The 72,089-nt window shown below is 46.4% G+C and overlaps 1 long non-coding RNA gene across 1 annotated transcript; it reads right to left on the bottom strand.

The window, feature by feature from the left end:
* Window positions 1-32,012: 32,012 nt before the first annotated feature.
* On the bottom strand, window positions 32,013-54,894 carry LOC143809783 (uncharacterized). Its single transcript, XR_013222454.1, has 2 exons — window positions 54,796-54,894; window positions 32,013-32,285 (listed from the first exon to the last, which is right to left on the bottom strand). It is a non-coding gene; the product is annotated as an uncharacterized LOC143809783 (long non-coding RNA).
* Window positions 54,895-72,089: the final 17,195 nt, after the last annotated feature.

The following is a 72,089-nucleotide window of genomic DNA, read 5'->3' as shown; positions in this document are numbered from 1 at the left end:
GCTACCTTCTTAACTATTCTTCCCCCTCTCCTTTCACCTTTAGGAAGTATATCATCAATTTGAGACATCCCAATAAACGGTGCCAATAACCTTTCGGTGACCTTAAAGGGTATGCTCCATATCTTTTTACTCTGTACTTAATCATTTACCAATCCTTGTACTACTGATACCCAGCGTCGTTTTTGATATTGCCAGCCTAGTGACATCTGCATATCTGCACCCTCATCAACCTGGATAGACTAGCTCTCCTATATCTTGTAAATATTTTGTATATTTGTATATGAAACATTCTGATTGTATATATTGTTTTATATTTTTTCCAGCGACTATGTGATAAAGGCCGGAGTTCGGCCGAAACGTCAAAAAAATACTGTCGCTTCATCCACCACCGTAAATAAAGTTTATTCACTTGAAAGCATACTTTCTCTATTGAGTGCAGTGATTCTATATCTATTTTTGGACTTTACGGAATCTTTGGTTCCTTTTCACTTGCACCTTGTTCTACGTGGTCGAGTGCTAACCATCTATACTAAAATTGGACTGTTTTCTTGGTTATCAGCACCGACCTAACTATCCATGTCGTCGGAAACCTACATGTATGATGATGCACTAGGCTCTACAATCTTATCCAGAATTAGATCTGGCACAGACTTCCTCCACATCCCGAGCAGGGATATCAAGACGAAAGACTGGGAAAAAGAGAGAAAGAGACTGATAGCATACGATTTGCATTGTGCGACATTAGGGGAGTACCATAGACAGGGCAAGATACCTCGTGGACTAAGGTGTAATCTACGACCAACTCTGTTTTCTGATAATAACAAATATTGTGCTACTTTTCAGAAAATTCTGAACAAGTGCTCGTTTGATATTATTCTACTCACAATCGAATATCTTCAAGAAGCTATCAAAGAGACTGAGGAGAAAATCTCTACAATCGAAACACAACTCACTTCAACCTTGAGCACTACGGACTTTAATACCCTGAAAAGTAAGATCGACTCAGCGCTTATAACACATCAGAAGACCTTAGAAGACAGAAAGAGGTCTAAATTTCAACGCGACACGGAAGATTACCTTAACAATAGAGTGTACAGATGGGAGGACACAGCCCAGAAACGTTATCGCCAGAGACCCCGTTACCAACAGGGAGGATATACAGCTTCAGGGGGCTCCTCTCCTGCCGGGGGTTCATCTCCAGGATCCGGGAGCGACACTGGCAGAGCTCCCCCCTCCAGAACGGCTTTTTTAGGCCAAAACACGCACCAACGAGGCGGTCGAGGAGGAGGAGACGAGAATCGACAGATGGTCCTTCGCTCGCAGGTAGGAGTCCAAACATAGTTGTGAACATTTCTGACTATTCACTTTCTCCCCTAGAGCTGAAAGTTCTTAATCTCGGTCTCTCCTTTTGTCCAACACCTAAATGGAATGCCTTTCAACTGGAGAAAGATCTCCAGCAATTCTATCGTAATATTAGATTAAAGGTACACTTTGAAAACACCTTACCACACGTACCCAACTCCCTAGGTTCCATCTCTGATAGTGAACCAAGTCCGCCCATCACAATTAGCTCCTTGGGTCTAAGGAGTCCAAGTAACTTTATGCCCCCCAGATCCAATCATGCCGTTGAGACATTTGTTGACCTGGTAGATAGGGACATCAAACAAATCATCCATACCCAACGGTTGGGCCTACTTCCCATCCGCCATAACTTATCGACACTAGAGACACAAACATTGAAGTCCTTACAGGACAATACCAACATCATTATTAAGGCAGCGGACAAGGGTGGAGCTCTAGTAGTCATGAACAAAAGCCAGTACGTGGGTGAAATAAGGAGACAACTAGCTGACACCAAAACCTATAGAAAAGTCCAATCCGACCCTACATTTGCCATACGTAGGAAAATTGACAATATCCTTAACAAACATCTAGAAAACAAGACGATTGATAATAAAACAAAAACTTTTCTAATTAACCAACACCCAGTCACCCCGGTGCTGTACACCCTACCCAAGATCCACAAAGACTTACATAACCCACCTGGTCGTCCCATTGTTGCCTCAACAGATTCCATTCTGAATCCACTATCAATATTTCTCGAAAAAATATTAACACCATACACTTACAATACCAAATCCTTCATTCTGGACACAGGCGATTTTTTGAACAAAATCCGCACTCTTGACACAGTCCCACCAACCAGTATCCTCTGCACTCTCGATGTGAACAGTCTGTACACATCTATCGCTCATGAAAAGGGTATACAAGCAGTTCTACAAACTCTTGAGGAAGCAAACACTGACATAAGGTCACGAGAGTTGTGTCTCGACCTTCTCAACGTAGTACTGAGAGACAATTTCTTTCGTTTTGAGGACAATTTTTTTTGTCCAGACGTGCGGGACCGCCATGGGCTCAAATGTTGCGCCCGCCTACGCTAATCTATATATGGACAGATTCGAGCGTGACCACATCTACACTAATCCACTATTCCAGCAGCATGCCATCATATGGCTCCGCTATATCGATGACATTTTTTGTATCTGGCTTGGAGACCCCAGTAGCCTATCCACCTTCTTCAACACCCTCAATAGTGTCAGGGAAGAACTCAAATTTACACTTGCTCATGATTCGGAGACGATTACCTTTTTAGATACAAGGGTACAGAAGAACCCCCAGGGCAAATTGACCACCGACATTTACACCAAGGCCACTGACTGTAATAATCTCCTTCGCTATGACAGCTGCCACCCCAAGTCCACAAGAGATAGTCTTCCACGGTCACAATTTAAAAGGGTTACGAGAATTGTATCCGACAGTGACACTAGAAAAACCAGATTACAGGAAATGTCAGACAAATTCAAATCTAGGAATTATCCATCTACACTACTAGCCACAGAAATGTCCAGGGCCCTCGATGACACGGGAATCAACTCTTCCACCACGAAACCACCTAGGTTACCCTTCGTTCATGACCATCATCCATCCATGAACAAAGTCCACAATTTGATTCATAAACATTGGCCTCTCCTCACGAAATCATATCCCAATATCACCATATTCAGAAATCCACCATTAATGTGTCTCAGAAGACCCCAAAACATTAAAGACAGAGTGGTCAGAGCTGACTTAGGACATACCAACAAAACATCCACACGTACCCTCACAGGACTTCGCAGAACTGGCACCTTTCCGTGTCTAAGCTGTATGAGTTGTTCAAACATCATTAAGGGCAATGAAGTCGTACACCCCCGAACTGGCAAATCATACCCTATTAAAGATTTCTTCACATGCGAAACAAACTTTGTGGTATACATAATAAAATGCCCATGTGGACTGCTTTACGTGGGGGAGACCACCCAGGCCATACGTGACCGTATTTCTGCACACAAGTCCACGATTCGATGTGGTAAGACATGGCTACCCCTACCAGCACATTTCAAAGAGGCAAAACACAACATATCTGAACTAAGATACCAGATTATTGAAAAAGTGCCAAGACCAAAGAGAGGTGGTAACCACATCCGCTTATTAAAACAAAGGGAGACGTACTGGATATACACCTTGGATACCCTACACCCCAGAGGGTTAAATCGAGAAATAGATTGGCTAATCTGATACTTTTCTTTCCTTAGACCCATTGAAAAATCATTTGAAAAATCGTATGTCTCAATCTCTTCATCCTTCTTCTGGGGCGGTAAGACCAACCTACATCCCTCTTTTCCTTCCCCCCCCCCCCTTTTTTTCTCCTCATTTTTTCCTATATTCCTTTTCTCTTTGTTTCTCCTTTTTCCTTTAAACTCCCCTTTTTGTTCATTTTCTTTTACTTCCCAATTTTCTTTTGTTTGGACTCCTACAAATGCTAATTACCATTATTTTATATTTTATTGACCAATTTATTTACTTATCTACTCATTTTTTTGTTTATTGGTTTCATTGTCTACTGTCTATCGCATTATTATATGGACCGCTTATTGTACTATATATACCGTCGATTGCACTATATATTATCACCATATATACATTACTAACATCCTCTTCAGAAGGCTATTCCTCTCTTGTCTTCATCTACTATTGCCTCCCTCCTTCTCACATATCACTACAGCAGCTCGGTCGCAGACGCAGACATGCCCTGCTGGTACAGTCCAGCGCATGCGCTATCCCCTCCGCAACCTGCCATGACATTTCACATCATGACAGAGAGCGGTGTTACACCACACACGCAGGCACAGGTGTCATGATCTCTGCAGGCAGAGATCATAGCAAGCCTATAGAGGGACAAGCTCTCGGAAGATGGAACTATACTGACCATGAACTAAGCCTGCCGCGCAACTAGAAATAGCCAGGTAGCATTTCCTATTTATAGCTAGATGCCCAGCTCTGGCCTAAGACCTAAATAGCTAGCAGAGGGAAATATAAGACCTGGCTCACCTCTAGAGAAATATTCCAAAGAAGACAGTAGCCCCCCACATATAATGACGGTGAGTTCAGATGAAACAACAAACGCAGCAGGAAAATAGTCTTAGCAAATTTGAGGTCCGCTTACTAGATAGCAGAAGACAGATAGTATACTTTCATGGTCAGCAGAAAAATACTAACAAAACACCATCCAGAGATTACCTTAAACTCTGGCATTAACTCATAACGCCAGAGTAGCAATCCCTGATCGACGAGAGCTTTCCAGACACAGTAACAAAACTTCAGCTGCGAACTGGAACAAATAGGCAAAACAAAACATGGACAAAAGTCCAACTTATCAGTAGTTGTCTAGAAGCAGGAACAAGCACTGAGAGGCATCAGATAACATTGTTGACCGGCAAGAAACCACCAGAGAAATGAGCTTAAATAGCGACACCCACTACTGATGGAATCAGGTGAAACAGGAAAGAGGATGACAAGTCCAATTCCACAAGCGGCCACCGGGGGAGCCCAGAATCCAAATTCACAACAGTACCCCCCCCTCAAGGAGGGGGCACCGAACCCTCACCAGATCCACCAGGGCGACCAGGATGAGCCCTATGGAAGGCACGAACAAGATCAGAAGCATGAACATCAGATGCATTGACCCAAGAATTATCCTCCTGGCCGTAACCCTTCCAGTTGACCAGATACTGGAGTTTCCGTCTGGAAACACGAGAGTCCAAAATTTTCTCCACAACGTACTCCAACTCACCCTCAACCAACACCGGAGCAGGAGGCTCAAGAGAAGGTACAACAGGTACCTCATACCTGCGCAATAACGACCGATGAAAAACGTTATGAATGGAAAAGGACGCAGGGAGGTCCAAACGGAAAGAAACAGGATTAAGAATCTCCAATATTCTATAAGGGCCGATGAACCGAGGTTTAAACTTAGGAGAAGAGACCCTCATAGGGACAAAACGAGAAGACAACCACACTAAATCTCCAACACAAAGCCGAGAACCAACACGACGATGACGGTTGGCAAAACGCTGAGTCTTCTCCTGTGACAACTTCAAATTGTCCATAACCTGCCCCCAGATATGATGCAATCTCTCCACCACCGCATCCACTCCAGGACAATCCGAGGATTCCACCTGACCGGAGGAAAATCGAGGGTGAAACCCCGAATTACAGAAAAACGGGGACACCAAGGTGGAAGAACTGGCCCGATTATTGAGGGCGAACTCTGCCAATGGCAAAAAAGCAACCCAATCATCCTGGTCAGCAGAGACAAAACACCTCAGATATGTCTCAAGGGTCTGATTAGTCCGCTCGGTCTGGCCATTAGTCTGAGGGTGAAAAGCAGATGAAAAAGACAAATCTATGCCCATCCTAGCACAGAATGCCCGCCAAAATCTAGACACAAATTGGGTACCTCTGTCAGAAACAATATTCTCAGGAATACCGTGCAATCGGACAACATTCTGAAAAAACAGAGGAACCAACTCAGAAGAAGAAGGCAACTTGGGCAGAGGAACCAAATGGACCATTTTAGAGAAACGGTCACAGACCACCCAGATGACAGACATCTTCTGGGAAACAGGCAGATCTGAAATAAAATCCATCGAGATGTGTGTCCAAGGCCTCTTAGGAATAGGCAAGGGCAACAGCAGTCCGCTAGCCCGAGAACTACAAGACTTGGCCCGAGCACAAACGTCACATGACTGCACAAAGACTCGCACATCTCGTGACAGAGAAGGCCACCAGAAGGATCTTGCCACCAAATCCCTGGTACCAAAAATTCCGGGATGACCTGCCAATGCAGAAGAATGTACCTCAGAGATGACTCTGCTGGTCCAATCATCCGGAACAAACAGTCTATCAGGCGGACAACGATCCGGTCTATCCGCCTGAAACTCTTGCAAGGACCGCCGCAGATCAGGAGAAACGGCCGACAAAATTACTCCCTCCCTAAGGATACCTGTGGGTTCAGAATTACCAGGAGAGTCCGGGTCAAAACTCCTAGAAAGGGCATCTGCCTTAACATTCTTAGAACCCGGTAGGTATGACACCACAAAATTAAAGCGAGAAAAAAATAAAGACCAGCGCGCCTGTCTAGGATTCAGGCGTCTGGCAGTCTCAAGATAAATCAAATTTTTGTGGTCAGTCAATACCACCACCTGATGCCTAGCCCCCTCGAGCCAATGGCGCCACTCCTCAAACGCCCACTTCATGGCCAAAAGCTCCCGATTCCCAACATCATAATTCCGCTCTGCGGGCGAAAATTTGCGAGAAAAGAAGGCACAAGGCCTAATGACGGAGCAGTCGGAACCTTTCTGCGACAACACTGCCCCAGCTCCGATCTCCGAAGCGTCAACCTCAACCTGAAAAGGCAGATTCACATCAGGCTGACGCAACACAGGGGCAGAGACAAAACGGCGCTTAAGCTCCTGAAAGGCCTCTACAGCATGAGGGGACCAATTAGCAACATCAGCGCCTTGTCTGGTCAAATCAGTCAGTGGTTTAACGACATCCGAAAAACCAGCAATAAATCGGCGGTAAAAGTTGGCAAAGCCCAAAAATCTCTGAAGACCCTTAAGAGAGGAGGGCTGAGTCCAGTCACAAATAGCTTGCACCTTGACGGGATCCATCTCAATGGAAGAGGGAGAAAAAATATACCCCAAAAAGGAAATTTTCTGGACCCCAAAAACGCACTTAGACCCCTTCACACATAAAGAATTAGACCGCAGAACCTGAAAAACTCTCCTGACCTGCTGGACATGAGAGTCCCAGTCATCAGAAAAAATCAGAATATCATCCAGATATATTATCATAAATTTATCCAGAAAATCGCGGAAAATATCATGCATAAAAGACTGGAAAACTGAAGGGGCATTAGAAAGACCAAAAGGCATGACCAAATACTCAAAGTGGCCCTCGGGCGTATTAAATGCGGTCTTCCACTCATCCCCCTGCCTGATCCGCACCAAATTATACGCCCCACGAAGATCAATTTTAGAGAACCACTTAGCACCCTCTATACGAGCAAACAAATCAGTAAGCAATGGCAATGGGTATTGATACTTAACAGTGATCTTATTCAGAAGCCGATAATCAATACATGGTCTCAAAGAGCCGTCTTTTTTTGAGACAAAGAAAAACCCAGCTCCCAAGGGAGAAGAAGATGGACGAATATGTCCCTTTTCCAAAGACTCCTTTATATATTCCCGCATAGCAGCATGTTCCGGCACAGACAAATTAAACAAACGACCCTTTGGATATTTACAACCCGGTATCAAATCTATGGCACAATCGCACTCACGGTGCGGAGGTAACGACCCAAGCTTGGGTTCGTCAAAGACGTCTTGATAATCAGAGAGGAACTCAGGGACTTCAGAGGGAATGGACGACGAAATAGAAACCAAAGGTACGTCCCCATGAATACCCTTACATCCCCAGCTCAACACAGACATAGCTCTCCAGTCCAAGACTGGGTTGTGAGACTGCAACCATGGCAATCCCAGTACCAAATCGTCATGTAAATTATACAGCACCAGGAAACGAATAATCTCCTGGTGATCCGGATTGATACGCATGGTTACTTGTGTCCAGTATTGTGGTTTATTATTAGCCAATGGGGTGGAGTCAATCCCCTTCAGAGGAATAAGAGTCTCCAAAGGCTCTAAATCAAAACCACAACGATTGGCAAAGGACCAATCCATAAGACTCAGAGCGGCGCCAGAGTCAATATAGGCGTCCGTGGCAATGGATGACAAAGAGCAAATCAGGGTTACAGACAAAATAAACTTAGACTGAATGGTGCCAATGGAAACAGACTTATCAAGCTTCTTTGTACGCCTAGAGCATGCCGATATAACATGAGTAGAATCCCCACAATAGAAACACAATCCATTCTTCCGTCTAAAATTCTGTCGCTCACTCCTGGACAGAATTCTATCACACTGCATACTTTCTGGCGTCTTTTCCATAGACACCGCCAGATGGTGCATCGGTTTGCGCTCCCGCAGACGCCTATCAATCTGAATAGCCATTGTCATGGACTCATTCAGACCTGCAGGCAAAGGGAACCCCACCATAACATCCTTAACGGCATCAGAGAGACCTTCTCTGAAAGTTGCCGCCAAGGCGCACTCATTCCACTGAGTAAGCACAGACCATTTACGGAATTTTTGGCAGAAAACTTCAGCTTCGTCTTGCCCCTGAGATAGTGCCATCAAAGTTTTTTCTGCCTGAAGTTCCAAATGAGGTTCCTCATAAAGCAAGCCCAAGGCCAGAAAAAACGCATCCACATCGCGTAACGCAGGATCCCCTGCTGGCAATGAGAAGGCCCAATCTTGAGGGTCACCCCTGAGCAAGGAAATCACAATCCTAACCTGCTGAGCAGGGTCTCCAGCTGAACGAGACTTCAGGGACAAATAAAGCTTACAATTATTTCGGAAATTCTGGAAGCTAGCTCTATTCCCTGTGAAGAACTCCGGCAAAGGAATTCTCGGCTCAGATACCGGAGCATGTACTACAAAATCTTGTAAATTTTGTACTTTCGTGATGAGATTATTCAAACCCGCAGTTACACTCTGGAGATCCACCATTGTCAGGTGCACACAGAGCACACAGAGATTAGGAGGAGAGAGAGAAAAAAAGACTGCAGCAAGGCAGACTGGAGGAAAAAAAAAAAAAAAAAATTCCAGCAGACTTCTTATAACTCTCCTTTCTCAACCTGGGTCTTTAACACTTTACTGGCCGGTCAAACTGTCATGATCTCTGCAGGCAGAGATCATAGCAAGCCTATAGAGGGACAAGCTCTCGGAAGATGGAACTATACTGACCATGAACTAAGCCTGCCGCGCAACTAGAAATAGCCAGGTAGCATTTCCTATTTATAGCTAGATGCCCAGCTCTGGCCTAAGACCTAAATAGCTAGCAGAGGGAAATATAAGACCTGGCTCACCTCTAGAGAAATATTCCAAAGAAGACAGTAGCCCCCCACATATAATGACGGTGAGTTCAGATGAAACAACAAACGCAGCAGGAAAATAGTCTTAGCAAATTTGAGGTCCGCTTACTAGATAGCAGAAGACAGATAGTATACTTTCATGGTCAGCAGAAAAATACTAACAAAACACCATCCAGAGATTACCTTAAACTCTGGCATTAACTCATAACGCCAGAGTAGCAATCCCTGATCGACGAGAGCTTTCCAGACACAGTAACAAAACTTCAGCTGCGAACTGGAACAAATAGGCAAAACAAAACATGGACAAAAGTCCAACTTATCAGTAGTTGTCTAGAAGCAGGAACAAGCACTGAGAGGCATCAGATAACATTGTTGACCGGCAAGAAACCACCAGAGAAATGAGCTTAAATAGCGACACCCACTACTGATGGAATCAGGTGAAACAGGAAAGAGGATGACAAGTCCAATTCCACAAGCGGCCACCGGGGGAGCCCAGAATCCAAATTCACAACACACAGGTCTCCATAGATACCAGGCTAGGGTCCGGCGCAGGCGCAGTGGCGCCGCTTTCACTTCCGGTCACATGACCGGACGGCACCACATGAAAAGGATCCCCTCTCTGTTGCAGAGAACTCACACGCTGCACCAGCACGCCGTTGTGCCCGCAGGACCACTGCGCCACCAATCCTAGTAAGTACGTCTTTACTACTCTTTTAAACTCTAGTGGCATTATATGCCACATTCTCACCCTTACCATTCTACTTACTACAGCCCTGTGTTCATGGTCAGGACAGCGCTCCCCGGGCTTGCTGCTCACATTCCGCATCCAGTGCAGCACACTATTACTGCACGAGCACGTTGTTGCTCCCGCAAGACTACTGCGCCTCCTGTCCTTGTGAGTACTGTTGCATACATCCAGCACCCACCTGGCAAAATGACTCCAGCGCTATCATGTGTCATATTCTCACCCTGACTATTTTGCCCATTGTAGCTCAATTATCAAAATCAGGACAGCACTCCTTGGGCTTGCCGCAAACCCCTCCTGGATCATCCACTAAACGGGTACACACATATATATGTATATATAGGCATAATTCTTTCCCCTTTAATTTTTTCTCCCCTCTTGTTCCCACCCCCGGTCACGTCACATTATACCATTTAAGAGACGCACTACTACAAACTACATCAAGGTCATTGTTTTTAATGTTACACTTTGCCAGTAATTTCTAGGCTACCTTCTTAACTATTCTTCCCCCTCTCCTTTCACCTTTAGGAAGTATATCATCAATTTGAGACATCCCAATAAACGGTGCCAATAACCTTTCGGTGACCTTAAAGGGTATGCTCCATATCTTTTTACTCTGTACTTAATCATTTACCAATCCTTGTACTACTGATACCCAGCGTCGTTTTTGATATTGCCAGCCTAGTGACATCTGCATATCTGCACCCTCATCAACCTGGATAGACTAGCTCTCCTATATCTTGTAAATATTTTGTATATTTGTATATGAAACATTCTGATTGTATATATTGTTTTATATTTTTTCCAGCGACTATGTGATAAAGGCCGGAGTTCGGCCGAAACGTCAAAAAAATACTGTCGCTTCATCCACCACCGTAAATAAAGTTTATTCACTTGAAAGCATACTTTCTCTATTGAGTGCAGTGATTCTATATCTATTTTTGGATTTTTCAATCAAAAAAAGGACGCATGCGGCGCAAAACGCAGCGTTGTGCATGCGTTTTGCTGCGTTTTTGTTTGCGTTGTGTGTTGCGGCGCCGACGCTGCGGCGCACAACGCAAATGTGAACATAGCCTAAGTGCCACGTATTTAAGTGCCACGTATCACGTATTTCAGTGCCACGTATTTCAGTGCCACGTATCACGTATTTCAGTGCCACGTATTTCAGTGCCACGTATTTCAGTGCCACGTATTTCAGTGCCACGTGCCACATATTTAAGTGCCACGTATTTAAGTGCCACGTGCCACGTATTTAAGTGCCATGTATTTAAGTGCCACGTATTTCAGTGCCACGTATCACGTATTTCAGTGCCACGTATTTCAGTGCCACGTATCACGTATTTCAGTGTCACGTATTTCAGTGCCACGTATTTCAGTGCCACGTATTTCAGTGCCACGTATTTCAGTGCCACGTATTTCAGTGCCACGTATTTCAGTGCCACGTGCCACGTATTTAAGTGCCACGTGCCACGTATTTAAGTGCCACGTGCCACGTATTTAAGTGCCATGTATTTAAGTGCCACGTATTTCAGTGCCACGTATCACGTATTTCAGTGCCACGTATTTCAGTGCCACGTATTTCAGTGCCACGTATTTCAGTGCCACGTATTTCAGTGCCACGTGCCACGTATTTAAGTGCCACGTATTTAAGTGCCATGTATTTAAGTGCCACGTATTTCAGTGCCACGTATCACGTATTTCAGTGCCACGTGCCACGTATTTAAGTGCCACGTGCCACGTATTTAAGTGCCATGTATTTAAGTGCCACGTATTTCAGTGCCACGTATCACGTATTTCAGTGCCACGTGCCACGTATTTCAGTGCCACGTATTTAAGTGCCATGTATTTAAGTGCCACGTATTTCAGTGCCACGTATCACGTATTTAAGTGCCACGTGCCACGTATTTAAGTGCCACGTATTTAAGTGCCACGTATTTCAGTGCCACGTATCACGTATTTCAGTGCCACGTGCCACATATTTAAGTGACACGTATCACGTATTTAAGTGACACGTATCACGTATAAGTGCCACGTGTCACGTATTTAATTGCCACGTATTTAAGTGCCACGTATCCCACGAAGATTTTCCATGGAGAACAGACACATCCAGAGACATGTCTGCTCTCCACGGCTGCAGCAACACACTGACAGGAGCCATAGTTCCTGTCGGTGTGTCACTGCGCATGCGCGAGCGAGTTTACCGGCGGTCATTAAGTTCAACGCAGCTGTACTGCTGTTAACCGAGACGCCGGAGTCATTGAACTCCGGAACAGTACGCGATACACTGCTAGGAGCTTCGCTCCTGGCAGTGTATCGCCGGAGAGCAGGGGATCGGCGTGGGACACTCGTTTTATGGATTCTGCGGACAGGGAGTATGGATTTGATTTTTTATTTTGTGATTTTTTCCTGGAGGATCGAGGGCTTCGCCTACAAGTGTGCTGTTGGTGAGTATATACTCTGTGTTATGTGTTGTATGTACTGTACTGTGTGTCATGTATGTGTATTGTGTGTAGGTGTTTGGTGTAACTTTACAACTGTGCTAAGTCGCCGGACACAGGGACAACTCTCCCATCCTAATACCGGATGGGAGTCGTAGTCCCATACGGCGACTTAGCACAATGGTGGCACTAGCGTCGCATGGGGACACACACACACACACACACACAGACATACACACACACACACACATACCAATTCAATCAAACGGCCGACACGATCCCCATGCGACGGTACGCCTCCATGTCTCTCCGCCCAAGCACTTCCGCCCACGCACTTCCGGCCGCTTCCCCGCACTTCCGGCTGCAGCGGTTCTGCACCACAAACCGCAATAAAACCCGCAGATATATTTTTGATCTGCGGGTTTTACTGCGGGTTTGACCTCACAATGGAGGTCTATGGGTGCAGAACCGCTGCAGTTTCGGGGAAAGAAGTGACATGCTCCTTCTTTTTTCCCGCACCGATTCATCGCGGCTTTTTAAGGGAAATTCAGGACCGTGTGCACAGTGGTTCCTGTTTTCCATAGGGGTACATTGTGATGTACCCTGCATGGAAAACAGCTGCGGAACCGCAGCGGCAAAACCGCTGCGGTTCTGCAGTAAAAAACGCACTGTGTGAACATGGCCTTAACCCTTCACATTCCCCCCTAGATAAATTTTGTTAACTAATATGCAGCATCAGAGGTACTATCCTGAGCTATAAGCTCGAGGGGTATGGTCTTCACATGACTGGTGCCATGTTACCAGCCATGGCTGTTGCGGCGCACCCGTCCCCCCTGTATGCTACAATTTACGGATAACAATTTTGATGACGGTGGAGGAGGTCTTTTGAAGGTAGCCATGTGCTTGGCTTTAACATCTTCGTCAGGTAACTTTGTGAAATCTGTAGAGAAGAGCAGGGGTGGCAACGCTTTTGGTATCATCATTAGTTGTACTAGTGCAGAATTTCCTAATACATACAGAAATACACCAAAGAACAAGTTTCAGTATTACATACATGACAAGGTTAAAGGCAGCGATATGTAACAAACTTTGCAAGATTCCAGCTATCCAGTCCCCAAGTCCCTTAAACCAATTGGCTGGATTAAGAAAGGAGAAGGTGTCTGCCCACCAACTGTCCTTATTACAATCATTGTCTTTATCATATTGATCTCCGAGTCTTTGAATGTCCTTTAACTTCATAGTGCTATTGGGATCTATATAATGACAGCAAGCGGGTCCAATAACCTGACACATACCTCCCTGTGTTGCAGTTAAGTAATCCGGTACATCCCAAATTAGATCATCTAGATAATCTGTGGCAATAACCAATTAATCCCACATTTGTCTAATCATAGGGTAAATGAAAATAGAACTGACAATTTTATTGGCTATACCCATCTGTTCTACTAATCTTTCATGATGTTGTACAAACTTATTATTCAAGGATATTGGGGAATTTAGGCTGTCCCATGCGGTTACCAATGTTATTATATGGAAATATGAAAAACCAAAACATGTCCCCTTATTTGCTACTAGTCTGTTTGACCAGCTTGCAGTGCGATGCGTGGATCCACGTCGGCCTTCCTTCCAGCTTTACTGACATAGGAGTGATAAGGAGAACTTGATAGGGACCGTCATACAAGGGTTCTAGTCCGTGTTTTCTGACATGCCTTTTCACGACTACAAAATCACCAGGCTTCAAGTTGTGACAAGTGTCGGTTTCTGCTGAATCTGGATGGGAAGAAGAAACTAGAGCATGGGTGTTAGCAAGATTTTTTCTAAGCTGAATAACATATTGAACAGCACGGTCAGTTTCCTCTGACAACTGCTGAGGCTGGAAATTTGCAACTGGGGGCCTAGCACCAAACAACTCATATGGGGACAGGCCATGTTTTGCAATAGGGGTAGTACGAATGTGGTACAGTACAATGGGTAAGGGCTCTGGCAATGGAGCCGTAGTCTCTTGCATCATTTTGGTCAATTTTCCCTTCAGTGTGCCGTTCAGCCTCTCAACTTTCCCACTGGATTGTGGATGGTACGGAGTATGGAGGGCTACAGTGGATCCAAGCATTGTCAGAACCTCCTGATACACATAAGAAAAGGCCGGGCCTTGGTCACTTTCGACAACTTCTGGGACACCATATCTGCATATAACTTCCATCACCAGTTTCTTTGCTGTAGTTTTTGCAGTCATGTTGGTAACGGGGAATGCTTCCGGCCAACTGGAGAACACGTTGACAACCACCAGACAATATTCATACCTTCCAGACTTAGGCAACGTGATGTGGTTCACCTGTAGCCTTTGGAAAGGATAGTCGGGCTTAGCAAGCTGCTTCGGGGGTACACGTTGAAGTTGACCGGGATTGCAGGTCTGACAGATATTACATGCACTGTTGAGTGCTGTCAGAAATGTAGAAATACCTGGAACCCAGTAGAATTTTTGTACCAGGGCTAGGGCCAGTTTTTTTCCTCGATGTGTGGGCCCATGTGCCCACGTGGCAATAGCAGGGTACATCCGCTTAGGGAGACACACAAGTTGGTCCTTTTTCCAGAGACCATGTCCATACGTGCTACATCAGCCTTCCACTGCTTCACTTCTTCCTTTGGAGACATTCTCTGCATTGTCATTAAGCGGTTTTGCGGGGTCCGGCAGAAAACCTCAGTCTGGCGCAGATCATCAGGTTCCTGTAGAGTCAGTGTTTCTTGTAACTGTTTACAGTTCACAGAAAAACTCCAAAGAAAAAATCCTTAAATTTCTTTATTATTTCATTAATTTAAAAAACTAGTATATACCAAACATCACCAGATAATAGACACTTGAAATTAGAAAAAGAACCTAGGGAGGTGCCTGTCCCTAGTAGCCTATCACTTATAAGTACACTACCTGACAGCGGAGGTTGGCACCCTAGACCTGCTGCAATGGCGCCCCTGCTCACCGTCGACTGTCCCTTCTAACCTGATACTCCCTATATGGGGAGGGAGGAAAAGGTGTGCACAGGTTCGGACTGGCCCACCGGAGAACCGGAGGATCCTCCGGTGGGCCCAGGCCCTGACACCTGCTGGTAGGGCCCCCACTGCTCCAGGGCCCCCCACTGCTCCAGGGGCCCCCCCGGCCGTCTCCCACCCACCCTCCTTGAAGACGATACTCACCTTGCTCCAGCGATGGTCTCGGCGTCTGCTCTGCACTGCATCTTCTTCCTGCTTGTGCGGTCACGTGGTACCGCTCATTAAGGTCATGAATATGCGCATATTCATGACTTTAATCAGCAGTATCACATGACCGCACAAGCAGGAAGAAGATGCTGCGCCGCCGCCGGGAGTCGGGACAGAGCGCGAGCGCGAGGGAAGTCGGCACGGCCATGCAGTGTGTGGGACAGGTGAGTATGAGGGACGGGGGTACTGGGGGATGGAGGACATAAGCCGGCACGCTGTGGGGGGGGTAATAGTCTTGGGCAGATTGCTGGACACACTGGGGCAGTGCTGGACACACTGGGGCAGTGCTGGACATACTGGGGCAGATTGCTGGACACGGGCAGATTGCTGGACACTGGGGCAGATTGCTGGACACTGGGGGCAGATTGCTGGGGGCAGTGCTGGACATACTGGGGCAGATTGCTGGACACTGGGGCAGATTGCTGGACACACTGGGGGCAGATTGCTGGACACGGGGCAGATTGCTGGAGACACTGGGGGCAGTGCTGGACACTGGGGCAGATTGCTGGACACACTGGGGGCAGTGCTGGACACTGGGGCAGATTGCTGGACACACTGGGGGCAGTGCTGGACATACTGGGGCAGATTGTTGGACAACCTGGGGGTAATATGCTTGACACACTGGGGCAGATTGCTGGACACACTGGGGGTAATATGCTTGACACACTGGGGCAGATTGCTGGACACACTGTCCGGGGGCAATACTGGACATACTGGGGCAATATGCTTGACATACTGGGGCAGATTGCTTGACACACTGGGGCAGATTGCTGGACACACTGCGGCAGATTGCTGGACACACTGGGGCAGATTGCCGGACATACTGGGGCAGATTCCTGGACACACTGTCTGGGGGCAATGCTGGACATACTGGGACAGATTGCTGGACACACTGGGGGTAATATGCTGGACACACTGGGGCAGATTGCCGGACATACTTGGGCAGATTGCTGGACACACTGTCTGGGGGCAATGCTGGACACACTGGGGCAGATTGCTCGACACTGGGGCAATATGCTGGACACACTGGGGGTAATATACTGGACACACTGGGGTAATATGCTGGACACACTGGGGCAGATTGCTGGACACACTGGGGGCAGGACTGGAGGCATGGGCAGAATGTAGATACGGGGCATGATTGGAGACATGGGGCAGAATGAAAGACATGGGGCAGGATTGGATCATGGGGCAGGATGGATACGATGGAGACAGATGGGGCAGGATGGGGAGATCATATGGTGTAGAATGGATACTCATGAGGGCAGGATGGGAGAACATATGGCTGGAGCCAGGAATGAGACACACGGGGCCAGGGTGGGGAATATTATTACCATAGGGGCTAATTAAGGGATATTATTACTGCAGTGATGTATTTATTTTATTTTTTGAGGACACTGTTTTAAATGGGGGGGGGGGGCGGTCCTGTTACTGTGTAGAGTGACACTATATCGCCTTTTTTTCTTCATGTGGTGTAATGTAGAAGTTGTGAAAAATTAAGTAATGTGTTCTGCAAGCGGAGCTCGAGATAACTGTGTTATTTCCTGCAGAGACGAGTCCTGGCTGGATGAAGTGATGGCGATCTGTGCTGGATGAAAGATGAAGGACTTCACCTAGAGACGTCACTGGTGAGTCAGTGTTACCTATACACTGACACTATACACTGTATACTATATACAGAGGTCCTGTGTACAATGTCACCAGTGATCACTATTACCTATACATTATATACAGAGCTCCTGTGTATAATGTCACCAGTGATCTCTGTATTACCTCTAGACAGACACTGCATACTAAGTACAGATCTCCTGTGTATAATGTCACTTAGGCTGCCGTCACACATTCAGTATTTGGTCTGTAATTTACATCAGTATTTGTAAGCCAAAACCAGGAGTGGGTGATAAATGCAGAATTGGTGCATGTGTTTCTATTATACTTTTCCTCTAATTGTTCCACTCCTGGTTTTGGCTTACAAATACTGATGTAAAATACTGACCAAATACTGCTAGTGTGACGGCAGCCTTATGGTGATAGTATTGTGTTTTGGGTTTTTTTTTTATTTCTGATCAGTATTGTATTATTCAGTCACTATGTGGTGGTAATATGTGGTCTGGAAATGGTGTTGTGGTATTTGTCCCTTGTATGTGCTATTTGGTCCCCAAGTGGTGGTAATATGTGGTCTTGATATGGTGCGGTGGTATGTCCCTTGTATGTAGTATAATTCGGTCACTATGTGGTCTGGTCATGGTGTGGTGGTATTTCTTCCTGTATGTGGTATTATTGGTCTTGGTATAGTGGATTGTGTTGTGTATGGCGGTCATTTGTTCTCTCTGATATTAATTAGGAGAAGATTCTTTATTTCCATTAGAGTTTTACTGCTTTGCACACAGCGGCGGAGATGCACTTACAGGGGGTTTCCTGTGGAAAAAAAGTAATCACCTCTCCACAGGATAAGTGATAACGTATTGATTGGTGGGGGTCTGACTGCTTGGACCCATTCAGCAAAATGTGGAACTTTTTATCCCCATTAAGGTACCTTCACACTGAACGATATCGCTAGTGATCTGTGACGTTGCAGCATCCTGGCTAGCGATATCGTTGAGTTTGACACGCAGCAGCGATCAGGATCAACGATGGTTGGTCGGAGCAGAAAGTCCAGAACTTTATTTCGTCGCTGGATCTCCCACAGACATCGCTGAATCGGTATATGTGACACCGATTCAGCGATGTCTTCCCTGGTAACCAGGGTAAACATTGGGTTACCAAGCGCAGGGCCGCGCTTAGTAACCCGATGTTTACCCTGGTTACCAGTGTAAATGTAAAAAAAACATACTTACATTCCGGTGTCTGTCCCCCGGCGCTGTGCTTTCCTGCACTGTCAGCGCCGGCCAGCCGTAAAGCAGATTACAGCGGTGACGTCACTGCTGTGCTTTCCGGCTGGCGCTCACAGTCAGTGCAGGAAAGCACAGCGCCGGGGGACAGACACCGGAATGTAAGTATGTAGTGTTTGTTTTTTTTTTACATTAGCACTGGTAACCAGGGTAAACATCGGGTTACTAAGCGCGGCCCTGCGCTTAGTAACCTGATGTTTACCCTGGTTACCCGGGGACCGGCATCGTTGGTCGCTGGAGAGCTGTCTGTGTGACAGCTCTCCAGCGACCACACAACGATAAAACAGCGACGCTGCAGCGATCAGCATCGTTGTCTAGATCGCTGCAGTGTCGCTGTCACGATTCACACCGTGACTGTCACCAATTGTCACGATCCCTTAGCCGTGGCCCGCAGTTTGTCACGAAAATCCACAGGGATTCCTGACCACTGCCACCATTAGGTCACGGATTGGGGTGACTTTAGACCAGCAGACGGCTATCACATGTGCAGGGGGGCTTATCCTCGTTATCCCTCTACTGCCACAATGTGATAAAACAAACACACACAATGCTATTGACCTCTTAGTTTACAGCAGGGGCTTATTTTAGGTATCCCACTGCTCTTCAATATACCATGAACTGCAGGGATTTGTGTATCCCGCTTACAGTTCCACTTAACACTTGCAGCTCTCTGGCGCCCCCCTTACTCTCAGGTCAGATTAGGTACTGCACCTAGGGTAATTAGTCGCCAGAAAGGCTGCCTGCTATGTACTGGCTATTGGGTGCGCTGCAGCGACGCGATAACTACTCCCACGCAGGCAGGAACAATAATTATCAAGCTGCAGTCGCTGAAACAACACCCCAAAAGTCTGCACACGGTAAGCTGCCACCAGCTCCGATCAAACGGGTCCGGAGCTAACCCAAAACAGTAGCGTAATTTCCCTTCAAGAGACAGGGTACGTTTTTAGAGCAGGGAGGAAGAACTAGCATTAAATATTATACTCCAGAAAGGTTAGGCAGTGCTTTATCAAAATTATACAAAGATGTTACAAATGAGACAATTGCAAATATGTACAAGGTAATTATGAAAATAAAAGGATTAAAGGAAGAAAAGATAACTCACATGTTCTTAGTTCATATCAGTTCAGGCAAACACTATGCTAATGGGAGGGGCTCCCAAAAATCCCAATGCATGAGGTACAGCTCTTCAGGTCAGACCCACATGTTCTTCCAGCAACCGACTCCCTGCTGGAGTCCGGCCAAAACAGTTATAGCTTAGCCTGGTGACATCACCAAAAAGGCTGGCTATCCCAGTCCCTCCTCTCTCTGCATTCTGACTAAGTATAAGCTAAATCTTTCTAAGACTTGTAATTCCGCTGCTGAACATTTCATAGTCCTGACAAAACCAGCATTCATCTCGGAGTAACGTGGGCTTTCTAATAAGATCAAATATGCCCTGTCTGGGATACATATTTACAGAGAAATCCTTACTTCTTCACCAGATGGAGTTAGACGCTGATGCTTAGAGTGATGGGTAGATCCTCCGAGTGTGATTATGACGATATATTTTTGTGTTCGTATTTTAAATCGTTTGCCTAATATCTTACAAAAACAGAACAAAGGACTTTCATGATTCTAGAAGGTTCTAGTCCAGTGATAGCTGGACAAGAGCTTACGCGGCAGGAAATGCCGGTCGTAAATACCTTTCTTCAATAAAACTCCCCTCTCACATACATTGGCAAGGCAAGCTCAACTCTGAAGTAAAAGAGAAGGGGGGTTTCTTAGCCCACATCCTGGGCTGACAAGAGAAACTCAACTTATATGATATTTCCTACCATATCGTGACACCTCCCCCTTTTGGCGTGCGCTACGGTGGCAGAACCTCTCGGTATGCCTCCATGCGCACCTCCGTGGGTTCACCCTGGCGGGAGAGTCCATCTGCATTCCCATGCTCTTTGCCCGCTTTGTGTTTAATGGTGAAGTCAAATTGCTGAAGGGCAAGGCTCCAGCGTAGCAACCTGCCATTGGTTCCACACATGGTGCTTAGCCAGCGCAGAGGGTCGTGGTCGGTCACCACAGTCAAGGTGCGACCATACAAGTAGGGCTGCAAGCGCTGCAGGGCCCAGACTATGGCCAGGCACTCCTTCTCAATGGTGGAGTAGGCCACTTCCCTCGGCAAAAGTTTCCGGCTCAGGTACAACACGGGGTGCTCTTGGTCCTCCGAGTCAACCTGGCTGAGCACAGCACCAAGGCCAAACTCGCTGGCGTCGGTCTGTACCAAGAACGGTCGACTGCTGTCGACTGCTTTCAACACAGGGGCGTTGCACAGTGCTGTTTTCAACGCCTGGAAGGCCCCCTCACAGCCATCTGTCCAGTTGACGATGTGGGGTAGCTTCTTCCTGGTGAGGTCCGTCAAAGGTTTTGCCAGGCTACTGTAGTGCTGCACAAAGCACCTATAGTACCCTGCAGTGCCCAGGAAGGACATCACCTGTTTCTTGGTCCCAGGAGTGGGCCAGTTCACGATCACGCCCACTTTGTCAGGCTCCGGTTTCAGGGTGCCTCCGCCTACCCGGTGCCCCAGGTAGTGGACCTCCCTCATGCCCATCTGGCACTTTCCCGGCTTGATAGTCAGGCCTGCTTGGTGAATTCGCCTGAGCACCTCCTCGAGATGCTGCAGGTGTTCATCCCAGGAGGGACTGAAGATGGCAATGTCATCTAAGTACGCCACGGCGTACTTCTCCAGTCCCTGAAGCAGGAGATTGACCATCCGCTGGAAAGTGGCAGGGGCATTCTTCATGCCGAAGGGCATGACCGTGGACTCGTACAGTCCAAAGGGAGTGATAAAGGCGGACTTCTCCTGCGCCTCAGGGCTCAGGGGAATCTGCCAGTATCCGCGACTCAGATCCATTATTGTCAGGTATTTTGCGCCAGCTAACTTCTCAAGCAGCTCCTCGATGCGCGGCATTGGGTGTGCGTCAGAGGCTGTAATGGCGTTGAACCCCTTGTAGTCCACGCAGAACCGGGTGGTCCGGTCCTTCTTTGGCACGAGAACTACAGGTGAGGCCCACGCGCTCTTTGACCATCGAATCACCCCCAGCTGTAACATCTCATCGATCTCCTGGCGCATAATCTGCTGCACCTGGTCAGAGATTCGATAGGGTGTTCGCCGTAGTGGGGCGTGATTCCCGGTGTCCACCTCGTGTACCGCTAACTCAGTCCTTCCAGGCCGTTTGGAGAACACAACCCGGAAGGGTTCCAGTGTGGTTTGCAACTGCAACCGCTGTGGTTCATCTAGCGAGGCGCTTACCTCCACGTCCTCAATGGACCCACAGGCCTTGGCTTGGGCCAGCATGTCCAGGAGGGCGTCTTCCTCCCCGTCTTCGGGTGCGCTGCAGACCGGTAGGACGAAAGGTTCACGTTCGTGATGAGCCTTCATCATGTTGACGTGAAAGGCCTTTCGCCTACCCCGAGTGTGGTCAAGCGTGACCACGTAGGTGACCGGGTTGAGCTGTTGGTGGACGACGTACGGGCCCTCCCAGGCTGCCTGAAGCTTATCCGTTGGTACAGGAACCAGCACCCACACCTTTTGACCCACGTGGTAGGTCCGCTCCCAGGCGTTCTGGTCGTACCAGTGCTTCTGATCAGCCTGAGCCTGCGTCATGTTGTCATGCACCAACTGCGTCAAGGTCTGCATCTTGTCACGGAAGCGCATGACATACTCCACTATGGACACTTCAGAAGGGTTCGGCTCCTCTTCCCAGGATTCTCTTACCAACCCAAGGGGTCCCCGGACTCGCCTGCCGTACAGGAGCTCGAAGGGGGAGAACCCCGTCGAGGCCTGCGGAACCTCTCTGTAAGCGGATAGCAGGTGTGGGAGGTACCGCTCCCAGTCACGCCCTTGTGTCTCAACCAGCATGCGTAGCATCTGTTTGAGGGTACCATTGAAGCATTCACACAAGCCATTGGTCTGTGGGTGATACGCACTCGATACCAGGTGCTTCACCTGCATTTTCCTACAGAGAGCCTCCATTAGGTGAGACATAAATTGGGTCCCTTGACCAGTAAGCATTTCCTTGGGAAATCCTACACGTGAAAAGATGGCCAACAGGGCATCCGCCACCTTATCTGCCCTAGTTGACGACAGAGCTACTGCCTCTGGGTACCGGGTAGCGTAGTCTACCACAGTAAGAATATATCGCTTTCCAGAGCTGCTGGGGACGGCCAGCGGGCCCACAATGTCCACCGCAATCCTCTGGAAAGGCTACTCTATCACTGCCGAAGGGATCAGGGGAGCCTTAAGAGCAGGCCCCGCCTTCCCCACTCTTTGACAGGTGACACAGGAGCGGCAGTAGTTTGACACATCTGTCCCCATCTTAGGCCAATAGAAGTGTTGAGACAGCCGGGCCTTAGTTTTGCTGATCCCCAAGTGTCCAGCTAGCGGGATCTCATGGGCAATCCGCAACAACTCACCCCGGAATTGCTGTGGGACGACCAGCTGTCTTTCCCTCAACCACTCCTTTTGTGATTCTCCAGGTACTGTCTCCCGGTACAACCTTCCTCCTTCCCAGAACACCTTCTCCTTATCAGTCTCGGAGAATGACGTCCCGGCGAGTTGTCTCAAACTCTCTAGGCTCGCATCTGTGTGCAGAGCGGCCTGAAACTCCTGGCTAGGGGAAGCCAGAAGCGACGTCAGGGTCCCTTCCCCACGGGAGCCCTCTGGGACCTGCTCTGGGTCCACCTCTGGTTCAGTCATACTGATGACTGAGGAGGGTCCGGGAGGCAGACAGTTATCTGCGTTCCGGGCACTCTGACTGCGGGTGACAGCAGCTACGTAGGCTGTCTCCCCGGGGGTTTCTACATACCCATCAGCCGACGCTGCTATGGGCTCTACCTCCCCATCCACCCCCATTACCTCAGGAGCATTGCTACTTAATGGGCCAGTTACCTTCCTCGGTGGCACTGGTCAATTGCATGGCATCACCTTGCTCACGGTTCCCATGTATCTTCCCATTTCTTGTAGCACCGACACTTGCCCCTGCTAGGGGTTCCTCAGCCGTCTCACTCCGCAGAGCAACGTGGCTGAGCACTCCTGTACCTATGGACACATCAACTTGCACAGAAACATCATTATCAGATTCAGTTGGCACAGGTACAACATTTTCACCATCAATCCTAGGGAAAAACTGGTTAACAGATGCATCATTACAAGATAAAGCATGGTCAGGTAACACATGCGATTTCCCATCATCATCATTGTCAGGGTTAGCGTTACCCTCATTAGTAGATTGGGGAGGGGGGTCATCGACGAAGTATGCAACCAACCTCCCCAAATCAGTCCCCAACAAAACATCAGTGGGCAAATTATCAGACAGCCCCACTTCCTTCACCCCGCTCCCGGCACCCCAATCAATATAAACCCGGGCCATCGGTAAGGGACAGCTGATGCCCCCAATCCCAGTGACAGTTAGGGTTTTCCCCGGAATGATTTCTTCAGGGGCCGCCAGTTCGGGTCGGATGAGGGTTCGTTCAGCCCCGGTGTCCTTGAGGCCTGTAGCAACATGACCTCCCACAATGACATGCTGTACGTTATCACACCCCCTCCCAGCCACACCACCCACCAAAAGAACTGCTGCATTAGGCCCTGGGGCCTGTGATGAGGGGTTCTTCTGCTTGGCTGGACATCGGGGACTGATGTGACCAGTCTGCCTGCAGTGGTAACACTGGCGAAGTTCGGTGGTAGGTCTGGTGCTGTTGGCCACGGGGACAGGACCTCTGGTAGGTTGGCTGGCAGGGGTACTGGCGTTGGATGCAGGCTTACCCCCTCTCCAGCTGGTGGTGACAGGCTTCCGCACTTCCGATCTATGGTTGGCCTCATAGGCATCGGCAATCTGCGCTGCTTTCGTCACGTCTTTGGGTTCTCTGTCCATCACGAACTGTCGCACCTCAGTTGGGCAAAGATGGAAGAACTGGTCTTTGATCATCAGGTCTCGCAGCTTTGCAAAGGTGGTCACTGACAGTCCTTGGGTCCACTGGTCAAAGTGGGTCCCCAGTCCATGCACCACATCACTGTAACTGTCGTGTGGGCCACGTTGGAGGGTCCGAAACTTTTTACGGTACACCTCAGGTGTAAGCTGGTACTTGGCTATCAGAGCCTGCTTTATGGCCTCATAGTCACCATCTTGTTCTTGAGGGAGGGCAGCAAACGCCTCCAGAGCTTTTCCTCTCAGCCCTGGTGTCAGGTATCGTGCCCATTCTTGTGTAGGCAGCTGGTACTGTCTGCAGGCTTTCTCAAAGGCCCGCAGAAAAGTGTCCAAGTCCCCATCCTTTTCCATAACCGGAAAGAAAGTGGTCGGGCCGGGGCTTTGGTGTCTGAGCGCTGCTGGGCTCACGGCTCTGGGACGACCCCTGCATTTGCAGTTGGGCCATCTGCAGCTGGTACTCCCGCTGCGCTTGGGCCTCTCGCTCGGCTCGCTGGGCCTCTCGCTCGGCTCGCTGGGCCTGGGCCTCTCGCTCGGCTCTCTTGGTATTGCTGGATCAGCTGCAGACGTCGGTCCAGGTCATCTGCGGAGCATTGTTGCAGAGCCAGCTGCAGGAGGAGGTCTGCGCCCCCTTGGTTGCCAGTAGGGCCCGTATTCAGTGGTTGGACCTCTGCTGCAGCACCATGTTCGCTTGTGCCGGCTTCTGCGGCCTCTGGGCTCTGTAGCCTGGCTTGGTCTGCTTCGAGTTGCAGCAGTTCAGCGACCATTTGAGTCTTGGTCATGCTGTGGGGGTTCAGGCCATGATACGTGCATATCCCCGCAAGAGCGTCCCTCTTCTGCTGGGTGTACCAGGCTTCTCCTTTCGTAGCCATGGTTGCCAAATAAAAGATAGGATAGAAAAACGAAGAGAAAGGGAAGGGATAATTACCAGTACACAATTGTCTCACAACTAATAAGCACTGAGTTCGTTCTCCCAAACTTATTTGCGCAGGGTTCTCGCAAGAACTTTCTGCAAGTTTTTAGTGAGAGGAATGATTGCTCAAACCAAATCACTAATGCTCTAATATCCCACCGCCTTGCCACCAATTGTCACGATTCACACCGTGACTGTCACCAATTGTCACGATCCCTTAGCCGTGGCCCGCAGTTTGTCACGAAAATCCACAGGGATTCCTGACCACTGCCACCATTAGGTCACGGATTGGGGTGACTTTAGACCAGCAGACGGCTATCACATGTGCAGGGGGGCTTATCCTCGTTATCCCTCTACTGCCACAATGTGATAAAAAAAACACACAATGCTATTGACCTCTTAGTTTACAGCAGGGGCTTATTTTAGGTATCCCACTGCTCTTCAATATACCATGAACTGCAGGAATTTGTGTATCCCGCTTACAGTTCCACTTAACACTTGCAGCTCTCTGGCGCCCCCCTTACTCTCAGGTCAGATTAGGTACTGCACCTAGGGTAATTAGTCGCCAGAAAGGCTGCCTGCTATGTACTGGCTATTGGGCGCGCTGCAGCGACGCGATAACTACTCCCACGCAGGCAGGAACAATAATTATCAAGCTGCAGTCGCTGAAACACCCCAAAAGTCTGCACACGGTAAGCTGCCACCAGCTCTGATCAAACGGGTCCGGAGCTAACCCAAAACAGTAGCGTAATTTCCCTTCAAGAGACAGGGTACGTTTTTAGAGCAGGGAGGAAGAACTAGCATTAAATATTATACTCCAGAAAGGTTAGGCAGTGCTTTATCAAAATTATACAAAGATGTTACAAATGAGACAATTGCAAATATGTACAAGGTAATTATGAAAATAAAAGGATTAAAGGAAGAAAAGATAACTCACATGTTCTTAGTTCATATCAGTTCAGGCAAACACCATGCTAGTGGGAGGGGCTCCCAAAAATCCCAATGCAGGAGGTACAGCTCTTCAGGTCAGACCCACATGTTCTTCCAGCAACCGACTCCCTGCTGGAGTCCGGCCAAAACAGTTATAGCTTAGCCTGGTGACATCACCAAAAAGGCTGGCTATCCCAGTCCCTCCTCTCTCTGCATTCTGACTAAGTATAAGCTAAATCTTTCTAAGACTTGTAATTCCGCTGCTGAACATATCATAGTCCTGACAAAACCAGCATTCATCTCGGAGTAACGTGGGCTTTCTAATAAGATCAAATATGCCCTGTCTGGGATACATATTTACAGAGAAATCCTTACTTCTTCACCAGATGGAGTTAGACGCTGATGCTTAGAGTGATGGGTAGATCCTCCGAGTGTGATTATGACGATATATTTTTGTGTTCGTATTTTAAATCGTTTGCCTAATATCTTACAAAAACAGAACAAAGGACTTTCATGATTCTAGAAGGTTCTAGTCCAGTGATAGCTGGACAAGAGCTTACGCGGCAGGAAATGCCGGTCGTAAATACCTTTCTTCAATAAAACTCCCCTCTCACATACATTGGCAAGGCAAGCTCAACTCTGAAGTAAAAGAGAAGGGGGGTTTCTTAGCCCACATCCTGGGCTGACAAGAGAAACTCAACTTATATGATATTTCCTACCATATCGTGACAGTCGCTAAATGTGACGGTACCTTTAGACTGGAGTGGCATGTCCGACTAGATCACTGATCCATTCATTCACTCTGTGGCTGCACTTGTTTTTTTCTGGAAGCCCCAAAGAGAATGAATGGAGCTGCGGTCAGAAATCCCACCTGCCGCTGCATTTTAAAATAGTGATAAAAGTGTCCTGTCAGGGATAAAACTTCCCCATTCTTCCGATCGGTGCAGTTTCTAATGGTCGGATCTAAGCGATCACCAATCCTGTGGAGCCCATGGATCAATGATAACTTGTTTTAACCAAGAACCCCATTAATGTAAACTACCGTAATTATACATCCCAGTTATTGGGGCACACGGTAGATGTGCAGCAGCTGCCGGTGTTTTACAGCCGATTCTCCACTATAATGACAGATATTTGCATATAGCTGTAGGGTGGGCCCCTAGAGTCCATTCCTCTGGTGGGCCCCAGACACCCCAGTCCAACGCTGGGTGTGCATGTATGGTCCTAAAAGGTAGGTGCAAAAAATTTAGGGTAGGAACTGTCCCTTGATCTCACCCTACCTACCAGTGGAGGTTGGCACCCTAGACCTGCGCAGTGGCTCCCCCGCTCCTCAACTGCTATCCCCAAAAAAAGGATTGCCCTATAAAAATATATATATATATATATATATATATATATATATATATATTTATATATATGTCAGGGCCTTCTGTATTAGCAGTGTAAGGTGCTGAAATGTGAGACCGTGCTAAACCAAAAAAAAAAAGGGGGTGATTCTCACACTTGGGATTTTGCAGAGAATGTTGTGATCAACAGAATCACTGTTATATCATATTGATCCAGATTTTAACAGCCCTAGATTTCAATATAAGAAAAACACACAAGATACTAATTTATATAAAGGCAGTCAACCTCAATGGTAAAAAAGTATATTGCACAATGCCCACAGTGATAATAGACCAAACTCCAAGTTATATACAGATATTAATATATCAGCAAAGCTATATCCCAAAAACACCTGGTTCACATATTTTTTCTCAGTGGGGCCATGGAAAAATCCACACAGATCCGTCTATCAGACTTTTAAGTTCATAAATCCTTAATTAACCGTAGATAGGCCGATCTCACAGATAAACAAACTCCAGAACTCGGTTCCATAAATAGGCATAATGCAAAAAATATAATCAGTCTCATTACTCGACGAGTTTCTCCCAAAAGAGGTTCATCAGAAGTGTATTCAGATGATATCAGAGACCGCTACTTAGCTTTCCGTTGTCCATCACGATGCAGGACACCAGCACCAGGTATGTACCTTCCAGATAAAGTGCCTATAGTCAAGTGTCCGGACCGCACCTAATAAAGACTCACTTAATTAACAAATGGAACGCACCTGAATGTATCAGCATGCATACCACATGCAAATGCAAAGGGATCCGCCATGTTATGATAATACTCCGCCTATTGCAAATCCTCATTGGCTGGCGTGCATATCCCGTGTCGGAAACACGCCGGCGCTCAGAGGCACATCCGTGCCCCATCCAGCGCAGGCGCACTGGAGCCATACCGCATCTCATCCCACGCAGGCGCATGACGGCGCCAGTACACAGAGGTATGTGTGTTTCATCTAGCGCACACGCATCGGAGTGGATTTGCGTCTCATCCCGCGCAGGCGCACGATGGCGCACCACAGTTGATCTAGCTCAGGTGCACTGAAGTTAATTTACGTCTAATCCCACGCAGGCGCATTAAGGTTCGTCTGCATCCACTCCCATGCAGGCGCACAGAGATGCCCCTGTACATACTGCCTCTCGCAGCGCCAGAAACCTCACGATCACAAGCGTCTCGAGCAGCGCAGAAGCATAGGGATATAGAGATCCTCCAGCGTTCCACCCAGCGCAGGAGTATAGAGATCCATCAGTATCACGTTCAGTGCACATATATTGGAATCCCTTTGCACCTCATATCTCCCGCAACCTCCATAATTTGGTATGCGTGTCAAACATCATCATGTATATCTTACATGGGGCTAGCATACAGAAAGCCAACTAGATGTGGGACAGTAAATTTAATCAATATTGTTATATTGTTGCATATAGTAACAGCGTTATACATGCAGGAAGAGCAGTCCGTTCTCCCGCATATCCACATCCTACCACACCATATATACTTAGATGTTTTGATAAATATAATGTGTATCAAAAATTGTCCCCTCATTTGGATGCATAGTTAGATACACGTATAATTTCCATAGTATATATATATATATATATATATATATATATATATATATATAATCTTCCGTCGCTAGCCGATACTCACACATATGTACTATGTACATCTATTCTCCAGGCTAAAAAAAAATGGGATATAGTGGCCAACACAAAGAATGGCTAGATATCCAAATCCTCCCATACCATATGTAATATAATTTGTTCACCAGATAAGACTAGTCATAAAAAAAGTTTGAGTCAAAATTTGAGTTGCAAGTCAAAAATATTCACCATCACCAGGTAAGGTTGCCTAGTGGACATACAATATAATTGTTCCCCACAATAGAGGACGATCGGTGTTAATTAGCCTTTTTCGGCCGATAACAAAAAGCCTAAAATCTCACAGGGAATAATATGGAATTCATAAAAAGCATCCGAAATTCATCTGTTCATTAAGGCCCATAGGTGAGACAGTGTTCATCCTATGTATCCACCTCAGCTCCTTTTGCAAAATCCTTTTATCCAAATTTCCTCCCCTTACTGATGGGTTAATGACCTCAACGGCACAAAAAGAGAAGGATTTGAGGTCACCACCATGTATCTCGCGTATATGTCTCGAGATAGGGGTATCTCTTGCATGCTTAATGTCTCCAATGTGGCCTCCAATCCTTCTCCTAAACTCCCTTATAGTCTTACCAATGTAATTCAAAGGACATGTACATGTGAATAAATAGATCAACCCAGCGGTCTTACAATTGGCAAAATGTCTACTTTTGAATTTTTGTACAGTGCTCACACTTATAAATTCACCACCAGTACTCAAAGTCACAGAAAGAGCAGCCACCACACCTAAATGTTCCCATCTGTCTCCACTCTAGCCATTTTCCACCCTTCTTTGGTGGATTGAAGGTACTATGGACCAACTGGTCCTTTATAGACCTTCCTCTTCTGTATGTAATGGCAGGTCTTGGAGATAGATAATCCTCAAGTCGCGGCCCTTTTTCGTTTTTGTTTTCGTTTTTCGCTCCCCTCCTTCCCAGAGCCATAACTTTTTTATTTTTCCGTCAATATGGCCATGTGAGGGCTTATTTTTTGCGGGACAAGTTGTACTTTTGAACGACATCATTGGTTTTACCATGTCATGTACTAGAAAACGGGAAAAAAATTCCAAGTGCGGTGAAATTGCAAAAAAAGTGCAATCCCACACTTGTTTTTTGTTTAGCTTTTTTGCTAGGTTCACTAAATGCTAAAACTAACCTGCCATTATGATTCTCTAGGTCATTACGAGTTCATAGACACCTAATATGTCTAGGTTATTTTTTATCCAAGTGGTGAAAAAAAATTCCAAACATTGCTTAAAAAAAAAAAAAAAAAAAAGTGCCATTTTCCGATACCCGTAGCGTCTCCAATTTTCGCGATCTGGGGTCGGGTGAGGGCTTATTTTTTGCGTGCCGAGCTGGCGTTTTTAATGATACCATTTCGGCGCAGATACGTTCTTTTGATCGCCCGTTATTGCATTTTAACGCAATGTCGCGGCGACCAAAAAAATGTAATTCTGGCGTTTCGGATTTTTTTCTCGCTACGCTGTTTAGCAATCAGGTTAATGCTTTTTTTTATTTGATAGATCGGGCGATTCTGAACGCGGCGATACCAAATATGTGTAGGTTTGGTTTTTTTTTATTGTTTTATTTAGGATGGGGCGAAAGGGGGGTGATTTAAACTTTTATATTTTTAATATTTTTTTCACATTTTTAAAAACTTTTTTTTTTCACTTTTGCCATGCTTCAATAGCCTCCATGGGAGGCTAGAAGCAGGCACAGCCCGATTGGCTCTGCTACATAACAGCGATCATCAGATCGCTGTTATGTAGCTGAAATGCAGGTGTGCTGTGAGCGCCGACCACAGGGGGGCGCTCACAGCAGGCCGGCATCAGTAACCATAGAGGTCTCAAGGACCTCTATGGTTACCTTCCTGATGCTTCGCCGACCCCCGATCATGTGACGGGGGTCGGCGATGACGTCATTTCCGGCCGCCCGGCCGGATGCGGTAGTTAAATGCCGCTGTCTGCATTTGACAGCGACATTTAACAGGTTAATAGCGGCGGGTGAATAGCGATTTCACCCGCCGCTATTGCGCGCACATGTCAGCTGTACAAAACAGCTGACATGTCGCGACTTTGATGTGCGCTCACCGCCGGAGCGCACATCAAAGCAGGGGACCCGACATGCGCAGTACATGTACGGCGCATGTCGCGAAAGGGTTAATGTCTGTATCTGCCAACAATATACCCCAATATCTAGTGATAATTTCTCTAACTTCTGATGAATGATCATCATAGTTCCTTATGAGTCTCAATAGGAGATCAGAATCATCCCTAGGTTTGGGTTGAAGAAGTTTAGTCCTTGATAGGGGCTCAACTTGTTTAACCCTCCGTCAGGGGCAATATGTTTCATAACGAGTTTAGGGGCATTGCGCCTATCCGGCACAGGCTAGAAAATTGGCTATATTTTCCTTTTTTTCAAATTTTAATGCTCTAAAAGTGATCAGTTACCTTAATGGGAATGTAATAAATGAGAATACACATAATCAGGTAGAAAAAAAAATGTTTAATAACCAGAAAAGTAATATGTTTCTATGTCTTGAGCATCCTCCTCGCTCTCTCCATCTTGATCTGTATCAGACACATCTGGACATTCTTCCACATCATCTTCTGAATCAATGTCACTTTCTTCCCCTAAATCTTCTTGCTGTAAGGGATCTGTCTCATCAGCAAGCAGTATATTTTGCACTTGCTCAACATGAAGGGCATTTGACAAGTCAAATATTCTCCTCGCCATTTCTGAAGAAAAGCTGAAGCAAGAGAGAGAATATGTGTTAGGGCGCAATGTGCCTGAGAAGCACACTCTTATTTCTAACAAAACCTTCTATGACAAAATCCACAAATTTAGCACTAGCTATTCATAAAACAAGCTAAAAAAACAATTGGGATGAATAAAAACAGCAAATTCTAACCGTCAAAATTGTGACACATTCAGGGGCAATGAGCCTGAGAAGCCGAAACACTGATATCTGATCTCCTGCAGCTCTGCAGCACAAGAGGCTTCTCAGGTTTCACACAGCCTTTAAAGTTAGGAAGGTACTGGGAGGAGGATGTTTCCCAGAAAAACCACTGAAAATAGAGAAATGAAACTAAGTGAGCTGCGCCTGTCAGATCATTTGCCCCTGACGGGGGGTTAAAGGCATCATGTAAGATGTTTCTTGGATAGCCTCTCTCCATAAATCTACCCTTGAGATTACGTGCCTCATGGTAAAACGTTATATCAGATGAACAGTTCCTCTTTACCCTCAAATATTGCCACTTAGGGATCTGTCATGATTCCCAATGGCAGGGACATAGTCAAAATCAGGACTAGCTCTAGGAAGATGGAATCTAAGCTGACCGCGATGCTGAACCTAACGCACAACTAACAATAGCCGGGGAACATACCTGCGTTTTATCCCTAGATGTCTCGCACCAGCTGGAGATCTAGCTACCCCTAGTAGAGGAAAACACAGATCTGGCTTGCCTCCAGGGAAACCCCAAAAGGATGATAGTAGCCCCCAACATATAATGACGGTTAGTGGAGAGGAAAACACATACGTAGTATGAATACAGGTTCAGCAAAGAGAGGCCCACTAACTAAATAGCAGAAAATACAAAAGAGGACTTCGCGGTCAACTCAAAACCCTACAAAACACAATCCTGAAATGACTTTAAACTCCGATGTCAACTCATGACACTGGAGTGGTCATTTCAGTTCACTAGAGCTTCCAGCAACAAGATTCACATAAATGAATGCTGGACAAAAACATACAAAAATACAAATGATCCAACTTAGCTGAATCCGCAGACTTAGGAGCAGGTAGCAAACAACAGAGAGACTCTGGTAACTGATAGCCGGCACTAGAATGACTGAGAAGCCAGACTATATAGGAAACTCCCATTTCCTGATGGGAACAGGTGCACTGGAAATAGGAGACAGAAGTCAACCCGTACCACCAGTAGCCACCAGAGGGAGCCCACAAACAGAATTCACAACAGTACCCCCCCCTTGAGGAGGGGGCACCGAACCCTCATGAGAACCACCAGGGCGATCTGGATGAGCCCTATGAAAGGCGCGGACCAAATCAGAGGCATGAACGTCAGAGGCAGTCACCCAAGAATTATCTTCCTGACCGTATCCCTTCCATTTAACCAAATATTGAAGTCTCCGTCTGGAAACGCGAGAGTCCAAAATCTTCTCCACAACATACTCCAATTCACCCTCCACCAGCACAGGAGCAGAAGGCTCAACAGAAGGAACAACCGGTACCTCGTACCTCCGCAACAACGACCGATGGAAGACATTATGAATAGTGAAAGATGCTGGTAGGTCCAAACGAAAAGATACAGGATTAAGAATCTCCAAAATCTTATAAGGACCTATGAACCGAGGTTTAAACTTAGGAGAAGAGATCTTCATAGGGACAAAACGAGAAGATAGCCACACCAAGTCCCCAACCCGAAGACGATAACCCACACGACGACGACGATTAGCAAACTGCTGAGTCTTCTCCTGGGACAACTTCAAATTGTCCACCACATGACTCCAGATCCGGTGCAATCTATCCACCATCGTGTCCACTCCAGGACAATCCGAAGATTCCACCTGGCCAGATGAAAAACGAGGGTGAAACCCCGAATTGCAAAAGAAAGGAGAAACCAGAGTGGCAGAACTAGCCCGATTATTAAGGGCAAACTCTGCCAACGGCAAAAAGGCGACCCAATCATCCTGATCAGCAGACACAAAACACCTCAAATAAGTCTCCAAGGTCTGATTAGTTCGCTCCGTCTGGCCATTCGTCTGAGGATGGAACGCAGACGAAAAAGACAAATCAATGCCCATCCTGGCACAGAACGCCCGCCAGAATCTAGACACAAATTGGGATCCCCTGTCAGAAACGATGTTTTCCGGGATACCATGTAAACGAACCACATTCTGAAAAAATAAAGGAACCAACTCCGATGAAGAAGGCAATTTGGGCAAGGGCACCAAATGAACCATTTTAGAAAAACGGTCACACACCACCCAAATGACGGACATTCTCTGAGAAACCGGGAGATCCGAAATAAAGTCCATAGAGATGTGCGTCCAAGGCCTCTTTGGAATAGGCAAGGACAACAACAATCCACTAGCCCGAGAACAGCAAGGCTTGGCCCGAGCACAAACATCACAAGACTGTACAAAAGTACGCACATCCCGAGACAGGGAAGACCACCAGAAGGACCTGGCCACCAAATCTCTGGTACCGAAGATTCCAGGGTGGCCTGCCAACACAGAAGAATGAACCTCCGAAATAACTCTACTGGTCCACTCATCTGGAACAAACAGTCTCCCAGGCGGGCAACGATCAGGCCTATCCGCCTGAAACTCCTGCAAAGCACGTCGCAAGTCTGGGGAGACAGCAGACAATATCACCCCATCCTTAAGAATACCCGTAGGCTCAGAATCACCAGGGAAGTCAGGCTCAAAACTCCTAGAAAGGGCATCTGCCTTCACATTTTTTGAACCTGGCAGGTATGAGACCACAAAATTAAACCGAGAGAAAAACAACGACCAGCGCGCCTGTCTAGGATTCAGACGCCTGGCAGACTCAAGGTAAATCAGGTTCTTGTGATCAGTCAAGACCACCACCTGATGTCTAGCACCCTCAAGCCAATGACGCCACTCCTCAAATGCCCACTTCATAGCCAAGAGCTCCCGATTACCAACATCGTAATTTCGCTCGGCGGGCGAAAATTTTCGAGAGAAGAACGCACATGGTCTCATCACTGAGCAATCGGAACTTCTCTGCGACAAAACCGCCCCAGCTCCAATCTCGGAAGCATCAACCTCGACCTGAAAAGGGAGTGAAACATCAGGCTGGCGCAACACAGGGGCAGAAGAAAAGCGGCGCTTAAGCTCCCGAAAGGCCTCCACAGCCGCAGAGGACCAATTGGCAACATCAGCACCCTTCTTAGTCAAATCAGTCAGAGGCTTAACAACACTTGAAAAACCAGTTATGAATCGACGATAGAAATTAGCAAAGCCCAAGAATTTCTGAAGACTCTTCAGGGAAGTAGGCTGCGTCCAATCACAAATAGCCCGAACCTTGACAGGATCCATCTCAATAGAAGAAGGGGAAAAAAATATACCCCAAAAAAGAGATCTTCTGAACCCCAAAAATACACTTTGAACCCTTTACAAACAAAGAATTGGCCCGCAAAACCTGAAAAACCTTCCTGACCTGTTGAACATGCGACTCCCAGTCATCCGAAAAAATCAAAATATCATCCAAATACACAATCATAAATTTATCCAAATATTCACGGAAAATATCGTGCATAAAAGACTGAAAGACTGAAGGGGCATTAGAAAGACCAAAAGGCATTACCAAATATTCAAAATGGCCCTCGGGCGTATTAAATGCAGTTTTCCACTCATCTCCCTGCTTAATCCGCACCAAATTATACGCACCCCGAAGATCAATCTTAGAGAACCACCTTGCCCCTTTAATACGAGCAAACAAATCAGTCAATAGTGGCAAAGGATACTGGTATTTGACTGTAATCTTATTCAACAGACGATAATCAATACAAGGCCTCAGGGAGCCATCCTTTTTACCCACGAAAAAAAAAACCTGCTCCTAAAGGGGATGAGGAAGGACGGATATGTCCCTTTTCCAAGGACTCTTTAATATACTCTCGCATAGCAGCATGTTCAGGCACTGACAGATTGAACAAGCGACCTTTAGGAAATTTGCTGCCGGGAATCAAATCTATAGCACAATCGCAATCCCTGTGAGGAGGGAGAGAACTAAGTTTAGGCTCCTCAAAAACATCACAGTAGTCAGACAAAAATGCCGGAACCTCAGAGGGAGTAGATGAAGCAATGGAAACCAAAGGTACTTCCCCATGAGCCCCCTGACAACCCCAGCTTACCACAGACACTGTTTTCCAGTCTAGGACTGGGTTATGAGTTTGTAACCATGGCAATCCAAGCACTACAACATCATGCAAGTTATACAACACAAGGAAGCGAATCACCTCCTGATGGTCTGGAGTCATACACATAGTCACTTGTGTCCAGTATTGAGGTTTATTCCTAGCCAATGGTGTGGAGTCAATACCCTTCAAAGGGATGGGGACTTCCAGAGACTCTAGACTAAACCCACAGCGCCTGGCAAAGGACCAATCCATAAGACTCAGGGCGGCGCCAGAGTCCACATAGGCATTCACGGTAATAGATGATAACGAACAAATCAAAGTCACAGACAAAATAAACTTAGACTGCAAAGTGCCAACTGCAAAAGACTTATCAACCTTTTTTGTGCGTTTAGAGCATGCTGATATAACATGAGCAGAATCACCACAATAGAAGCACAACCCATTTTTACGCCTGTAATTCCGCCGTTCGCTTCTGGACAGAATTCTATCACATTGCATATTCTCCGGTGCCTGCTCAGAGGACACCGCCAAATGGTGCACTGGTTTGCGCTCCCGTAAACGCCGATCAATCTGAATAGCCATTGTCATGGACTCATTCAGACCTGTGGGCGTAGGAAACCCCACCATGACATCTTTAACGGCGTCAGAGAGACCCTCTCTGAAATTCGCCGCCAGGGCGCACTCATTCCACTGAGTAAGCACAGACCATTTTCGAAATTTTTGACAATATATTTCAGCTTCATCATGCCCTTGAGAGAGGGCTATCAAGGCTTTTTCAGCCTGAATCTCCAAATTAGGTTCCTCATAGAGCTACCCCAGGGCCAGAAAAAACGCATCCACATTGAGCAGCGCAGGGTCCCCTGGCGCCAATGCAAATGCCCAATTCTGGGGGTCACCCCGCAACAAGGAAATAACAATCTTAACCTGCTGAGCGGGGTTTCCAGCGGAGTGAGATCTCAGAGAAAGATACAATTTACAATTGTGCTTGAAATTCAAAAAACGAGATCTATCTCCAGAAAAAAATTCTGGTATAGGAATTTTAGGTTCAGACATAGAGGCATGTACGACAAAGTCTTGTATATTTTGCACCTTAGAAGCAAGATCATTCAGATTTGAAGCTAAACTCTGGATATCCATTTCTCAACAGCTGAGACCTGAGCCATTCAGGGATTAAGAGGAGAGAAAAGCAGCAGACTGCAATTAAGGCTAGACAGACTTCAGAGTAAAAAAAAAAAAAAGGTGTCAGAAACTTCTTTTCTCTCTTTCTTCAGCCAATACTTTTAACACATTGGGGCCGGCTATACTGTCATGATTCCCAATGGCAGGGACATAGTTAAAATCAGGACTAGCTCTAGGAAGATGGAATCTAAGCTGACCGCGTTGCTGAACCTAACGCACAACTAACAATAGCCGGGGAACATACCTGCGTTTTATCCCTAGATGTCTTGCACCAGCCGGAGATCTAGCTACCCCTAGTAGAGGAAAACACAGACCTGGCTTGCCTCCAGGGAAACCCCAAAAGGATGATAGTAGCCCCCAACATATAATGACGGTTAGTGGAGAGGAAAACACATACGTAGTATGAATACAGGTTCAGCAAAGAGAGGCCCACTAACTAAATAGCAGAAAATACAAAAGAGGACTTCGCGGTCAACTCAAAACCCTACAAAACACCATCCTGAAATGACTTTAAACTCTGATGTCAACTCATGACACTGGAGTGGTCATTTCAGTTCACTAGAGCTTCCAGCAACAAGATTCACATAAATGAACGCTGGACAAAAACATACAAAAATACAAATGATCCAACTTAGCTGAATCCGCAGACTTAGGAGCAGGTAGCAAACAACAGAGGGACTCTGGTAACATTGATAGCCGGCACTAGAATGACTGAGAAGCCAGACTATATAGGAAACTCCCATTTCCTGATGGGAACAGGTGCACTGGAAATAGGAGACAGAAGTCAGCCCGTACCACCAGTAGCCACCAGAGGGAGCCCACAAACAGAATTCACAACAGGGATCCCTCTCTTAAAGGGAGGGTGCCGTGATTTTAGTTTTTGTATTAATAATTATTGATTATACAATCAATTATTTTTAATACAAAAGTAAATGTACCTCTTTCATACTTTTTTATTTATTCACTTTTACATTCACCACTGGAGGCCGCCATTTTCATTAGTGTGGGTGTAAGTGTCTGGGCACGACACTTGCACACCTCACTTACGGCAGCCATGTACATAGGAGCCAACGGTCAGGCTCCGACTGCATCTCCTCCTGCCTCTCAGCTGTGACTTGGCCACGCCCACTGAGCTGCCACGTCACAGCTGTGAGAGGAGATCGCGGCCATTTTGTTTATTTCCCTCTGCCATCGCACACACAGCTCAGTGCGTGCGATGGCAGAAGCTGCTGCTGGGAGAAGCTGCTGCCGAGGGTCCAGGGTAAGTATCTGCAGCGAGGAGCTGTGATTGCAGCCTGTACTTAGTATTACATTACAGGCTGCAATCACTGCCGACCTGTTTAGAGCAGAGCAGGGAGATCGTCACACTGCTCTGCCCTGAACATGACTCAGCACATCCTGGGAGAGGAAAGAAGGTAAGTACAGCGTTTTTATTTTCTTATGCATCTACCACTGCTACCAGCCCCTATATAGCATCTAGCACTGCTGCCTGCCTCTGTATACCACTGCCTGCCTCTGTATACCACTGCCTGCCTGCCTCTGTATACCACTGCCTGCCTGCCTCTGTATACCACTGCCTGCCTCTGTATACCACTGCCTGCCTCTGTATACCACTGCCTGCCTCTGTATACCACTGCCTGCCTGCCTCTGTATACCACTACCTGCCTCTGTATACCACTGCCTGCCTGCCTCTGTATACCACTGCCTGCCTCTGTATACCACTGCCTGCCTCTGTATACCACTGCCTGCCTGCCTCTGTATACCACTGCCTGCCTCTGTATACCACTGCCTGCCTCTGTATACCACTGCCTGCCTGCCTCTGTATACCACTGCCTGCCTCTGTATACCACTGCCTGCCTCTGTATACCACTGTCTGCCTGCCTCTGTATACCACTGTCTGCCTGCCTCTGTATACCACTGTCTGCCTGCCTCTGTATACCACTGTCTGCCTGCCTCTGTATACCACTGTCTGCCTGCCTCTGTATACCACTGTCTGCCTGCCTCTGTATACCACTGTCTGCCTGCCTCTGTATACCACTGTCTGCCTGCCTCTGTATACCACTGTCTGCCTCTATATACACCTACCACTGCTACCTCTGTCCTGGGTAGCTAATCCTGTCCCGTGTACTGTGTCCTCAGCAGTCAGTATCACACAGGACAGGATTAGATACACGGCTCAGCAGTCGGTATCATACAGGACAGGATTAGATACACGGCTCAGCCGTCGGTATCACACAGGACAGGATTAAATACACGGCTCAGCAGTCAGTATCTAATCCTCTCCTATGCACTCCTCTCCCCCCCGCGTGTCTTTCCTCAATGTGGTTTATTATTTTTGTTGTGGGAGATGTGGGAGTCGAGGATTATGCGTTCGGTATGGTTTAAAAAAGATTAATAAAGGACTTTATTCTGGCCGAGTCTTTATTTACAATACAACTATAGGATTAGTAATGAATGGGTGCCTTATAGACGCCTCTCCATTACTAAGCCGTGGGCTTGATGTCACCGGACAATATGAAGGTGACATTAACCCCACAAATATGAACCCCACTTGCTACCGCTACAGGGCAAGTGGAAATTGCCAGGCAAAGCGCCAGAAAAGGCGCATGTAAAAGGCGGCTGAGAGCTGATGTTTTTAGCCTGGGGGGGGGGACAGTATCCATGGCCCCTTCCTAGGCTATTAATGTCAGCCCGCAGCTGTCTGCATAATATTTGATGGTTATTAATTATAGGGGGCCCCACGTCTTTTTTTGGGGGGTGTCCCCCATTTTAATAGCCAGTAAAGGCTGCAAGTACAGTTGGGAGCGTGTGAGTGTGAGCACACCCTCCCACCCACAGACCAGTACACTGCTCTCCTGAAATACTGTTCTCCTGTCACCCTGCTCCTTCCACCATACGTCTCTCACCTCCCTAGAGCAGCACAATACCATATGGATCACGTATAATGCCGCTATATATATATATATATATATATATATCACATAATACTCCCATAAAGACCACACATTATGCCAGGATATTATAATATATATATATAATATCACACATTATGCCGCCAAGTATTGTGTGATCTATGTGACGGTATTATATGAGATCTATATGGCAATATTATGTTTGATCAGTGTTGTGGAATGATGTAAAAACTATATGACGGTGGTATATGAGAACTATATTGTGGGATTATGTGTGATCTATGTGGAAGTACTAGGTGAGAATTATATGGCGGTATTTGTGATCTATATGGTGGTATGTGAGAACTGTATGACAGTATTGTGTGATCTATTTGATAGTATTGTGCGTGATGTATATGGCGGTATTATGTGTGATCTATATGGTGGTATTATGTGAGAACTGTATGACAGTATTGTGTGATCTATTTGATAGTATTGTGTGTGATCTATATGGCGGTATTATGTGAGATCTATATGGCGGTATTATGTGAGATCTATATGGCGGTATTATGTGAGAACTCTATGGCAGTATTATCTTCAGAAAGCGGACCCATTCTATGGTGGTTCTGGCTGAGCACCTGCACGTGGGTCTGGGGTAATAGAGGGGGCAGCATGACCTCCAGTTAGGTGCAGTCAGGGCTGGTGATGCAGCTGAAGAGAGGGGTCTCATTTTTATCGTTACTATAAGGCTACATTTCCTTCCCAGCATCACCCCGGACTGCGCCTGTCGTCTCGCTTTCACACATCACCAGGACAGGATGGAGAAGACAGGATCTGAGGAGGGGAATGAGGTCTGCATGCAAAGTCTGGATCAGAACAGGCCATCAATCTGCAGAAATGTTTCCTGGATTTCTGTGGAGCAGACGGTCCATCCATGTGTCTAAAAGACAGCGCTCTATGTACAATCCCTGGATGCTCCGCGCACTGAACATGGTGCCCCTCCATAGACCAGCACACTGCTCTCCTGAAATACTCTGTGCTGCTGTCACCCTGCTCCCTCCACCACATATCTCCCAGAATCCTTGCTGTCTGCCTTCCTCGGTGACTGTCTACTTGTCAGTATAAGGCTGCCGTCACACATTCATTATTTGGTCAGTATTTTACCTCAGTATTTGTAAGAGAAAACCAGGAGTGGGTGATAAATACAGAAGTGGTACATAGGTTTCTATTATACTTCTCCTCTAATTTTTCCACTCCTGGTTTTGGCTTACAAATACTGAGGTAAAATACTGACCAAATACTGCTAGTGTGACGGCAGCCTTACTCTGCAGTCACCAACAAAATGGCTGCTCACTGGGTTCCTGAATATCATCCTCTCTTATCCCTTAGCAGACACCCAGAAGGGAAGGAGAGGAGTGACATCACACACGTCAGCAGACTCCGCCCATATTTACTGCAGTGCAGTAATGTGAGCTAGTTGTACACTAGGTTTTTCTGAAATTTCAGCAGCTGCTCCCCCTAGTGTTTAAAAGTGGAAATTCCAAAACTTTTCAAATTATTTTTCATATTTTACTAAATTATAAACAAATGAAAATATTTTTTAAGAAAATTGAAACATTAATTCTTTACATTTTTACAATTGCTGTAAAAAAATTTTTTTTTATGGCACCTTCCCTTTAAGGCTAGGTGGGTGGTGGCTGTCCCATCTCAACAAGTTATTGGTTAAAGTGGGCTTCCTGAATATAGTTGTTTGTAGGCGACCCTCACCATCTTTCTTAATGGTGATATCCAGAAAGTTTATAAAATTTATACTGATTTCATGGGTAAATATTAGACCAATCTCATTGATATTTAAATCTTGAATAAATCTTTCAAAAGAAGGAATGTCCCCGATCCACAAAATAAAAATATCGTCAATGTAGCAATTATTCTGGGGGCGCCACCATGATGAATCTTCCTATAATAATTATAGAGGATAACTCAGGAGACTCTGCGTGGAACAAGACAACTACAGGACACAGTTTTATAAGTGGTAAAGTCTATATTATCACACGGTGATTCAAACAGGTGCAGAGAGAAACTCAAGTCCACAACACTTGGTGCAAATAATAAACGCAGCTTAGCAGTCTATAGGAAACTTCAGAGGAAAATGCAATGAAGCAGGAAGTCTATGAAGCACAGTTATTCTTGAGGATACTTGACACGAATAAATCCTTGTCTTAGTCCAGGCAACGATAGATTCAGTATGCTTATTAGGCAGTTCAAATCATATCTTAGCTCAACCAGGGAGTCCTGGTTGATAGTCTCAGGTTATTACAAAGCAGCAACAGCTTACATTTCCAGCAAATGCAGATGGAAGTAAACACGAACAGCAGATGAAGGAGGATTACTGGAAACTTGTGTATGCAGCAGGAACTCAGAGCAGAGTAGCAGGATCACCACACAGGTTCACAGGAGCAGGTGTATAGCCAGGGAGTAATCAGAGGTCAGGAGCTGGATGCAAGGCAGAATACTCTAGCACAGACTGAAGGCTGGGGTGGAGTCTTATAGCAGGAGACACAGTTCACATGAGACCAAAGATGCCATCTTGAAAAAGGGCAGTAATGCAGAAAAGGTAAAAAATGTTCAGAGTCCTGACATTACTCCCTCCTTAGAAGCGGCCTCAGGATGATCCTAGACCTGGTTTCTCAGAGAATCTGATGAAAATGAGAAATCTTCTGTTGGGCATTGATGTTTTCCACAGGTTCCCAAGAGTCTTCCTCAGGGGGATATCCCTGCCATCTTATCAGATATTGGAGCCGATTCCTGGAATCAATAATTTCCTCCGCCACAAATTGTTCTTGCCCATCAATCACCACAGGCTGCGGAGGTGGCACAACACGTCCCTGGAAGGTATTAGGAGATACAGGCTTTAGTAAAGATACATGAAAAACTGGGTGTACCTTCATTGTCCTAGGCAGCTTCAGCCGGCAGGCCACAGAGCTCACAATACCGTTGATCTTGAAAGGGCCAATGAATTTCTGTCCAAGTTTTTGTGAAGGAACGTTTAATTTCAGATTCTTAGTTGCTAACCACACGGAATCTCCTACCTTGAACATGGGTGCAGGTTTACGGAATCTATCAGCCGATCTCTTATAACGTTCTTGAGCTGTGGTCAGGGATTCCTTCAGAACCTCCAGATTGTCTCATCGCAGTCAGCCTTTCCTCCACTGCCGGAACCGGAGAATTAATTGGAGACCTAGATAAAATACACGGATGATAACCCAGATTGGCAAAGAAAGGTGTAAATTTAGTGGAGGAGCTCTGAGAATTATTATATGAAAATTCAGCTAACGGCAACAACTCCAACCAATCATCCTGGAGATGGCTGACATAACATCTTAGATATTGTTCCAACGTCTGGTTGGTACGCTCTGTCTGACCATTTGTCTGGGGATGGTAAGAAGAAGAGAGACAGACATTAATATTGAGTGCAGAGCAAAACCCCTTCCAGAATCTTGAAGTGAACTGTACTCCACGGTCAGAGATGATCTCATCCGGAACCCCGTGCAACCGAAAGACATTCTGTATAACCAAGTTCACTGTATCTTTAGCTGAGGGGAGGCCGGTGCACGGAACAAAATGAGCAGCTTTAGTCAGGCGATCAACTACCACCATGATTGTATTCATGCCCCCTGATGTAGGCAGCTCCACAATAAAGTCCATTGATATAGACCCCCAAGGGCGAGACGGAACAGGTAATGGTTGTAGAAGACCCGTATATGCCACATGAGGAGTCTTGTAACGGGCACATACCTCGCAAGAGAGAACATAGTCCTTGGTATCCTTCAGGCAAGTTGGCCACCAGAAAAATCGGCTCAGGAACTCTTGTGTCTTCTGTACCCCCCTGTGACCAGCCAACTTGGAGTCATGTACCAACTTGAGGATCTGCAGACGGACGACCTCAGGGATGTAGATAAGTCGATCTCTGAACCACATGCCACCCTTAAAGACAAGATTAATATCCACAGGTGGGTTGGCCAGAAATGCATCACTGTTATGACCCCAGTGGACAGGGTCTCAGAGGAACGTGTAAGTCTGCAAGATACAAAAATCCAGCTCATAGGGCTGTGGTAACTGGGTTGACCAAATAGCTACTCCTAACGCCAACACTAGAAGTAGCCGGGGATCATGCCTACGGTGATCGCTAGATGACTCGCGCCAGCCGGAGAATCTAACTACCCCTAGGAGAAGAAAACAAAGACCTCTCTTGCCTCCAGAGAAAGGGACCCCAAAGCAAGATACAAGCCCCCCACAAATAATAACGGTGAGGTAAGAGGAAATGACAAACACAGAAATGAACCAGGTTCAGCAAAGAGAGGCCAGCTTACTAATAGCAGAATATAGCAAGATAACTTATCTGGTCAACAAAAACCCTATAAAAATCCACGCTGGAGATTCAAGAACCCCCGAACCGTCTAACGGTCCGGGGGGAGAACACCAGCCCCCTAGAGCTTCCAGCAAAGGTCAGGATACAGATAGGAACAAGCTGGACAAAAATACCAAACAAAACAAAAGCAAAAAGCAAAGAAGCAGACTTAGCTTGAAAAACAGGAACCAGGATCAGAGGACAAGAGCACAACAGATTAGCTCTGATTTCAACGATGCCAGGCATTGAACTGAAGGTCCAGGGAGCTTATATAGCAACGCCCCTGAACTAACGGCCCAGGTGAGGATATAGAAAAAGACAGACGCTCCAGAGTCAAATCACTAATGACCACTAGAGGGAGCAAAAAGCAAAATCACAACAGTACCCCCCCCTTAGTGAGGGGTCACCGAACCCTCACCACGACCACCAGGGCGATCAGGATGAGCGGCGTGAAAGGCACGAACTAAATCGGCCGCATGAACATCAGAGGCGACCACCCAGGAATTATCTTCCTGACCATAGCCCTTCCACTTGACCAGGTACTGAAGCCTCCGCCTGGAGAGACGAGAATCCAAGATCTTCTCCACCACGTACTCCAACTCGCCCTCAACCAACACCGGAGCAGGAGGCTCAGCAGAAGGAACCACAGGCACAACGTACCGCCGCAACAAGGACCTATGAAACACGTTGTGGATAGCAAACGACACAGGAAGATCCAGGCGAAAGGATACAGGATTAAGAATTTCCAATATCTTGTAAGGACCAATAAAACGAGGTTTAAATTTGGGAGAGGAAACCTTCATAGGAACAAAGCGGGAAGAAAGCCACACCAAATCCCCAACACGTAGTCGGGGACCCACACCGCGGCGGCGGTTGGCAAAGCGCTGAGCCCTCTCCTGTGACAACTTCAAGTTGTCCACCACAAGATTCCAGATCCGCTGCAACCTATCCACCACAGAATCCACCCCAGGGCAGTCAGAAGGTTCCACATGACCCGAAGAAAAACGAGGGTGGGAACCAGAGTTGCAGAAAAACGGCGAAACCAAGGTGGCGGAACTAGCCCGATTATTAAGGGCAAACTCAGCTAACGGCAAGAAGGTCACCCAATCGTCCTGATCAGCAGAGACAAAACACCTCAAATAAGCCTCCAAAGTCTGATTAGTTCGCTCCGTCTGTCAGTCTGAGGATGGAAAGCAGACGAAAACGACAAGTCAATGCCCATCCTACTACAAAAGGATCGCCAGAATCTGGAAACGAACTGGGATCCTCTGTCTGACACAATATTCTCAGGGATGCCGTGCAAACGAACCACGTTCTGGAAAAACACAGGAACCAGATCGGAAGAGGAAGGCAGCTTAGGCAAAGGAACCAAATGGACCATCTTGGAGAAGCGATCACATATCACCCAGATAACAGACATGCCCTGAGACACCGGAAGATCAGAAATGAAATCCATGGAGATATGTGTCCAAGGTCTCTTAGGGACAGGCAAGGGCAAGAGCAACCCGCTGGCACGAGAACAGCAAGGCTTAGCTCGAGCACAAGTCCCACAGGACTGTACAAATGACCGCACATCCCTAGACAAGGAAGGCCACCAAAAGGATCTGGCCACCAGATCTCTGGTGCCAAAAATTCCTGGGTGACCTGCCAACACCGAGGAATGAACCTCGGAAATGACTCTGCTGGTCCACTTATCAGGCACAAACAGTCTGTCAGGTGGACAAGAATCAGGCCTATCAGCCTGAAATCTCTGCAACACACGTCGCAGATCTGGAGAAATAGCTGACAAGATAATACCATCCTTAAGAATACCAACAGGTTCAGCGACTCCAGGAGCATCAGGCACAAAGCTCCTGGAAAGAGCATCGGCCTTCACATTCTTAGAACCTGGTAAATACGAGACAACACAGTCAAAACGGGAGAAAAACAATGACCAGCGGGCCTGTCTAGGATTCAGGCGTTTAGCAGACTCGAGATACATCAGATTTTTGTGATCAGTCAAGACCACCACACGATGCTTAGCACCCTCGAGCCAATGACGCCACTCCTCAAATGCCCATTTCATGGCCAACAACTCCCGATTGCCCACATCATAATTTCGCTCCGCAGGCGAAAACTTCCTAGAGAAAAAGGCGCTAGGTCTCATAACAGAGCAACCAGGGCCTCTCTGCGACAAAACGGCCCCTGCTCCAATCTCTGAAGCATCCACCTCAACTTGAAAGGGAAGCGAGACATCAGGCTGGCACAAAACAGGCGCCGAAGTAAACCGACGTTTCAACTCCTGGAAAGCCTCCACGGCAGCAGGAGCCCAATTAATCACATCGGAGCCCTTCTTGGTCATATCCGTCAAAGGTTTCACAATGCTAGAAAAGTTAGCGATAAAACGACGGTAGAAGTTAGCGAAACCCAAGAACTTCTGAAGACTCTTAACTGACGAGGGCTGAGTCCAATCAAGAATAGCTCGGACCTTGACTGGGTCCATCTCCACAGCAGAAGGGGAAAAAATGAACCCCAAAAAGGGAATCTTCTGTTCACCAAAAAGACACTTTGAGCCCTTGACAAACAAAGAATTTTCACGCAAAATTTTAAAGACCATCCTGACCTGCTCCACATGCGAGTCCCAATTATCAGAAAAAAACAGAATATCATCCAGATAAACGATCAGAAATTTATCCAGATAGTTCCGGAAAATGTCATGCATAAAGGACTGAAAAACTGAAGGGGCATTAGAGAGCCCAAAAGGCATCACCAAGTACTCAAAATGACCTTCGGGCGTATTGAATGCGGTTTTCCATTCATCCCCTTGCTTAATGCGCACAAGGTTGTACGCACCACGAAGGTCTATCTTGGTAAACCACTTGGCACCTTTAATCCGGGCAAACAAGTCAGACAACAGCGGCAAAGGATACTGAAATTTGACAGTGATCTTATTTAAAAGCCGATAGTCAATACAAGGCCTCAAAGATCCGTCCTTTTTAGCCACAAAAAAGAATCCCGCACCAAGAGGGGAAGAAGACGGACGGATGTGTCCTTTCTCCAGAGACTCCTTGATATATGAACGCATAGCGGTATGTTCAGGTATCGACAGATTAAACAGTCTTCCCTTAGGAAATTTACTGCCTGGAATCAAATCTATTGCACAGTCACATTCCCTATGAGGAGGCAATGCACTGGACCTGGACTCGCTAAAGACATCCTGATAATCAGACAAGTACTCCGGAACTTCCGAAGGCGTAGAAGAAGCAATAGACACAGGCAGGGAATCCTCATGAATACCACGACAGCCCCAACTAGACACTGACATAGCCTTCCAGTCAAGGACTGGATTATGGGTCTGTAACCATGGCAGCCCCAAAACAACCAAATCATGCATTTTATGTAGAACGAGAAAACGTATTACCTCGCGGTGTTCAGGAGTCATGCACATGGTAACCTGTGTCCAATACTGCGGCTTATTTTCTGCCAATGGCGTAGCATCAATACCCCTAAGAGGGATAGGATTTTCTAATGGTTCAAGAATAAAACCACAGCGCTTAGCAAATGAGAGATCCATAAGACTCAGGGCAGCACCTGAATCTACAAACGCCATGACAGGATAAGATGACAGTGAGCAAATCAAAGTTACAGACAGAATAAACTTAGGATGCAAATTACCAACGATGACAGGACTAACAACCTTAGATATACGTTTAGAGCATGCTGAGATAACATGTGTAGAATCACCACAGTAGTAGCACAAGCCATTCCGGCGTCTATGAATTTTCCTCTCATTTCTAGTCAGGATTCTATCACATTGCATCAAATCAGGTGTCCGTTCAGACAACACCATGAGGGAATTTGCGGTTTTTCTATCACATTGCATCACATCAGGTGTCTGTTCAGACAACAACATGAGGGAATTTGCGGTTTTGCGCTCCCACAACCGCCGGTCAATTTGAATAGCCAGGGACATGGTATCATTCAGACCTGTGGGAATGGGAAAACCCACCATAACATTCTTAATGGCCTCAGAAAGGCCATTTCTAAAATTAGCGGCCAGTGCACACTCGTTCCAATGTGTCAGCACGGACCATTTCCGAAATTTTTGGCAATACACCTCAGCCTCGTCCTGGCCCTGAGACATAGCCAGCAAGGCTTTCTCTGCCTGAATCTCAAGATTGGGTTCCTCATAAAGTAAACCGAGCGCCAGAAAAAACGCATCAATATCAGCCAATGCCGGATCTCCTGGCGCCAACGAAAAAGCCCAATCCTGAGGGTCACCCCGTAAGAATGAAATAACAATTTTTACTTGTTGAGCAGAGTCTCCAGACGAACAAGGTTTCAGGGACAAAAATAATTTACAATTATTCCTGAAATTCCTAAACTTAAATCGGTCTCCTGAAAACAGTTCAGGAATCGGAATCTTGGGTTCAGACCTAGGATTTCTGGTAACATAATCTTGTATACCCTGCACACGAGCGGCAAGCTGGTCCACACTTGTAATCAAGGTCTTGACATTCATGTCTGCAGCAAGCTTAAGCCACTCTGAGGTAAAGGGGAAAAGAAAAAAAAAAAAATGAGAGAGGGAAAAAAAAACTCAAAATTTTCTTTCTTATAATCCCACTTCTGCAATGCATTAAACATTTAATACTGGCCTGGCATACTGTTATGACCCCAGTGGACAGGGTCTCAGAGGAACGTGTAAGTCTGCAAGATACAAAAATCCAGCTCATAGGGCTGTGGTAACTGGGTTGACCAAATAGCTACTCCTAACGCCAACACTAGAAGTAGCCGGGGATCATGCCTACGGTGATCGCTAGATGACTCGCGCCAGCCGGAGAATCTAACTACCCCTAGGAGAAGAAAACAAAGACCTCTCTTGCCTCCAGAGAAAGGGACCCCAAAGCAAGATACAAGCCCCCCACAAATAATAACGGTGAGGTAAGAGGAAATGACAAACACAGAAATGAACCAGGTTCAGCAAAGAGAGGCCAGCTTACTAATAGCAGAATATAGCAAGATAACTTATCTGGTCAACAAAAACCCTATAAAAATCCACGCTGGAGATTCAAGAACCCCCGAACCGTCTAACGGTCCGGGGGGAGAACACCAGCCCCCTAGAGCTTCCAGCAAAGGTCAGGATACAGATAGGAACAAGCTGGACAAAAATACCAAACAAAAGCAAAGAAGCAGACTTAGCTTGAAAAACAGGAACCAGGATCAGAGGACAAGAGCACAACAGATTAGCTCTGATTTCAACGATGCCAGGCATTGAACTGAAGGTCCAGGGAGCTTATATAGCAACGCCCCTGAACTAACGGCCCAGGTGAGGATATAGAAAAAGACAGACGCTCCAGAGTCAAATCACTAATGACCACTAGAGGGAGCAAAAAGCAAAATCACAACACATCACCTTCATAGGCCTCCCTGCACTCCTTCCACAAGTCCTGATCATGGATAACTCCGATGAAATTGGCATCAGATAGAATGGTCTTGGACAGGGCTCCAGGTATGGAATCCGCAGCATGGATTCGGGATAAAGCATCAACCTTCCCATTACGAGAACCTGGACGGTACGAGATAACAAAGTTAAATTGATTTAAAAATAAGTTCCAACGAGCCTGACGAGGAGAAAGACATCTAGCGGATCTAAGGAACTCTAGATTGCGATGGTCAGTTAGCACTATGATCTGTTGTGCCGCTCCTTGCAGATGATGCCTCCATTCTGTGAAAGCCGCAATAATAGCCAGCAATTCCTTGACTCCCACAATGTGATTCTTCTCTGCTGAGGTTAGTCCAGGGGAAAAGAAAGCACAAGGATGTAGCAGACCCTTCTCTCCAGTTCTTTGGGAGAGAATAGCCCCCAAAGCATTATCAGAAGCATCCACCTCCACAATGAAAGGAATGTTGGATCTGGGTGTATCAACAGCGGTGCTGATGTGAAACAGACTTTAAGCCGATCAAAAGCTTCTTGAGCCTGTGATAACCACTTAAAGGGCTTCTCCTTCTTTGTCAAGGAAGTAATGGGACGGACAATATCAGAAAAATTTCGAATGAAGCGTCTGTAGAAATTTGCAAAACCAATAAAACGTTGGACCTCCTTAACGTTCTTGGGTACCGGCCAGTCAAGGATAGCCTGAATCTTACCAGATTCCATGTTCAGCCCCTGGGGAGAGATGATATAACCTAAGAACTGTATCTCAGAACGATGGAACTCGCATTTCTCCGGCTTAATATACAGATGGTTCTCTTTCAGACGTCTTAGAACCGTTTTGACATGTTCATGTTCCTGTAGAGAGTCAGAAAAGATTAGTATATCGTCCAAATAGATCACTACAAACTGGTCCAACAAATCTCTGAAAATGTCATTATCAAGGTGTTGAAATGTTGCAGGGGCGTTACAAAGCCCGAAGGGCATCACAAGAGATTCAAAGTGTCCATACCGGCATCTGAATGCTGTCTTCTCCTCATCCCCTGGACGAATACGCACCAAATTATAAGCCCCACGAAGATCCAGTTTAGAGAACACCTTAGCATGGCAGACTCTTTCCAGTAATTCAGGAATCAGAGGCAAAGGGTAACTGTTTCGTACGGTTACCTTATTGAGTTCTCGATAGTCAACACAGGGTCTCATCCTTCTTCTTTACAAAAAAGATAGGTGCCCCTGCTGGTGAGGAAGAAGGACGTATGAAGCCTTTGGCCAGATTTTCATCTATATACTCTTTTAAGGCTTGAAGCTCAGGTGCCACCAAAGGGTATACGTTACCAAAAGGAATGGCTGCCCCGGGAAGCAGCTCAATGGGACAGTCATAATGCCTGTGTGGAGGAAGCTGATCTGAATTCTTCTTGTCACAGATGTCAGAGAACTCTTTATAAGCTGGAGGTAAAGAAAATACCTGTACATGTGGTTCCGTAGCCGTCGACTCAGGGACAGCTTCTGTTAACGCTGAGTTGCTCCTTGTTGGGAAGATAATCTCCTTGGTCTCCCAGTTGGTAATTGGGTTCTGAGAACGCAACCAAGGAATGCCTAGAATCACCGGAAAATGAGGAGAAGAAATTAGCAAGAAAGAAAGTTGCTCCTGATGCTTAGGCTCCAACAAAATTTCAAGGGGTACGGTCTCCTGATCCACAGGCCCAGAGATTAAAGGTGACCCATCCACTGTTTCCATGGTAATTGGAGAGGATCTTTGCTGAATTTTAATACCATGTTCCTTGGCAAATGCGATATCCATGAAACTGCCACCTGCACCAGAGTCAATCATAGCTGAACTGGAAATCCACTGTCCTGAACACAGGATATTAATAGGGAGAGAACAGTGAGAGTTCTTTTCCTTCAGCTCCTTGGGAGGTGAAGTCATAGAAAGTGAATGGAATACAGCGTTTAAAGGCAGGCTACATTCAGAGATGTCAGATTCATCATCACAGTTGTCATACTCCCCTATTGCTGCTAGCACCTTGTTAGGCCGTCTAGGACACTTAGGACAATTGATCAAGAAGTGGTCAGACTGTCCGCAGTAGAAATATAGACTTTCACGCAGGCGATGCTCCTGGCGCTCATTGATCTCGCGCCTCTGGACGGAATCAATTTGCATGGGCACCTCCTCCACCTCCCGAGAGGTTTTACCTGCAGGCTCTTTGGAAGGAAGGGAAAAGTTAGAAACACGGTTATATGCAGCAAATTTCTCCTGCCTACGCTCAGTAAGGCGAATGTCTATGCGCACACAATGCTGTATAAATGTCTCTAGCTCTTGTGGTGACTCAGAGCAGGCTAGTTCATCTTTTAGAATACTAGACAGACCCCTTTTAAAAATAGGCAATTGTGTATAACTGTCCCAATTGGTATCTACCACTAATCTCCTGAATTTAGTGCCATACTCAATAACAGAACGTTTAGCCTGGCGTAAAGACAACAAAGCAGATTCAGTGGTTGCATGGCGATTAGGGTCATAAAACATTAATGCCATAGCGGCCAAGAAATCATCCAAGTCATTTAACCGTAGGTCACGAGACTCAATCATCGGATTCACCCAGGCGAGCGCTCGTGAGGTCAGTAGCATTATTACACACAATACTTTGGATCTATCAGTAGGAAAACGGTCAGCATGCACATCAAAATATAGCATACATTGATTCACAAAGCCACGAAATTTGTCGCGATCACCATTAAATCTGAATGGGGGCAACTTAGGTGGGCCAGCTGGTGGCGGTTGCCCAGAGGGTAAAGTCACTTGTGCAGCTATTTGCGTGCTTATGTCCTTAAAAGCCCATCCATACTGGGACTCTATGCCAGCAAGTTTGTTTTCCTGGGTTGCCATGCGGTTGCTCAAGTCCTGCAAAGTTTGTCCAAACACTTGTTGATTGTGTTCCAAGCTTCCAAACATCTTTTGCAGACCTTCCACATCTTTCTGCAGTGATCTAATTATGGAAAACACCTGCTCTAATTTGCTTTCTGCAGTCATTGCTCCAGCAGTCTCCTTTTTTTTTTTTTTTTAGGCTAGAGTATCCTTTAATGATTATAGGGGATAACTCGGGAGACTCTTTGCATGGAACAAGACAACTACAGGACACAGTTTTATAAGTGGTAAAGTCTATATTATCACACGGTGATTCAAACAGGTGCAGAGAGAAACTCAAGTCCACAACACTTGGTGCAAATAATAAACGCAGCTTAGCAGTCTATAGGAAACTTCAGAGCAAAATGCAATCAAGCAGAAAGTCTATGAAGCACAGTTATTCTTGAGGATACTTGACACGAATAAATCCTTGTCTTAGTCCAGGCACAGATAGATATGCTTATTAGGCAGTTCAAATCATATCTTAGCTCAACCAGGGAGTCCTGGTTGATAGTCTCAGGTTATTGCAAAGCAGCAACAGCTTACATGTCCAGCAAATGCAGATGGAAGTAAACACGAACAGCAGATGAAGGAGGATTACTGGAAACTTGTGTATGCAGCAGGAACTCAGAGCAGAGTAGCAGGATCACCACACAGGTTCACAGGAGCAGGTGCATAGCCAGGGAGTAATCAGAGGTCAGGAGCTGGATGCAAGGCAGAGTACTCTAGCACAGACTGAAGGCTGGGGTGGAGTTTTATAGCAGCAGACACAGTGCACATGAGACCAAAGACGCCATCTTGAAAAAGGGCAGTAATGCACAAAAGGTAAAAAATGTTCAGAGTCCTGACACCTACTCCCCAAAAATAACGGTGTCCTCCCACCAGCCCAGGAGCAAATTGGCGTAGGTAGGGGCACAGGGACTGCCCATTGCCGCGCCCCGGAGCTGGTGGTAAAATTTACCGTCAAATAAAAAATAATTATGGGTGAGTATATACTTAAGTAACTGGACGAGGAACCGATTATGCTGCTCAAAATTGATCCCTCTAGTTCTCAGAAAGAAATCAACAGCCCTCAGTCCCATATCATGGGGAATACTACTGTACAACGCTTCAACGTCGATGGATGCCAGGTACGTGTTTTCATCAACGACAATGTCCTCAGTCTTTAACAGCAAATCTGATGTGTCACGTATATAGGAAGGTAAAGCGGTAACAAATTGTCTCAGTATCTTATCGATATAGATGCCACAATTTTGAGAGATTGAGTCATTGCCAGACACAATTGGCCTACCTTTTAAAGGTGAAAGACCATTGTGTACCTTTGGGAGACTGTAAAACACTGGTATTGTAGGTGTCTTCTGTACCATAAAATCCCTTTCATTTTTAGATAGTAGTCCTCTACAGTATGCTGTTTATTTCTTTCTGAGAACTAGAGGGATCCGTTTTGAGTAGCATAATCGCTGATACATTCAGGTGCGTTCCATTTGTTAATTAAGTGAGTCTTTATTAGGTGCGGTCCGGACATTTGACTATAGGCACTTTATCTGGAAGGTACATACAGTACCTGGTGCTGGTGTCCTGCATCGTGATGGACAACGGAAAGCTAAGTAGCAGTCTCTGATATCATCTGAATACACTCCTGATGAACCTCTTTTGGGTGGAGAAACGCATCGAGTTGTGAGACTGATTATATTTTTTGTATTATGCCTATTCATGGAACATCTCTTTTTCTCTCCAAATATGAACAACTTCTCTGTAGGGCTCTACAGCTTTCTATCATCACCCAACAGGAGAAACAGTATCTGTGGGTAGCTAACCCGGTCACGGCTACTTTCTACATGCTGCCGAAAATCCACAAGGATAGGAATAGACCTCCTGGTAGACCTATCGTCTCCAGTATAGGCAGCATGTGTGAAAAGGCGTGTGAGTATCTGGACTTCTTTCTTCAACCTATCGCCTCATCCCTTCCCTCCTTTATTCGTGACTCCTCGCATTTCATTGACATCTGTGGACAGATTGATCTTCCGGAAAAATATCTACTAGTGACATGCGATGTTGAGTCGCTTTATTCCAACATTGGCCATAAAGAGGGGACTGAGGCGGTTGCATACTTTCTAAATAAAAACAGTTCTATGGATAGAGGCCATGACTCCTTTCTACTTGACCTGTTGACTTTTATCCTCCATCACAACTTCTTTCTCTTTGATAGGGTGTATTATCTGCAGCGATCAGGCGTGGCGATGGGCGCGAAATGTGCACCAGCCTATGCGAACATCTTCTCGGGCTGGTGGGAGGAGACTTGTGTTTACCCATTACCGGCATTCGCGACCCACGTACACGCCTGGTTTCGCTTTATAGATGATGTTTTCATCCTGTGGAAGGGCACTGTAGAGGATTGTGTGGATTTTTTTAATCATCTCAACTCCAACCCTTATAACATCTATCTCACATATTCCTTCTCTATTAGTGAGATCACCTTCTTGGATTTGAAGATCTTTCCTCAGGGGAATGGCTTGGCGACGAACCTTTATCGCAAGCCAACTGCAACGAATTTGTTATTGGCATTCACAAGCTTTCACCCCTGACACACTAAGGTGGGTGTCCCCACAGGACAGTTTTTACGTGTTAGGCGTAACTGTACTCGCGATTCTGATTTTTTAATCCAGGCTCGGGATCTAACGGATCGCTTCCAGCAGAGAGGTTACCCGAAACGTGTTATATCTACCGCCTATCAAAGAGCAAGAAGTCAGGATCAGAGATCTCTTTTGGCCCCCAGGCAACGGTGTCAGGAGACACAAACCAGATTCATTACTGACTTTAACAGCAGTTGGACACAGGTCAGTAACATCTTAGCCAAACACTGGCAGATTCTACGAGTAGATTCACAAACAGCAGAAATTACTAGTGAGCAGGGCCGGACTGGCCATTGGGCAGTTCTGGCAAATGCCAGAAGGGCCGGTGCCAGTAGTGGGCTGCTGCACGCCGACTCACCCTTCCCCCCCCCAGCGCCGCCACTGCCGCATTCAACTATACTGGCGTCTATGATGCCTGTACAGTTGAATGCAATAATGGAGGAGAGAGCGTCACCTGACGATCCCTCTCCCATCATTCCCCGCTCTGCCTCTGACACTGCGGATGCGCGCGCACTCACTGTGTCCCAGGCAGTGCAGCGGCAGCTGCCGAGACAGGAGCAGGGATCACCGCAGGGAAGAGGGGAGGTGAGGAGTGTTTTTTTTTTACTGGACTGTGGGGCCATTCTAGGGGGGAGGAGAGATGTGGGGTCTGCTGTATACTACTATGTGGGCTGTGCTGTATACTACTGTGTGGGCTCTGCTATATACTACTATGTGGGCTGTGCTGTATACTACTATGTGGGCTGTGCTGTATACTACTGTGTGGGCTGTGCTGTATACTACTGTGTGGGCTGTGCTGTATACTACTGTGTGGGCTGTGCTGTATACTACTGTGTAAGCTGTGCTATATACTACTGTGTGGGCTGTGCTATATACTACTGTGTGGGCTGTGCTGTATACTACTATGTGGGGGGCTGTGCTGTATACTACTATGTGGGCTGTGCTATATACTACTGTGTGAGCTGTGCTGTATACTACTATGTGGGCTGTGCTATATACTACTGTGTGGGCTGTGCTGTATACTACTGTGTGGGCTGTGCTATATACTACTGTGTGGGCTGTGCTATATACTACTGTGTGGGCTGTGCTGTATACTACTATGTGGGCTGTGCTATATACAACTGTGTGGGCTGTGCTGTATACTACTATGTGGGCTGTGCTATATACTACTGTGTGGGCTGTGCTGTATACTGTGTGGGCTGTGCTGTATACTATTGTGTGGGCTCTGCTGTATACCACTATGTGGGCTGTGCTATACACTACTATGTGGGCTCTGCTGTATACCACTATGTGGGCTGTGCTGTATACTACTGTGTGGGCTGTGCTGTATACTACTATGTGGGCAGTGCTGTATACTACTATGTGGGCAGTGCTGTATACTACTATGTGGGCAGTGCTGTATACTACTATGTGGGCTGTGCTGTATACTGCTACATGGGCTGTGCTGTATACTGCTACATGGTCTGTGTTATCTGCTATGCGGGTTGTGCTATATACTATGGGGGGTATATTATATTCTATGGGGGAGGCCGTGTTATATACTATGTGGCTGTTATATACTATTGTGGGGGTATATTATATTCTATGGGGGAGGCTGTGTTATACTATGGGGGGCTGCATTATATTCTATGGGGGCTACATTATATATTATGGGGTGGCTGCATTATACTCTGGGGTGGCTGCATTATACTCTGGGGTGGCTGCATTATATTCTGTAGGGTGGTGGCTGCATTATACTATATGTGGGCTGCATTATACTGTATCAAGGATTATGGGCAATACGTTATACTATATGAAGAACTATGGGGTGCATTATACTATGGGAAGTGAATTGTACTACATGGATGACTATGGCAATGCATTATACTATATGGAGCACTATGAGGAGTGTATTATGCTATATGGAGGACTGAGCAGTGTATTTTAATATATGGAGGACTATAGGGAGTGTATTATACTATATGGAGGACTGTGGTGCACATTATAATATATGGAGGACTATGGGGTGTATTTTACTAAACAAGTAAAATGCTGCATATTCAGATTGTTTTTGGTGGAACAAAAATCCTTGTTCTCAGCAGCACATCGCCGGTGTAAACTGTAGATGTGCTGCTGATAACATGATACTGTATGGGGATCTGTCCCATCATTCTGTCCCATCGTTAATCCTCAGCTGGTGGAAAGAGGCCGGGAAACAAGTGTTGAACAACTTCAGTATTGTTGATCAAACTCATTTAGCGGCCTGAACTCAGCACTTGTAAATACAACCGAAATGCTTTTGTGTGATGTGCAATATGTTAGCATTTGGAGCCCCATTTTAATCTTTGCCTAGGCGTAGGGCCCCACTTTGCCTAAAACCGACCCTGCCTACAAGTGTACAAAGATATTATACAGTTACCATGTGACAAGTGGGCCTGTGTAACTTCAAATGCCAGGGCTGAATTTTAGTCCCAGTCCGGCCCTGCTAGTGAGCGACCCCTTATGACAGCAAGACGGGCTCCAAATTTAAGGGATCTGATCACTAGGAGCCATTTTAATAGACCTACGACGAGACTTAATAGAGGCATTATCCTTAAGGGTTCATTTCCATGTGGGGACTGTAATGTCTGTCCTCACATGGTAGTCACACGGGACGTTTTTGTCCATCCTACTCGTTTGAGCAGGCATCCCTTGAGGGCATATATCAATTGCAAGTCCAGGGATGTCATCTATGCCCTCATTTGTCCATGCAAAATGATATACGTTGGACAGACGTCGCAAGAACTTAGGAAACGGGTCCAGAAGCATATATCCACGATACATCTAGCAGCTTCGGACTCAAGGAAAGGAAAAACCCTTACTCCAGTGTCTGAACACTTTTTGGAACATCATAGCGGTTCCTCTGCGAATCTGCGGGTGGTTGGTTTACAAAAGATCACCCGTAATGAGAGGGGAGGGGACAAGCATAGGAATCTCTTACAAGTAGAATCTAGGTGGATTTTCCTATTACAAACTGTGGCCCCCCTTGGACTTAATGAGGAACTTCTCTTTACGGGATTCCTCGGCTGTTGATTTATGGTTTGTTTTTTGTTTTTTTTTTGTTTGTTTTTTTTCTTCTCTCTTTTTTATTATTATCCCTTGTCCTGGGCGATTAATATATGCGATTTATCTGTGACAATCTTTTTCTTAGGATGGTGCATTTGGCCGAGACAGTCCTTGTCATTCACTCCTTTACCATCTGGGAATTGGATAGACTATTATCGGAATATATCTCTGGACCCTGGAATTGGAGGAGGGACTGTGGACTATGCGACAAGCCACTTCTTTACCTCTAGACGGGATTAAAATTTCTACATCGGGACGCCATATATGTGGAATCGGGCTGGACACTCCTTTGATGTACATGACCTGATGGGCATGGATTATGTGCCTTGGACCCTTTCCGATGTCATTTTGGTCTATGGATGAATGGATTAAGAGTTTTCCTTGGGACAATACTTATGGACTATTCTTGTATTATTTTGGACTATCTTCAGTTGGGTAACATGAGATGAATATGCATCACTCATGTCCAGTTGTACTGTGGATATGATGGTAGATATGGTTGCATGTGAGATATGTTTGGCTTGTTCATTCATACACATGTATATATTCTATATGGCTGTGGATCTGTGTCCAGACTGTACCGGGATATATATATTTATTTCCGGGGTTTACTCTATTACCTTATTTGCTGCATAGACTACTTGATTGTATTTCATATCCATAGTTTGCCATTTCTATATATATGTGTATGTTTTACTTGATATGTACTTTCCATCTAACCTTACCTTATCCCTCAGGTGCCCCACTGATTTTACAGCCATATTGTCTCCTGGGCTTTTGCTCCAGCCATTGCATTTCTCACTTAGCTGTTATGGCCCCTTTCTCGTTTGTCCTCTTTTTTCCTTTCCCTTTCCTCCCCTCCTTCCCCGTTCTCGTTCCGGTCGGCCTATCTCCCTGGGTCCGGTTATGTTTCCTGGGACGCTTGCGCAATGCGACTCAATATTGAGTCGGCTTTGCGCAGACGCCGCTCATCTCCATGGAGACCCCTTATACTTCCGGCGTCTATTCTTCCCTCTATACGGTCAGCGCGCGCCTCCTCACTTCCGCCTCCTGCATGGCGGCGACCCAGCTGTATACACTCCGGATGATGATTGGTCTGTATATATATAGGTTCTTACCACCACTACACCCACTTCCCCTGACGAAGCCGCTGCGGCGGCGATACGCGTGGGGTGTCTGCTTATCACCCGATTTCTCTGTATCCACATGCCGGACATCTGACTTGGACTCTCATGTAGGACCTCTTGGTTGGTTGAGGCTTGGGTGACGGCTCAGCTCCTTTGCTATTTAGCCATATAGATTGACTATTTGGCATTATGTCACCCTTTAGGTCTGTATAGGTTTATACCTTATTATTGTTCATTTGTTCATCCAGACTCTAATTTAGGGGTGTCTTCTCTATTATGTATGATTACATTTATGGGGGTTCTTTGATTTAGCCGCCATGACATTCTGAGATACTATACCTGGTGTTTAATTGAGTCTGTGACATGATATTTGTGATACAGTCATTTGGGGTATTTTCTCCTATTTGATTTATATAATTATATGTGGGTGATTTATACTAGATACTGTGTATTTAATGTTTTTATTTGTTGTGTTGTGGTGTTTTGAATAAACTTTTTTTGTATTTTCATAATATATATGGTTGTGCGAGCCGCTTTGTAGTCCATTCTTTCTCTTTTTCCAGTTCAGGTTACATATCATTGGACTTGGCTCTGCACGCCTTAAACTAATTCTCATATATGGCTTGAGTGCACCCTGTTTCTCATAATATTATTCATGGAACTGTGAGTTCTGGAGTTTGTTAATCCGTGAGATCGGCCTATCTACGGTTAATTAGGGGTTTATGAACGTAAAAGTCTGATAGACGGATCTGTGTGGATTTTTAAATTGGCCCCACTGAATAAAAATGTGAACCAGGTGTTTTTGGGATATAGCTTTGCTGATATATTAATATCTGTATATAACTTGGAGTTTGGCCTATTATCACTGTGGGCATTGTGCAATATACTTTTTAACCATTGAGGTTGACTGCCTTTATATAAATTAGTATCTTGTGTGGTTTTTCTTATATTGAAATCTAGGGCTGTTAAAATCTGGATCAATATGATATAACATAGTGATTCTGTTGATCACAACATTCTCTGCAAAATCCCAAGTGTGAGAATCACCCCTTTTTTTTTTTTTTTTGGGGATAGCCGTCGAGGAGTGGGGGCGCCACTGCGCAGGTCTAGGGTGCCAACCTCCGCTGGTAGGTAAGGTGAGATCAAGGTACAGTTCCTACCCTCAATTTTTTGCCCCTACCTTTTAGGACCATACATGCACACCTTTTCCTCCCTCCCCATATAGGGAGTATCCGGTTAGAAGGGACAGTCGACGGTGAGCGGGGGCGCCATTGCAGCAGGTCTAGGGTGCCAACCTCCGCTGTCAGGTAGGGTACTTATAAGTGATAGACTACTAGGGACAGGCACCTCCCTAGGTTCTTTTTCTAATTTCAAGTGTCTATTATCTGGTGATGGTTTTGTATACACTAGTTTTTAAATTAATGAAATAATGAGATTTTTTTAAGGATCTTTTCTTTGGGGTTTTTCTGTGAACTGTTACGCTATTCTACTCCATTGGATGTTGTTTTTTTCTGTGCGATTGTAACTATTTACGCTGAGAGCGTGTGGTCACCATAGTTGGTATGGTCGGTTCAATAGGTAGGAGAGCAGCAGCTTTTGCTTGCATATCCGCAAAGGCATTACCAACAGTCTGGACTGTTCCTGGGACCGTGCGCCTTGACCTTGATAATGGCCACCTGGGTAGGTAATTTGAATGAGTCCATGAGGGTTTAAACAGCTTCAGCATTCTTCACTGGAGACCCGGCGGTGGTAATAAACCCTCGATTGGCCCATAGGGCTCCGAAATCATGAGCAATACCAAATGCATACTGTGAGTCCGTGTATATATTAGCCCACCTGTCTTTGGCCAGAACACATGCAGTAGACAGAGCCTGAAGTTCTGCTTCTTGTGCTGACTGTGAGGGAGGGAGTGCAGCTGCGTGCACTACAGTGTCTTCCGTAGTAACGGAGTATCCGGTGTGGAATCTGCCAAACTCATCAGCATATCTTGAACCATCTGTGTATAACACCAGATCAGGATTTGGAAGTGGATTTTCGCTGACATTTGATGGAGTAGCTATCTCTTCAGTCAGGAGTTGGGAACAGTCATGTTGGAGATAATCCTTATCACTGCCATCCTTCTTGGGGACCGGCAGTAAAGTAACGGGGTTGATTGTAGTACAGCAATGCAACATGACTTAGTCAGGCAAGATGAGTGAACACTGCAGCCTCAAGTGTCGTTGTACAGTCAAATGTCTTGGCTGTTGGAGTGTTAGTATTGCCGCAATATCATGCGGGGCAAAAATGTGCGTCTCATGTCCAAGAACTGTCTGCAGTCTTGTCAAGCAACGAGTGAGTGGCGTGAACTGCCCTCATGCAACTTGGTGACGCTCGGGCCCCGGGGTCGAGGCGGGCCGAATAATAGCCCACTGGCTATTGCCATGCGACTGTGTGAGTACCCCTGCTGCGTGTCCTTCATTCTCAGACACATACAAATGGAACTGTCGAGTATAGTCTGGGATGCCCAAGGCAGGGGCGGAAGCAATAAGCCGCTTTAATTCAGAGAAGGCACGATAAAGGCTTTCCATACAAACCGGTGATCTTTCCTTATAGTTCATTATACCGTCTTTCAAAGCATTGTAGAGAGGTTGCATTATGCGGGATGCGTCCGGTATACACTGACGACAATAGGTACATAGTTCAAGAAAACGCTGGAGTTCAGTCTCCTCTTTCGGAAAAGTAAGGGAGCTGACGGCTCTTTCTTTCTTCTGTGAGGTGTCTGACACCCTGAAGGAGACAGTGACCCAAAAATATCACTTGACCAAGGCAGAACTGAAAGTTTCGAGGCCGAAACCCGACAGTTCAGATCTGCCAGATACTTGAGGAGGCTAACAGTGGCAGCAATGGCTTCCCGCTCTGTTCGTGCACACAACAAAAGATCATCCACATACTGAAGCAGTGTGACATAGGGGTGATCTAACTGCCAGGGAAAAAGACACTTTCCCCCTATTTTTTGCAAACAGATTAGGACTGTTTTGGGCCCCTTGTGGCATAACTGTCCATGTCAATTGTCGTCCCTGATAAGTGAATGCAAACAGAAACTGGCAATCTGGGTGTAATGGAATGCTGAAGAAGGCATTGGCAAGGTCGATGATTGTGAACCAAGCAGCATCTTGAGGTATCTGGGACAAAAGAGTATGTGGATTAGGCACCACTGGAGTTTCTAGAACAGTAGCTGCATTAACTACTCGTAGATCTTGTACTAGCTGGTACACAGGGGGTTGGCCGGGTGGGGTCTTTTTCTTAACGAGAAACAAGGGCGTGTTACATGGGGAAACACAGGGTACCAGGGCACCATTATCGAGTAACATTTGTATTTGCCCCTTGAGACCCCGCTCCTGATCATGTTTCAAGGGGTACTGATGGACTTTGGGAAAAGGGGCACCAGGTTTGAGAAACACTTTTACTGGTTCTACAGGCATTTTCCCTAGATCATCTGGCCCTTTTGACCAGAGTTTAGGTGGTATCTGAGAGATATGGGGTGAGTCGCTGGTCCTCAGGCATTATTGGGAGAGGGTCTGAGCCTGTCAGGGTCATCATACCTGTGGGAAGAGCGTGTAGGATACAGATCTCATTGTGTTCATCTGCATAGGGCTTATATAATGTAAGGACCATCTGACCATCATCTTGGAATTGTATTCTGGAGTGGAACTGTGATAAATCTGCCCCCAGTAAATTTACCGGACATGCGGGAGAGATTATGAACTGAGCAGTAACCTCAGGGAAAGGTCCCATAGGGTTGGGTTTTGTAAGAGTATGTTTATTGGGTCTGCCATCTACTCCAATTAAAACAAGCTCTTGATCTGAGAATTGACATGGCGGGGCTGGGGAGGGGGCTTCCCAGACAGTGTAAAAGGTTGGAGTAGGGAACTGAATTTGTGTAAGGTGGGAGGGCAGGAGCTGAAGTCTGTTGCGAAGGCCACTGATAATAAACCAGCTGTGTGCTTGTAGCTGGGGTGGGGGCTGAGGTTGGAGCAGGAATCGCTGCGGCTACTGGTTTAACCTTTAATTTCCCTGCTGATGCAGAGCGGGCTAAATTCTTCTGAAAACTTTTTACTATTTTCAATGCATCATCCAGAGTGGAAGTCTCGATGTCAGGTCTAACTGACATTATTGCCTCTTTCAATTCAGATTTAAGGTCGGACTTTAAAGCTGCCACAAAAGGGTGTGAATGGGCTTTATTATACAATGAGGATCCCAGATCTTTAAATACTACCATAAGACTCCCATAGAACTTCTCGGCTGTCCAAAATATATTGGTGCCATGGGGGTTAAGGGGCATAGGGCTTACAGTTGGGAGAAGAGGCTTAATTTCCTGGGGAGGGACCATATCATCTAACAGGGAGCCCCCCTCTCCCAGATCATTATTTTTAATTGTTCGTTTTTTTCTGGCAGATTACCCTCAAGCACTTTCTCAATTCCTTCTTGCACCACAAATCATCCAGTCTTTGTCATAGTAGTAGACAACTTTCCTTTTTCAACGTAACAATAACAAAAACAATAAGAACTCACTTCATCTGTTGATCCTCAATTTGCTATATATATCAATCACTCAACTTGAAGCAGATGAATCTTTTACCAATCTTTCAATCACACTGATAACCAATCACTTACAAGTTTCCTTCTAAAACTAGGCACCATATTTTACTTTAATCTTCCAACTTCAACTTACAATATTTCTTTCTACTTCAATACAGAACTGTTGCTTTAACCAAAACACAGATCGGGAGCGTACTACACCAGACAGAATATACAGAGAATCTTGAGCGCAGCTACATGCCCCCTGAGACTTCAGTGGAGATAAGAACTCACAGCATCTCTCCACACAAAGGAGAAAGCAATTGCGCAGCTGCTTAGACTGCCCCTCCCATCAGATTTTTAGAAATTTCACAAAGAAACAATGCAGCAGTTCTCATACTTAATTTCTACAAAACCTTCATCACACAAATTCTTCTTTTTCTTCCACGGAAACATGATTCTCCTTTAGAACTAAATATCCTTACTTCAGTTGTGCACAGTACTAGAGTGGCCGTATAGTCTGTTCCACTGGGTCTACCTGTCCCCCATTGGGACAACCCAAAAAACGTGGTACTGGAGATATATATATATATATATATATATATATATATATATATATATATATATCCATATATATATATATATATATATATATATATATATATATATATATATATATATATATCCATATATATATATATATATATATATATATCCATATATATATATATATATATATCCATATATATATATATATATATATATATATCCATATATATATATATATATATATATATCCATATATATATATCCATATATATATATATATATCCATATCCATATATATATATATATATATATATATATATATATCCATATATATATATATATATATCCATATATATATATATATATATATATATCCATATATATATATATATATATCCATATATATATATATATCCATATATTCCTGAGTTATCTATCCTACCCAATCTTCGATCTCCTCACCACACCTGATTCTAACCGTGATCAGGATTTCAGGATATTTTGACTATAAAGAGAATTACAATCTCTGGTCAATCCGGGGTGTCTGTCCCTTATGAGGTACGGTTCGAGCACTGGGCCCCAACGGAACTACACCTCTATATGATTCCGCCCAAGAATCACCCCACCATCGGGGACAAACCTCAGATCCTCTTTGCAGCAGCAAACACTGGAAAACCACACCAAATGGTCAGTCTGAACAGTATAACTGCCAACTTACCATGGTTGTCGTAGGGGATTATCAGTCCCAATTTCCAGTGCCTGTGTCCGGTCCGAGGGTCCTTTGTCCTGTTGTCCTCCCAGGGGCAGAGGCGTCCCTATTGGGGGCCCCACGTTGGGTACCAAGCTGTTGAGGGAGGATCTGAAGTGACCCTTCACGGTTGACTCAGTGATTTTCAAATTGATCCACAGGGCGTTGCCGGGAACTGAAAATGACCAGACAGACGTGTGTCTGTTTGGGATGATCGAGCAGATCTCTGACCCCCATTTATTGTGTCGCACTTTTCATAATCTTAGAAGCTATACTTCAAGCAATCAACATAAGAACACGCTCACAGTTCTTAACCTATAAGAATGCAGGAACAGCCTGTATGTCAAGGACCTGTAGAACAATACACCCTCAGTGTCATATCTTGTTCAGGCTGGAATAATCAAGGTCTCATAACAGCTATGAACTTTAACCTAGTAACAAATTTTATCTCAAAACAGCAAGATGGAGTCGAAAAGCACAAAATGAAGCCTGCTTTAATTTTTCTTAGTTTAACCCCTCACAGGAGTAGTTATATAGCCCTCGCTGCAGCGTGCCCAGTAGCCAGTACATAGCAGGCAGCCTTTCTGGCGACCATTTACCCTAGGTGCAGTACCCTGACTGACCTGAGGGTAAGGGGGGCGCCAGGGAGCTACAAGTTCCAAACCGGAAGTGGGATATAGATAAATCCCCTTCAGAAAGAACCAGGGTCAACCAAACAACCGCAGTTCATGACAAATCGGTGTGAGTAGTGGAGATGATAAAGGTATCCTCCCCGTGAACCCTGACATATTGGTGGCAGTGTGGTGGGATTCCTGACACCAGGTATATTCCCACCCCGACGCCGGGTACATACGCACCCCAACACCAGGGAAATATACACCCCGACACTGGGGATATATTCACACCCCGACACCAGGGATATACACACCCCGACACTGGGAAAATATACACAGACACTGGTTATATATACACCCCGGCAAAAGGGATATATACACCCTGACACCGGGGATATATATACACATACCGACACTGGGGATATACACCGACAACGGGAATATACACACCCCGACACCAGGTATATACGCACCCCAACACCGGCGATATACAGTATATACATCCCAACACCGGGGAAATATACACCGACACTGGGTATATATACACCCTGATACCGTTGATATACACAGACACTGGGGATATATACACACTCTGACACCGGGGATATACCCCGACACCAGGTATATACGCACCCGACACCAGGGAAATACACTCCCAACACCGGGGATATATATACACCCCGACACCGGGGAAATATACACCGACACTGGGGATATATACACACCCTGATACTGGGGAAATATACAGACACCGGGTATATATACACCCTGACACCGGGGAAATATACACACCCCAACACTGGTACATACACCGACGCCGGGCATATATACAACCCTGCACCAGGTATATATATACACCCCCACAACAGCAATATACGCTGACACCGGGGATATATACACCCCGACACCTATGTGGAGCGCCCCAGACGCAGGGCCTCGGGGTACTCGATACCGGGCCTCTCTCTCTGTTCTGGGGTTGTCACGGTGGCTAGACCCGGTCCGTGACCCTGCTAAGGGGTGTCCAATGAAAGATAAGATGATGATGCGTGGTGCACGTCGTGATAAATAACGAGGACACAGGGTTGCAGTCTCTTTACCTCTTTACTGAAGGCTTCAGGATCCTCTATCCAGAGCACTGCTAACAGGGCTGGCTGAGACCGGCCGGTCCGAAGGCACATCCAGAGTTCCCTTTGCAGGTGGAAATCAGTGCCTACCTTCTAGCGCCTGTGTGTTGTAGTACTTCCCTGCTGAGTACCACGGGATAGTCCTCACAACTGCTGTGTCTGTTTCTGATGTTCTCTCTCTCCGTCCCCCAGATGATATGGCTAGAACGCACCCGTATGACGGGGTAGGCCTGGAGTTATTCTGGGACCCTAGAGACGCCCCTCTCCCACAATTGCCTCCTTTGTCTTCGTTAGGTGTTTAAGGTGAGACAGCCAACCTATAGTTAACTGTCCTGCCGCTGTTTGAAGTAGTACGTAAAGTCTCTTACTTCCTCGGTGCTCTGGCTACGCGCCTCAGAAGGATGTTGCCACGGTCTTAAGGGCACAACTCCTTCTGGTTCTATCTCCTCTGCGCGGTGATCTCACTTCTCCGCAATATACTCCGCTTTCGTGTCCTTTCTTAGGAGTCTGCCGCTGTAACACTCAAGCACGGCTCCTGTTATGACCCCAATGGCGAGGGTCTCAGAGGAACGTGGAAGTCTGCAGAATACAAAAATCCAGCTCATAGGGCAGTGGTAACTGGGTTGACCATATATCTACTCCTAACGCCAACACTAGAAGTAGCCGGGGATCATTCCTACGTTGATTCTAGATGACACGCGCCAGCCGGAGAATCTAGCTACCCCTAGTAGAGGAAAACAAAGACCTTTCTTGCCTCCAGAGAAGGGGACCCCAAAGCTGGATAGAAGCCCCCCACAAATAATGACGGTGAGGTAAGAGGAAATGACAAACACAGAAATGAACCAGGTTTAGCACAGAGAGGCCCGCTTACTGATAGCAGAATAAAGAAAGGTAACTTATATGGTCAACAAAAACCCTATCAAAATCCACACTGGAAATTCAAGAACCCCCGAACCGTCTAACGGTCCGGGGGGAGAACACCAGCCCCCTAGAGCTTCCAGCAAAGGTCAGGATATAGTTTTGGAACAAGCTGGACAAAAATGCAAAACCAAAACAAATAGCAAAAAGCAAAAGGCAGACTTAGCTGATATAACTGGAACCAGGATCAGTAGACAAGAGCACAGCAGACTAGCTCTGATTACTACGTTGCCAGGCATTGAACTGAAGGTCCAGGGAGCTTATATAGCAACACCCCTAACTAACGACCCAGGTGCGGATAAAAGGAATGACAGAAAAACCAGAGTCAAAAAACTAGTAACCACTAGAGGGAGCAAAAAGCAAATTCACAACAGGCTCCATAATGTTCTGTCTGTCCTAGGCCGCTGTCGGGATCCCACCCCTGACAGGTCTTCTCCCTAGCTCTCCCTAGCTACTTTCTTCCTAACTTCCTGTCCAACCCCCAGTTTTACCAGAGTGTGAGGAGTGGCCTAATAGATAGAACCACCCCCCCTGGTGGCTGGAGTGTGGAGTGTAGTGTGTGTCTGTGATACCTGGTCAGGTGAACTCCTTTAGTGCAATCAGACGCAACATCACTCCCCTTAGTGGCAGAGCGACATTACTGCAACGACCAGGACTCTGGGGCGCTGCACTCCCCCCCGGTTAAATCCAGTACTCCCGGACTGGGAAAAGAAAAACAACATTACATGTTATTAGGAAACACACAACATTTTTAAACACTATAAACAATTAAATGCTATGAACAGGTGAATATATATAACAGTGCTTCCCTTTAGGGGAGGTGAGAACGCTTGAACGTTGCAAAAGTTTGGTCATGCACAGTTCATGACTCCCAGTTCAGTAGGTACAACCTTGAACAGCAGGGACCCCGGGTAAACAAAGGGGTCCCCGTGAAAGTTTTGGAGCAATCCACTGTCCATCACTTCATTGTCCATTTTTAAACCTGTAACAAGAAACTAACATAAACAAATAGTAGCTATTGTTAGTATCTCCAAGTTTTGTAACGGAGTGGAGTTTGATTCTTGGTGCTATGTGTAGACCTCCGCAGCGCAGGAGTGGCTATTGACCTAACAGGGCCCGCTAGGCTGGCTACCGCTGGTGTAGTGCACTGTCTTCTAGCTACACTTCTAGTGAGTCTGGGTAGCACTGGCAGGCTGGGGTTCTCAGGACTGTTGCTACGACCGATGGGCATGGCAGATTCACCGACAGCAGAGGGAGGACTGACCGGTTCAGCGGTTGGTCTGGCGTCCTCCAGTGGGGTCCGCTGCGGTTGCGGGTCCGGTGACCTGGCTCCACATTTAGTTCTGGCGGAGTCAGTTGATGAAACGTTAGGACAGGTACCACAATGGCCTGGTTTATCTGAGTCCAAGACTGGGGAAAAATCGCCAAGAACAGTGTGTATCATCTCCTCCTGTTCTATGGGCGGAGACGTCCCGGGGTCTGTTTCCCCATCTCTCAGCTTATCAGGGCATATCTTAAGGTGGTCTCTGGATATTGCCGTTGAGGTTTCCCCTCCATCCTTGCTGATGAGACAGACCTTGGTATTGTCGAAATCAGATGGCAGGATGGTATATGGTTCCGCTTCCCATTGATCATCAAGCTTGTATAGTCTCCGCTTTCGCTTGAGTACCTGCTCCCCGGGTGGCAAGGGAGTCACAGGAGCATGCTGGTTGTAATCCCACTCTTATTTTTGTCGGGCTTGGGCGAGGCTTCTTTCCACACATTCTTGTACTTTGCGGTACCTTTGCTGCCTCTCGGTATCCCAGTCCGCATCTGGCGAGATATCCTCTGGGGTCAGGACTCCCATGTCCAGATCGATAGGTAACTTGCTAGGCCTCCCTCGCATCAGGTATGCTGGGGTGCAGTTGGTGGAATTCACAGGGATGTGGTTGTACATATCCACCAAGTCGGGTAACTTTGTGGGCCACAAGTTCCGTTCCTCCACGGGTAAGGTCTTCAGTAAGTCGATCACCACCTGGTTCATCTTCTCACACATCCCGTTGGTTTGTGGATGGTATGGCGTGGTTCTGATCTTCTTACATCCATACAAATTGCAGAACTCCTGGAACACTTCCGCTTCAAATGCTGGCCCCTGATCGGTTAGTACCTTCTCCATGTACCCATGAGGCCGACAGAAGTACTGCTGGAAGGTTTTAGCGGCCGTTCTAGCCGTTAGATCTTTGACCGGCACGACTACCAGGAATCTGGAGTAGTGGTCCACGATGGTAAGAGCATAGGTATAGCCTGACCGGCTAGGTGTTAGCTTCACGTGGTCCAGCGCGACCAGCTCGAGCGGCCGTTTGGTGACGATGGGCTGCAAGGGAGCCTGCTGGCTGTCACGATCCTTCCGGCGTAGGCTGCATGGGCCACACTCTCGGCACCACTTCTCGATGGCTTTCTTCATACCAACCCAGTAGAACCTCCCTCGGAGCAGCCTCTCCAGCTTCCTCCATCCGAAGTGTCCTGCCCCATCGTGGTACGCTCCCAGGACCATTGGCACATCTTGTCTTGGGACCACAATCTGCCATACCAATTCGTGGGTGCGTGGGTCAACACTCCTCCAGCACAGCTTGCCATCGTGAATAAACAGTCTGCCCCTCTCCTTCCATAACTGTAACGCCTCCGGTGTGTCTTCCGGGCTGGGATGCGAACCTGCCTGCGTCAGGAGCTCTCTCACCCGACGGACCGCAGGGTCGCCATCCTGGTTCTCTGCCCACCCGTGGTGGGGCAGGGGATTCAACGGGGCGCCTTGTTTACTCCTGCGCCTGGCCTCCACCTGATGGGAACACTGGGTGGCCTTGGGGCGATGGAAAGCGGGCAGCTCTACCTCTTCAAATGCTTCTGCATCTTCCTCCGTCTCGGGCAAATGCGGCATTCGGGACAACGCGTCGGTATTTGCATTCTTGTGCCCCGCCCGGTACTTGATGGTGAAATCGTAATTGGATAACCGGGCCATCCACCGCTGCTCCAAGGCGCCGAGTTTTGCTGTGTCCAAGTGCGTTAGTGGATTATTATCCGTGAAGACGGTGAACTTTGCTGAGGCCAGGTAATGCTTGAACCTCTCCGTCACGGCCCAAACGACGGCAAGAAACTCCAGCTTAAAGGAACTATAGTTGTCAGGGTTCCTTTCGGTGGGACGAAGTTTCCTGTTGGCATAAGCGATTACCCTTTCCTTGCCTTTCTGGACCTGGGACAGCACAGCTCCCAGCCCCACATTGCTGGCATCCGTATACAATACGAACGGTTGGTCATATTCAGGGTAAGCCAGTACCTCTTCTCCCGTCAGCGCCGATTTTAAGCAGGTGAAGGATCCCTCCAGTCCGTCGTTCCAATCAAATGGGGTGTTCTTACCCTTGGATTTCTTGGATTGGCCCACCAACAGGTCTTGCAATGGCGTGGCCTTCTTGGTGAAGTCCCTTGATAAACCTCCGGTAGTAGCCCACCAACCCGAGGAATTGCCGGACT

The sequence above is a fragment of the Ranitomeya variabilis genome, chromosome 2 (assembly GCF_051348905.1).
Source record: "Ranitomeya variabilis isolate aRanVar5 chromosome 2, aRanVar5.hap1, whole genome shotgun sequence".
Taxonomy (NCBI): Eukaryota; Metazoa; Chordata; class Amphibia; order Anura; family Dendrobatidae; genus Ranitomeya; species Ranitomeya variabilis.
This window is presented reverse-complemented; position numbering and strand designations above follow the sequence as displayed.